Source organism: Coloeus monedula (genome assembly GCF_965178545.1).
Source record: "Coloeus monedula genome assembly, chromosome: 1".
NCBI lineage: Eukaryota > Metazoa > Chordata > Aves > Passeriformes > Corvidae > Coloeus > Coloeus monedula.
In genome coordinates this window covers 48914606-48971544 of record NC_138781.1, presented here as the reverse complement: position 1 = coordinate 48971544, position 56939 = coordinate 48914606, and the positions used below count along the sequence as shown (strand labels likewise).

At 39.9% G+C, this 56939-nt stretch overlaps 1 protein-coding gene across 1 annotated transcript; it reads right to left on the bottom strand.

Moving 5' to 3' along the window:
* Window positions 1–11509: 11509 nt before the first annotated feature.
* Window positions 11510–50843, bottom strand: TRANK1 (tetratricopeptide repeat and ankyrin repeat containing 1; the record flags this gene model as incomplete). Its single annotated transcript, XM_082289280.1, has 23 exons — window positions 11510–12112; window positions 13056–13157; window positions 14733–17809; window positions 18826–18971; window positions 19828–19960; window positions 21416–21519; window positions 25518–25606; window positions 26474–26630; window positions 27338–27478; window positions 29583–29720; window positions 30181–30380; window positions 30985–33861; window positions 35283–35459; window positions 36331–36582; window positions 36956–37111; window positions 38918–39085; window positions 40799–40930; window positions 41338–41476; window positions 44224–44307; window positions 47262–47380; window positions 48373–48523; window positions 49510–49633; window positions 50710–50843. 23 exons carry the CDS (start codon window positions 50841–50843, stop codon window positions 12000–12002), a joined length of 8913 nt encoding a protein of 2970 aa, XP_082145406.1. The 3' UTR covers window positions 11510–11999.
* Between the last annotated feature and the right edge of the window lie 6096 nt (window positions 50844–56939).

Below are 56939 nucleotides of genomic sequence, written 5' to 3'. Positions count from 1 at the left end.
GTGGTCATATGTCCTTCAAGACATCTAGAAGCAGAGGAGGTTAACTCCTCCTCTTCAAGGTTTGTCATTAGGTTGTAAATTCTCTTCCACCCAGGTTTCAACACCCAATCAACTTGTCAAGTTCTAATGGTCCTTGTATTGAATTTAGCTTTTCATGCAGAAAAAAGGATATAATTTATTCCTTCAGCAAATCCTACGCACCAAATCACAAGAGGTGATTTCGCCTATTACACTGACTGGACTTCTGTGACTGACAACAAATACAGATATTTTCCTTGGCATAATTTACAAGAATTTCATAATAACTCTAATCTGCAATACACATTTTCATGGCAATATTCAGGACATAAGCAGTAAACACATTTTAGTAGAAAGCATTCATGATGGTGGGCCCTGCTGTAGCTCTTTTTTGAAGCCACTCTTGTTTTATTCTGTCTTTTCATACCAAGGCAGAAAAATAAACCAGCAAACTATACATTTTCGTTTCTTTGTTAACCTACTCATAACTTAGTCTGGAAATGGGTCAGTTAATGCTCTTCCATTCTGCTTAAGGTATTTTTCTGATACATGAAGCAAAATAATTTTCTATCATTGTTTATAAGGCTGATTTTGCTCAAGGCTCTTTATCTTGTCATAGCAATCGGCCAAGGCTAATACGTGTGATGGAAAGTAGGACAGAGATCCCCAAAGAGGGACAAAAAAATGAAATTACAAATAAGCTGGAAAAGATGCAGGGTCATTTCCCTTTCAGCCTCAGTGAAATACCTTGCTTTGTGAGTCAGCATTGAAGATATAAATAGTTTGCAATGATATAAATACTTTGCAATATAGTCAGATTATGAATGTCAGACATTTGCAGACTGTATTTTGTTACCTCGGTTTAGCAAGGCAGGAACAAACAGGACTGATTCATCTGAGGTAGCACAGTTCAAAAGCATAAACCCAGGGGTGAATCCATGTTTTGGTTACCTAATCAATCAGCCAGAACACCAGGCCCTTGTGCAACACAGGCAGAATCACCTTACAAAGGCTGAAAAACAGCAATCAGTCTTAACATTTGAGACCATCAGCTGAGGAAATCCTCCTATGTACAGAGACACAGTCTCCCAGCCACAGGAATAAACACCTTCTAGAGCCTGAGAAAGCAAACTAGAGCTTCATTGCTGTGCAGCCTTCCATTCAGTAATATCCACGTCCAGTCCAGCTGGCAAGAGAACATCCCTGTTCTGATTTCTGACTAGATGAACAGGTCAGGAGGTTGGTGTAGTTCAGAAAGTACACCTCAGCTTGTACATTGAGACCTGACTGCCCTGCAGTAAGACCTCAAGAACCTGACTCTGATTTTGCTTGTTTTGCCTTTATGGCTATGGAAGTAATCTGAATTTACCAGGTTTACTCCACTTTTCCACAAGTATAAATAAGATTAAGATGTGTTTGGAAGCATTTATGCTGGGTGCAAATATAGTTCCTTCCAGTGCAGGGGCAGCAGAACTTACAGCTCTCTCTGAGCTCATGTTTAAACATTTCACCCAAATACATATATCTTCATGTAACCGTGTTTTTGACCTTGTTTTAAAACAGCAGCCTTTTTTTGAGGAAATGTAGAAAGCTAATTAATTTATATTGCAACAAATTATCAGAGATGATTTTTTACTCCCCCCTACCCCCTATTTAAAACAAAGGTTGAGGGAGGAATAAGTAAAATTTTGCAGGTGGAAACAATACAGATACTCTCACTTCGTGATTCTCTCCCTGCCATTTTCAGATGAGAACATTTGCTTTCCAGGAGAGTTTTAAAGTCATCAGTTCTAATGAAAGTGATAGGTAAATTAAGCCTGATCATGGAAAGCAAATTGCAGTGTATTCCAAGGGGAGGTTGGGTTAGGCAGAACTGTCCATGTTACTCCAGGCAGCTAGTCAAAGTCTGAACAACATACAGGGAGTGAGGTCCTGTACTGGAAGCAGAAGATGACGATAGCATGAAGTCCAGCCCTACAAATCAATATCCTTTTGCACCTAAATCTCGCCATGCACTTTCTATTCCTGAATTTCTTAATCTCTAAATAGGAATGATCAATACCTGTCCACTGGGATATCACAAAGCTCAGCTGTCTGGTGTTTGTAAAGCATTTTGACAGTTCCAGATGGAAGCTGCTCCATGGAGAGTTGCCTCTATCTCCTTGATGCTGCTACACTTTTTATTCCACCCTTTTATCAACTGGTATTTCATGCACTCTCCCTTGCAGACGAAGCAGTGAGCGAACAGAAATGACAAAGTGCGCTTCCAAACTTCCCTCCCACTCACCTCTCCTCCATCTGTTGGAGAGAGAGATTTTATTTGCTGCAGAACTGCTGTCTGGCTAAAAATGTGAGCACTTTTTACAGCACAATCCCACTCTCTCCTCCACACACACCCACTGCCCAAGTGCTTCATTTTGAAATATGACATTGCTTCTTAGCTAATCCCCTGTGTAAGAAGAGGCTTCTACAGCCCATTTGACTAAATGACTAAAAAGCTGCTGTAAAATCCCACATGGTGTTCACTGCTGATCACCTCCACCCTACCTATTAGGAACAGAAAGAAACAGACGATATCTGACAATAAAGACTATTTTTCTTCCTCTTTTCCCTGCCACAGTCAAATTCAGTCATACATCTCACTATTTCCAAATTTTGAGGTTTAATCCTGAGTCTTACGGCCAGTTGGTATTTGTCTTTGATATCTGGCTCCTGGAAGGAGGTGCTCACTTCAGATTTTCTGTTTCTTTTAAAGAAAGCAGTAAGTCAAGTACTCTTGGATGGGGAGGAAAACTAGGTTTGGCTGAAGACAGTCGAAAAAGGAAATAAAGGTATCAAATTTCATTAAACACACAATGCAATCCTATGGCTTTAAGCCAACTATTGTGCAACAATTCTAAATTGGTGAATCTGGCAGTATGAGGAGTGGGGGGAAGTTTGTGGTCATGGAATACAAAATTGTCCACCATGTGTAACTAAGCAGAATATCAAAACCTGTGTTCAGACAGTATTTTAGTCCAGATCTCAAGGTCTGGAATTGAGATGCTGCTGAAAGAGGAGACACAGAAAAAATCAGGAAAAAAGAGAGACGACATCTCATTTATCACTGAGGTGAAACCTCTCAAATTCAAAAACCTCCCAACTTAATTCTTACTGTGGATATTGCAGCTTTCATAAAGAGAAAAGTTTGTATGGTTTGGGACTTTTTTCAGTTTGAATGCTCAAAGGAACTATTTTTCCCTCGAGTACCTGTAATGGTCTATCTATCAATCAAGCTAGGTGGACAGATAATTTTATTCCACATTTCAGGTAATTTTTTTAGTAATCTTTGCAGAATGAGTTAAAAAATGGGGATGGCTGCAATACCCAGGTGTTAGAAAGGTTGTTGGTGGAATTGCCTTGTTAAGATTTAGGGCTTGATCATTTCAATGATCTCAGGGGAGAAGGATGTATTACTACAGTAGACAAAAAGAATGCAGAATTTATGGGCCACAAGGACGTTTGGAAAAACTCCCAAGATAAGGAAGAAACTAACAAGTCAACTCAAGCAACTGTGCTGAAATGAGCTCCAAGTGGGTAAAAGGTAGTTCTGGCAGGGGGATTTTGTGACCACTGACTCAAGAAACCCACTATCTGAAGAGAAAAATTGAGCACGTGGACCAATCAGCATAAGAAGTGAGGGACTCAACCAACAGAAGACAGAATACTAATTAATAAGAGAACTGTGTAACTTGAAGCAAGTGAATATTAATGCCTTTGTTTGTTAAAATGTATAAATAGTGAAAATTTTTGATAGCCATCATGATGGCTTTGTGGATTGGCCATCCAGCATCCCTTTCTGTGCAGAACTGTAAATAAATACGTTGACTCTATGTTTGGAATGCCCTCATGCACACCAGGTTGAAGAACCATATTTTGGGACAATGCTTTGAAGATAAGCATCAGACAAGACATGGCATTTTCTCTTCTTTCTCACCCCAATTTAGTTAGAAGGAATAATGGTGATGCCTTGGGGGCCTACCTAAAAACAGAGGCTAGACAAAATTAAGAGGATAAAAGCAGGTATTTATTGAAGGGCCTTCAATAAGGTAGACCACGGGCAGACAGAGCCCTAGGGCTACACTCAAAATAGACAATGGGGCATGGGTTTTTCACACTTTTATAAGTTTGGCCTATTCGCATATTGGGATTAATCTTCCAATTACAATTTCAGGTAATGATGTCATTACCTCAAGTTTGTTCCCCTTTTTAAGAGGCTTTGTTTACATATTTCGGGGCCTGGGACAACAAGGTGTCCTTGAGTCTCAGGCCTAGAGAGGATTTGTTATGTCTAACCAGAATGGGAGAACAGTAGCTAACAGGCTATACGGAGTTTTAGAGTTACACACTAAAGCAGTACAGGATCTGAAAAATATAAAAGCCAAAATCCTAAGGCATCATGGGGATGGAGGTCCACACTACAACTTTGAACCTGGACAGATTGTGTCCTTTTTCCATAAGGACACAACTTTCTCAGTTTGTGCTCTAGCAGTTTCAATCAAAAGACTTCAGTCAGACAAGCAGATATATCAGTGTTTCCAATTAGAGGCTGAGGCTAAATTACTAGGTGATTACAGCTCCTATTAAAAACTCATTACTCCTAGAAGGAAATGTTTTTCAGTTGGGGAAAAGTGAGTAGTCCCAGGTGGTGACCCCAGCCTTGGACAAGATTCAGTCAATCCTGACAGCTTCTCAAGAGAGTTACAGCTCCTGCCAGACAAAGGGGATTGTCCAACCCAGGTCCTCAAAAGCGGGAAGTTCATCATGTTTATCTTGCCTATTCACAAGCGACAAGAACTTCAAAAAGATCCTCCAGCAAAAAACAGGCAGAGTTAGCAATTTATGAACTAGACAACACCAAGTGGGCAAGGTGAGGCCATAAAGGACTTATGTCCTTAGGCTGGTGGTGGAAATAGGCAAAAATCCCCTCTCCATATCGATAGTCACTGTTCAGTAAAAAACAGTAACCTAATTTTAATTCACAATGCAAAACATATTCCACACAACAACCAAAGACTTTTCTTCGCCCCTGCAACCAGACTGCTGCATGAAGCTATAAATACCCCAGCTCACAGGTACAGTTCATTGTACTACAAGTTTATTCCTTTCTTAAACATCAGACTCCTCCAGCAAAAGTAAAGAATGGAGACAAACTGTGAACGTAACATCAGGAAATTCCTTCCTATTAGCTGGTGTTGAATCTTGTCTGAGTAACACTGGCTCAAACAGCAGAGACTTTCAAAGTGACAGGGTCAAAAAAAAGTGATAGTTACCCAGGCATGTTATTTACAGAGACAAGCAGAGCAACTTGGAAACTGTTTTTTGGCACTTACTTGTTTATTTCAGCTTGATCTTTCTGTTCTTTATGCAGGTCTCTAACCAAGAGTTCCTTGTGGAAAATATGGTTCTGCATGATTTGTTAAAACTAAGTATTTAAGTGCTTTATATCCGCCCAATAATCATGGTTCAAATAAATTCAACAGCACTGCTTACTTACTCCAGTGAAAGATTATCATACAAGATTGCAAAGCACCAGTTGCCCTAAGATCTCTCAATTCTAAAACTGATGGAGTTATGTGAGGAATATTAGTATCTGCATTTAAGGGCCACAAGGGCAGGAGTAGCCTCATCAGTATGGGTATGGCCTGCAAGGCAACATTCCTTACCTTGAAGGTAATGTCACTTTGAACGTGACCCTACACAGCAGCAGAATGACTGGGGGAAAGGAAAGGGCTTCCAATGGGTGGGATTAGCCGTTGCCCAGTATCAAACCCAAGATACTGGTGCGCACCACACTTGGTTTGACCCTGTACCTCTATTATATGCCCAGAACTGCCATATTTTGACAAATTCGGTAGCTCAAAATGCTACGTACCCACCAAGTCCAACCAGGATCCAGAAAAAGGCAGCTCTTTCTCATCATCTACTTTAGTTCAATAAAGCACTCCCCAAGGTTCTTGCATACCATGGGCATTTTCATAAAACAGTCACTGTTGACTAGCTCCTGAATCAGAGCGTTCTCCCAGGGAACAGGAGATCCAGGTTTTACTCCACATCCACCTATCACTTAGCAGCAATGAGCCTGGTCGGGGGGCTGCTGGCAATCCCACCTCTCTTACTGAAACTGTTTCACTGCACAATGAATTCAGCAGTCATTTACCAAAGAAAGGGAACTCAACCACACCCTGGAAACCAGGCACCACCAGCACTGGAGGCGCAGGTCCCCTTCCAAGATCTGGTGGATCTTTTTCATGTGTAGGACTACTGTGTTAACACCTGCAACTTGAATGCATGCATTCCCTTCCCAAATGGGTCCCACTTCCACCCTCTCTCTCTGGCCCCAAAATATCCTGAATTAGGCACCTTCAGCAGCAGCTGCAGTGAATGTTTTCTAGGCAAATTGGCATCCGATGGCTCAGAGCATCCTCCTGGGAGGGCTGTTTGAATCCTGGCCGTCTCAGCAGCCTGGAGAAGTATTCCAGCCACTTAGCTGTTACATAAGTATTCATCAGCATGTATTCCTCCAAGCAAACTTTTTTTTGTCTGTCTCCTGGTGAAAGTGAAGAACTCTGATATATTCTTTTAACAGGGAGATGCCTGAAGGTTTCCACACTTCAGACACTCCTTCACCCAGACTTCCCCCGTCAAAGCTCCAGTGATACCAGGGTCGGTAACTTACCTGTATTCTGCAGTTTCCTTTCTGCACAAATTCTGGTATCTGAAACGCCATTTCAGATCACCAGCACCTTTCAGCTCAGTGCTCTTTTGCTCCATAAACCATAATGTGGTACCCAACTTTCTCCATAGAAATTAGGCACCTGAATTACTCTGCTTCAGCATCCTGTCAAGCTACTCTGTGTTCAAAGGCTCTTCTAGTTTTGTGGACCCTGTCCAAAATTACCATTAATGTAGTACAAGACCAGCTAATTCTACAATGAATAGTATAGAGTGGTATATAGCACTATACTCACATAATGTAGCTTCAGTAATGATCTACTCACCCCTCCCTGAAAGAGAATTGCAAGGATTTACTTCTACAAGACCTTATGAAAACTGTGGTATCGCTATTTGTCTGCAGAATGTTGAAGAGGCAACCTAATTCTGTCAATTATTTGCTAAAGTTTCAGCGCTGGTTTACACAGGACAGTTTAGAAACCAGTTGATCAGACGACCAATGAAAGTAACTTCTAAATGTCTAGAGTAGCAACATTACTTAAATCACTAGCAACTACACCTTTAAACCATGAAACTTTGTGTGTGGCCTAAGCAGAAGATGGGATATGGGGAGGTTAAGAATCTCCTACCAATTTCCTTCCAAAGAAATTTGAACTATTTCCATAGATCAAGCAGCACAGAATGACTGTAACAGGCTTCAAAGACACTGCAACCCATCCTCTTGCAACAAGGCAGGATGAACACAGCAAAGGTAAGAATATGAATAGACATTACCTGTGCACATGCATGTTCAGATGACAGGCTGAAAACAGTTACAGAAGTCCATGTCAGAAAACTGAAATAAATGCTCTGATTCACAGAATACTTATTTGCAATGGTTATTAAACTGACAATTCAACTGCTTTGGTGTTTAGGTATCTGACTCTTTAAGTATTTCACATTGATGTTGAGTATGTCTAGAGTCAGAAAATCTTGGTGTACGAATGTAGTCATGAAAACTACAAACTGAAGTACGTAAACTCTTCCACTCCCCACCACACCAGCTCTTGCAGAGAGGGAAGATACTCAAAATTTCTGCCATCTACCAGAAGAAGATAAAGAGTAGGGGTTGCCTGGTACTTTGCTAATATATTTCTGAGTTACAAACTAACGCAGACATGACATAAATCTAACACCAAGGTGTCTCTGGGTCTTGCTGTGTAAGTGTAGATGTGAAGGTTTTAATGAGAAGTGAGTTATAGAACAGTTTGGATTGGAAGGGACCTCAAAGACTATGTAGTTCCAACCCCCCTGCCATGGACGGGGACACCTTCCACTAGACCAGGCTGCTCAGAGCCCCATCCAACCTGGCCCTGAACACTGCCAGAGATGGAGCATTTACAGCTTCTCTGGGTAACATCTTCCAGAGCCTTATCACCCTCATAGAAGAATTTCTTCCTAATCTCTAATTTAAACCTATCCTCTGTCAGTTAAAAGCATTTCCCCCTTGTCCTATCACACGTACTTGTAAAAAGTCCCTCTCTGGCTCTTTTAGGACACCTTTAGGTAGTAGAAGATACTCTAAGGTGTCCCCAGAGCCTTTTCTTCTCCATGCTGAACAATCTCAACTCTCTCACGCTTGTTTTCACATGGGAGATGTTCCAGCCCTCCTACCATCTTCATGTCACTCCTCTGTACTCATTCTAGCAGGTCTACATCCTTCCTGTGTTGATCAGCAATAACCATTTCAGTGAATACAGATACAGTAGTGTGTCCCTGTCTATCATTATTTTAGTTGCCACTTCGTTGTTGCTGGTTATATTTTTTTTAGCTCTTTTTTTCTGTATTTGACTTTCTAAATACTCCAACAAAAAAGGTTGAAGCTCGGTAGCAACAGCTGTGGTCCCTTTCATGGTAATGAAGGGTGCTTCCTACTGGTTTTCAGCAAATACTTTTACAGGGGTTAATGGCAGGAAAACCTTTCAATTTATTTACAGAGATAAGACAATTTCTTTCCTCCTATATTTTCAGTAAGTACAGAGGTAACAGGCTTCCCTTTAGGAATGACAGCAAATGCTTAAAAAATGGCAAGTGTTTAAATGATTTGCTGAGTCAGAGTTTGTAACAGCTGACTGTTAGGAAAGTGTTTTGGAATAAAACTGTGGGCATGTATTGGTTTGGCAGTATAATGAAAAAATGTTTTTAAGAGAAATAAAAGAAAAAGATGAAAAGTACACATCATTTACCACACAGTCCTTTGTATTAATATGAGATTCAAGCAAGCAGGAGATTTTTTTTGTTGGAGAGTCTGAAATTTGGAGACTTGGTCTTCTTTAGGACCACACACCCCATCTTCCAACTGCAGCAAATAGTTTGTTCTTCTTTTTCATTTAGGTGTCATTTTTGTATCACCAGGGAGAGGGATTTTAAGTCACCAGTTTCTGAGCTTTTGAAGCCTTTTCAAAATTCTTTTCAACATGGCTTAGACAGGCAGAAGTGGGTGGATTAGCTCAACAGCCTGCATCCACTGCTTAGTTCCAAGGTTTCAGTGCAATATGCATCTCACACATACCAAGGCACCTGTCGTGGGTCTTAAGCCCTTTGAGTCATAGGCATTAGCTGATGCCAGAACACTGGGGCTTCCACCAGAGGTGGGAAAGATTTAAAAAAAAAAAAAAAAAAAAGGGAAAAAATAGAGCAAAAAATCCCTACAACCTAAGGGTATATCTGGATGAACTCATTTTGCTAATGTAACATGTAAATAGGATTAATGCACTGAGATCACTATTATCTCAAGAGACTGCCATGGAAAGGGAAGGTTCATGTTAATTTATGCAGATCAGCACATGGGACAAAAACCCTTAAAACAGTGATATTGGTCTGGAGATCCAGCTAGATATCCCATCTCTGCTTGAACATTACTGAAATCTTGACCTAATATATCTCTGAAACTGTCACCTCTGAAATTTGAATTGCCATTTTTTTTTTGTCTAGCAGTCAGTATTTCATATGTTACTGAATTAAGTTCCATCTGGGAGTGCTGATTCAAAGTCAGAGAAAAACCAGTGGGTTGCATGGAACCACATCAAGGATCACAGGTACCCAAGGAAAGGTACCCAAGATTAAGTTCTTGGCAACTTCTGTTCTTAATTCTTTTTCTTTGTTCCCCCTTTGCTTGGTATTTCACAATAGCGTTTAAGTTGGGGTTTTTTTCCATAAAGAGAAAGAAAAAGTATAATCATTAGGTCTTTAAAATGTGGCCAGCCAGGATTCTGAAATTGTAATTTGTCCTTAAAAGGTTTAGGTAGTGTTTACTGCCACAAACATAAACAGTGAAGCTGATAAACCAAACAGGAAAAGTTTCTGCAAAATACCCATTATAACAGAAAACAAAGCCAAATTGTTACATTAATGATACAGCTTTCTTAATTCTTGACTTCTGTACAGTGCAAGTGACTTGCATTACATTTCATCAATGTATGTTTCTAAACTATCTTCTAAATGCTTGCTTAAGCAATAAGACTTCTTTAAGAAGAAACACCTGGAAAGAATCTTTTACAATGCAATAGAAAATTATTACTGCTACCCACGTAGCTCCATTCTACAGCAGCATTTCATTTTTACCCATGAAAATGTCCCATTTCCACAACACTGAGCATAATAATAAGTGATTGTTTTTGACAAAAGGTAATTATTGAAGCAATTTGTTATGTATACAAAGAGGAACCCTTTTAAAGGCAAAATATTTCAACAACTAAATAATACTCTAATTATGTTTAACACACAAATGTTTTAAATAAAAGGGTTACTAAAGGAGACTACGTGTTGTGGTTTAACCCCAGCCAGCAACTAATTACCACACAGCTGCTCACTCACCCTCCAACCTTCCCTGTGGGATGGGGAGGAGAATCAGAGGAAAGGGTAAAACCTGTGGGTTGACATAAGAACAGTTTAATAATTGAAATTAAGTAACATACAGTACTAATGACAATAATAATAATTTTAGTGAAAAGGGAGATAAAAAAAGAGAGGGTGGAATAAAACCCAAGAAAAACAGTGAAGCACAATACAATCGCTCACTCCCCCGACTGAGGCTCAGCCCCTCCCTGGCAGTGATCAGCCCCTCCCATCCACCTCCTCCCAGTTCATGTGCTGAGAAGATGTTTCTATGCTGTGGAATGTGTCCCTTTGTCCAGTTGGGGCCAGCTGTCCTGGCCATGCTCCCTCTCAGCTTCTTGTGCACCTGCTCTCTAGCAGAGCACAGGAAACCGAGAAGTCCTTGACCTACGGTAAGCACTGCTCAGCAACAACCAAAACATCTGTGTGTTGTCAACATTATTCTCATCCTAAATTCAAATACACAGCATTATACCAGCTACTAGGAAGAAAATAACTCTATCCCAGCCAAAACCAGCACACTACAGTATGCTGGAGATCCACTGAGATCCCATCAGAACAAACTGATATTCTGGACCCAATTTACAAATCCCACTCATACGGCTTTTGGAAAGCATTCAAAAAATAAGACAAGATCAAGTGATTTTAAAAATTTTATAGGTTTTATAAAAACATCATACATTACAAAAATGTATCAATTAAACCTTACAATTACAAAGCACTAAAAATGTGAAACGTTCTTTGAAATTAAGATTATCCATTTTTTCAACAGGTACAGGTAGAAGTTTATATCAAAACTTTATCAAATAAGACAACCCTTAACTTTCATACCTATCTAATCAGAAGAATATACACTGTCAGAAATATGAATGTGTTTAGAGATTTCTTGTCTATAAAAATAGAAAAGAGGGATACTGTAAGTATCTCACCTGAAGACTCAAAAAGTTCTAAACATACCAGGACACTCAAAATCAGAGAAACTATCAATCAATTTTTCTGAGGATTCCAGCTCAGAAGAATGATGATGCAAGTTTACAAGGAAGAAGAAAAAAAAGACTGAGTGGAAAAATACCCCTGAGATAAGTCAGAACATTAATATTTTTTTCTACTTGCTTATTTCTTTGGCTTTTGTTACTTTTAAGCTACCACAAAGGTTTGAAAGGAAATTGGTCCAGTCATAGGTTTTAACAATTACATTATTATAACATAGGTAATTATTCTGACACAATACAAGCAATAAAAAAAACCCAAAACAAAACACAGCATAAGCTGCTCTTTTTCTTCAGATTCTTCCCATTTCTGATCCCATCCCTCTATTTTTTAAAAAAATTTTTCATTCTAAACTTAGATTGTTAAGAGGATAAAATAGCCATCTGGAATAATTTTTCAAATTATAGTTTCCCATGTCTTCCTTTCTTCCTTGAGATTTTTTTATGGACAAGTTCTTCAAAAGCCATAATTTCATCTTCCACTTCATTTTCCAAGTCTTCATCATGCACCAAGCCTATATTAAAAACAATAAATTAATGCAGAATGGAAAACCCCAACACTTTTTGCTCTTAACAGCATGACAAGCTATGCCATTGCTATTTTATATGTCAGTAATATACCTTCATATGTGCATAATCATGTTTAAGAAGTATTTAGCTTAATATGACAATGTGCTTAAGAGCTCTGCAAGGAAGCAGCAACTGCTAAGACACTTGCTGTACTACTAATTAATTTTCACACTGATAATCTGTTTCTATTGTTATTTCCTTTGACTTTTCTAAGAAGTTTGTCTCATCTCTCTCTCAAGATTCCGTTTCAGCAGACACTACATTTGCTTGCTGACTTTCAAGATAGACTCTAAGGTTGCTTTTGGGACTACAAGAGCACCTCCAGTCTTATTACCCATATCTGCTGGAATAAGAAGATGCAACACAAGGCTTTAATCACAACCACTTTTTCTAAAATTGAGCTACTTTAATGCTTTACATATGGTCCATTTTTTAAGTCTGATCACTTCATTGCTGCCTGTTTCTGCAATTGTTGTAATCCCACTACCTAAACATATGTTTAAACCTGAACATTTAGGGAGGCACAAGGAAGTCTTAAACATGCCCTCAGAGATCTGTGATGCAATAGACTGCACCAATGTATGCTACTTTTTGTACGAAACCTAGAGAAATGCAAGTGAAAATAAAAGAAACAAACACAAGCTGGGATCCACCGAGGGCCAGCGAGAAGGCTTGCTCCACTCTGGTCACCCTGCAACCAGCTGCCCTGTTTTGAAGAGCCACTGAGGAAAGCCTGGTTATCTCATGTTTCCCAGAGGGCCCCTGTGGGGCTGCCTCTCAAAGGTCAGCGAATATCTGCAATGCTGCTGACAGGGAGACTGAAGTGACACTTAGAGACCACTACTGTTCAGCAGTGGGCACAGAAAGCTGTGCAGCTTTAAAACATACCTTCTTCTGTTATCCTGTGAGAGTCCATTTGCTTCAGCCACTTACGAGCGTCATCAATGGTGCCAACCAATTTGTTGGCGTGTGTGGTTATTACTTCTTCAGCTGTAATGGAGCACAGTTAACATTCTGTGAGAACACTTAGCTGAGAAATGGACAGCAGCTACAGGTCAAGCACAAAATGACGTTACACAGAGCCATGTTGGATGATGATGCTGCAAACCCAGAAGTCACGGTCACCAGTGATCTCATATGGGGCATATTTCACTAGTGTGGATGAAGATCATGCATGTATTACTCCTCATTCCAATCAGCATTACTAGCACTGTCAGAAGAGAAGTTCTACATCCTTGTGCTGCCCTTTTTGAGTTACATCTGAATCCTGAAAACATTCTACTTTATTTTTGGGTATTAAAGTTCTTGACTTTCGTTATCTCTCTGAAATTATACAAATCAAAGTAAAACATGGACCTGAGATGTTGCAGCTTTTGCTGAACTGCACCATTAAGAACCTGAAAAATGCCTGTTATAAAGAGAGGAAAAAGTAATCTCAGAGACTTATATAATTTCTGTATATATATTTTCACTGAGTGGAAGAACAAGGTAACATTCATCAAGCAATTGTCATAACGAAATTCACCATTACCTAATTAAGCCTACTACATCTCTTATTCATCACTATCATGGTTCACTGAGCAGAAAGCCAAGTAAACAATAAGCAAAACTTCATGGACTTCATCCGTATCTAAAACTTTCCACTAGGACTAAAGATAAAGCTTACACATGATGAGCACAACCTAACATTTAGCTACTATTTAATGTATTTCACTGATCAGAGCTGATGAACATATCAAATACTACAGGTTTTCACTACTGTCAGACATCACAGGCAAAATGACAACTTGACAGGACTGGTGGATTTCTACAACTGAAGCCAGTAACAATGTTATGATTTAAGTTGTCACTTTCCTGAAGTAAGTACACCAAACAATTTTGCTTCTAGGCCACTCATTCAGTAATTCAATTTTGCTTGCAAAAATCAGCATAGAATAATGCTTTAAGCATATAAGGGGGGGAATCTAATATCAAAATATGTACCTCAAGCACCGTAATTTACTGAACTTTTTAATACCAGGGTGGCCTTTGAGTACCTGACACAGCACAGATTTGTAGTCAAGTATCCATGTCTGTTCAGCCCTAGCAAAATTACAAGTTCAAGGGCAGAATAGTCAGCGATACCCTTAGTCAAAGACTCCAGGTACTCCCACCATGCTACTACCCCTGCATATCCAAATTACTGTGCCTGGAAGAAGTAAATAGGAAACAGTAGAAACAGTAGAAAAATTAGTAAAGATGACCTGTCAGTAAAAATGTGAAGTTGCTGTAAAACTATGTACATTCAGAGAACACAGTACACCTGACCATGTGGTTAATATTCACTTTACTACCTATAAAAAATCACTACTATTCACTGTACCTGTACTATGTAATTTATTAAGTTGTAAGAGTTTAGAATACATTTTCAGTATTTCCAGCTCTCTCAGTTCTTCTTTTCCTCAGCTACCTGAAGTACCTTTCTCTTGACCACATTAAGATTTTCAAACAGAGTTTTGTCAGGTCTAGAGGTCTGGCCAAAAAATTACATATTAAATTGTTTAAAGAAAACTGGAAAGGTCCTACCTTTAGCCCAGGCTTTTTTCTCATATATTTCCTCTACTGCATCTGAAATTTTTTTAATATTCTCTTTGATTTTCCTCTGGCATAAGTTGGAACCTTCTTTATATGCCAAACGGTCTCGGGTGTAACCCCCTTCTCTAATGGCCTCCGCTACTTCCAGTCCATCATGTATTATTGGATCTATCTTTGTTCTGAAAAACTCGGCATAGTGTCTGTAGGCAGCATGGTTATTTGTGTGTTCTTCTGTGTTTCTGTGCTCCATGTAGGCCTCATTGGCCACAGAAATTGCATTTCCTTCTGCATGCAACTTTTCTTCCCCACTGTTCTCTGTTGGTGTCAGAGGTTCAGAAGTGTCTGCCTCCATGCTTTCTGACCGGCTGAAATAGTTCTCAGAGCTCTGGATGAATCTGACTCCACAGAGGTCACACTGGGTTTGGTCAATATCTGCTCTTTTGAATATCTCTGATAAAAATTCCTCTTCTTTCATTGCAACAGGATGAACTCTGGAGCGGGCCTTTCTTTTCCACTTCATGTATAGAGAAATGAAATGGAACACACGATACAGCTGGCGTTGAGCAGATGCTTTCTGCTCTTGCTTCTGTTGCTTGCTGAGTGCAATGACTTCCAGGGGATCTTTTTGGTCCTCTAAGCAATGAACCTCTTCAAATTCCTCTTCCAGCTCATCAGCATATTCTGTTTCATCCAAAGAGGTTATAAATCTGTCAAGGTTTACGCGTTCATACTGGATGCCCCGTATAGGTGAATGCCCCTGAGTGTAGGCAGTGTCCCACTTCCAGCGGCAGTCAACCAAGTGCTCTTCATCTCGCTTTGTCAGCAGCTCTTGCAGGCCTGCAGCAACTTCTCTTACATGTGTAGCATCACTCACTTGTTCCACGACCCTCAGCAATCTTCCAGGTACTTTAGAGGGAGAGGCTTTTCTCATTGATTCCAGCATCGCCTTGATTGCAGGAAAGAGGTGGCGTAAGAGGGATCTATCTTTAGAACTCTGCACCTGGTCAGCATTCAGTAACATCACTAAGCACAGCACTACTGTCCGCTCAGACTCCCCTGAAGTTATGCAGTTGGGATCCCTGAATGCATCCAGGAGGACATTGAACCTTCCATGAACACCACACAAGACTTCTGATAGGTAACAGAGATGAGATCTGAAATGGTATACAGCTGTATTTGTGTCCTTTGGTCTGTACTCCTGTATAATAGAAAATGTGTCTTTAAGTTCTTTGTAATGGTCCTTGCGTCTGAACAAAAAGTCCCAGTAATAAAGGAGAGCAATGTAACTCTTTGGAAGGCTGAGAATAATGTTCTTGGAGAGTCGCATCAGGACAGCACAGCAGAGAATATACTGGAATTCCAACAACATCACCGTATTTCCTATGCTTGGAATCAGGTATCTTGTGCATTTCTTGATCAGGACATTCATGAAACGGAAAAAAAATCTTTTACAGTTTTCCGGGTTCTTGTGAACATAGAATTGCTCGAGTGAATTTTCAAGAAGTCGAATGAAGCACAAGTGTGTTCTTCCTGCATTTTCAGCATTTTTGTCAGGTAGCAACATACCATGTCTGCCTTCTATTCCTTTGGTCTTTTCTCCCTGGCCTTTATTCTTTGGGGAACTTTTTGCCTGTGCCAAAGCAAACTTTAGCTCTTTGTTATAATCATCCTCTTCTTTAAAAAGAAGCTTCTCAAATTCTCCAGGATATCCTGAAGATAAGATAAGAACTTTCATGGCACTTAGCCACAAGTCAGTTGATTCTCTTCTGGCTGCAGTGTCTTCATTAGTAAACTTATATGTGATGTACTTCTTCAACATCTCTCTACAAGGTTTGGAAATAATACTACTGAATTGCAATATTTCTTTGCATGCCTTTGGGTTCTCAGACAGTATTCTCAAATGAAAATGATTGGGAAAAAACATTCCTAGGAGGGATTTACATGATGCATATTTGTCAGAAGTCAAAATGTCCTTGAAGCTTTTGCACTGATTCAGTAGCTCTTTAGGGAAAGTGCATGTGGCTTCCAACAACAGTCCATTTATTGCCACCAGATGCATTTTACACTGAAATATTGTCTTTGCTTCACGGCGCAACAAGGGCTTGTGGTAACCCGCACAGGTTTCATCTTCACAGTTCAATCCGGCAATGAACTTCATACAAATATCAGGGTACTTCCTGCTCAGTAACTCACGGGTGATAAAGCACAACCTGCTTAACAAGTGCTGCTTCAAAGCTGATTTTACTTTCTCTGTGCTTACTGAGAAATCACCTTTTGCCTTCCTCTCTTTTAGACTTAGCTTGTCTAACAAAAACTTGAGAATGGGTTCAGCTTCATTCTGAGACACCTGGCAACTGTCACCTGTTGGGACAATCCCAAAATAGGCAAAGCATAACTTCACCATATCTTTCTCTGCATTGGTGGATGCTTTATTCAGACCGCTAACAAGACTCAGAAGAGCCATTAAGCCAGGTATAGCCATGAAGAGGATGTTCTGACTAGGACAGTTGCAGCGACATAATGCAAAGAGAGCTTCAACTGCACCAGCAGAATGATTCAGAGATAGGAACTGCCTGTACGCATTGCTCAGCTTCTTGAAGTCTCCTTTCAGAGCTCCCTGCAAAAACACAGCCTCAGCAATGCCAGACTTCTGCCTGGTTTGTTCACAGAGTTCGAGGGCTTCTCTTAGGATGCTCTCCACGTTCCCCAGGTGTAATTCTGAACCACGACTCAGCCTGGCACGCGCTTCAGCAAGCAAACACGATGCGCGAAACTCTTTTATAGCCGTGAGGTTGGCTGCTTCCAGAACAAACCCGTGTTGTTTCATCAACTTTGCAGCCTCCTCCTGGCGATCCTTCCTTTTCAGTAAGTCTGCTGTTTGGTGCAAGCATCCACGAGACTTTAGAAACTCAAGCTGATCCTCTATATCAAGTTTTGAGAGGACTTGCATCATTTCCTCAGTCCTGTTCATACTCAGGTACTTTGCAGCTGCTTCCAAATACAACTGATTTGCTGTACAGGAGAGTTTGGAAACCATTTGTCCTTTTGCATTCAACATATCTTCATATCTGAAATACAGATACATCAATTTACTACCACAGATGAAAAATCTAGACAAAAAAAAAAGCACTGCAATAAAAAAAAGAGCCATTAAACAAACAGTTGCTCCTAGAAGCCCTTCCTTCAAAAAGGCCAACTGTTTCATGTGATATGCCAGCCAGGCAAAAGAGGATCACATCATCTTAAAAGATCTACAGAAGGAAATTAATTACAACATGAGGCTGTCAGAATCACGATTATTAAAACTTCTGGCACAAACAAGATCACAAGGTTTACAGCATTAGTGAAGCATTCTCCACACTGTCAAATCAATGTAAAAATTATTTCAACACATTTTATCAGTGTTAATCTTCCATTTATAAATAAATATGAGTTTCAGTGAATTCTCTATGGGTCAATATATACAATATTCTGTAAAATTTACATAAACTTGTCAGTTTAGAGCGAATTCTTTCAAGTCTGTTGTACATATCTGCATATACTTTGTAGCTTATTGAGTGTCTGAGCAAAACACCTGGTTGCATCTTTCGTAACATGCACTTTAGAATATTCAGTAATTCATTGTTAATGGCTGATGTAAAATTATTAAGGTATCCCCTAAGCCAGTTTTGTGAAATAGTCTCTCCTGCAAGCTGAGAACGAGTAATTTTTCCTGTTGGGTGAGTAAATTATCATTAGCTTTTTGTTATCATCTTCTCATGATAAACTTCAGAGTGCAGATTTTTTGTGTCTATGCTGATAAATTTGCATGAATGGTTTGGGGGGCTGATTTAAAAACTTGTTAGTTGGTAAAGTGCCTTTAATGCTTGAACTTTTTGGTCATCAAACAATCTTTACATATTAAAGAAGCTTTAATCCTTCAAAAAAGCAGCTACCATTACTAAAGGTACATCACAAAGGATTTATGTAAAACAAAGTCAGCAGACAAAACCCTTCTGAAAATTTCCCAGTGAACCAGCTGCATTATATGGAATTTGGAAATGGAAAAGATAATTATATTCCAATACCATCTTGCAAGACACACCTTTCAACGGCCTTTGCTGCTTCTTCGTAGAGTTCTTCCCGACAATACATTTTAATGGCCAGATCAAACTCCTCAATTAGTTCATAACATTCAGATGCTTCTTTGTAGCACTGGCTTTTCTGATAGTAAACTGCAGCATCTTTCATCTGCAATGCAGAGGTCAGTAATGAAACTGAAGTGCTGTAAACAGTCAAAACTATAGGAACAGAATAAATCTTGTCATTCCATCATGTGTCTCATTAAGAAATGCACTTCAATAAAATGTAATTAAACTATCTGAATGTAATCAAATACTTGTTAAAGTAACCATCACTAAAACTTCAAAATATTTTTAAAAAACCTCAAAATATTTGTGTCTGAAAAACTAGAGTGTAAAATGAAAGGTATTATACAGGATTTTCAAAATAATTCTATCAACCCAGCTCTGCCTGTTGTTAGAAAACACCACACATGCTTCTGATGCTTTACAAATTTGTCAGAATGGATAGTACTAAATTAAAACATTTATGGATGCAGAATGAGAACCCTAGCCTTGTACCTTGAACTTCAAATATATGGGAACATTTATTTTACATTCTTTTAGTGGAAATACACTGCAAATAAAAAATATTACATATTGTTAACACACTAATACTTCCAAGTTTTAAGGTTCCATTTAAATGGCTGTAATCAGTGAAGTTTCAGTATCACCAGAGTACTGAATGAAGCAACAGCTTAAGTTTCAGGACATCAGTCATTTCACTAACTTTTGACTGCAAATGACTGATGATGGTGTTTGAGGAAAGCCAAAGAAATAAAGCCAGCCTTCATAATTGCATCGTTCTCCACTTCATTCCTCTTCTGCCTATCCTCTGACAAATGATTCTCTTTGAACAGCCCAACTTAAAGAGCTTGTTTCATTCAGCTATTACCATGACACAAAAAGATACTAATACTTTCTGAGTAATAGGAGAGGAAAACAAGCTGTAGGAAAAGGAAAGTGAAAAGGTGAGGATTTAATACCTTTCCTAATTTTTTACACAGTTCTGCACAAAGACGGAACTCTTTTGATTGAATCAGACATTTTAGTGATAGTTTTGGTTCTCCACATTCCAAGTAAGTTTTAGCCAATGTCATATATTCCATCTGCTTCTCCCTGTAGAAAGTAAGAGAAAATTACCACTAACATCCAAATTAAGTTTAGGATCTTGTGATCTTCACTGAATCCAACCAACACTGACATCACACATTATTCTTCACACATTACCTGATGAGTTATGATCTTACAATTAGTTATATTTTGGGATGACACTGTTCTGTCCAGAAATCTGTTCCAAAATATGACTGCTCTGGCAGACTCTTTTGAGGTTTTTTTAAGTAATGTATAGTACTGTGATTTTGTACTGCTTCTCTTTTCTTAACTTTTTGTCTCCTTTCTGCTGTTAAGCACCAAGCCTGGAGAATCAGAACTGTACAGAACATTTCATATGAAGATCTTACTTAAGCTTTTTACACCAGCATTAATACCTCTATTAAAAAAAATCAACTTTGGCAGCTTCATTATTACATATGTTCTGTCAACATATCCTAATACACCAAATTCCTTCTCCTCAAATTTTACGCAGTTGACAAGCACCCCAGCATACAGGGAACTCACAAAAAGTTTTATCAGTCCCATCAACAATTTCTCTACAATCATGAAATTTTATGAGCATCCTTATACTTTTAACCCAGGCCACTAACATGAAGCATGTAATTAAGGAAGATAAAATCTCAACTAACTCCAGTAACAGCATTTCTTCAGACCTTCCCTCTTCCCCCTTGTGTGCCAGCTTCCTTTGATCTCGTCATTCCTTTCCCCTTCTGCTATCATTGCTAGCTTCTGGTCTCCCCAGCAGGAGCAGGAACTGATTCACTTCGGTCTAGATCTTTCTCCATTAAGTTTTTTCTTGTCTTATTTGAGATGAGTCCCAAAGAGTTTCCAAGCCTCTTCAGGAAACTGCAAACTCTCTCCCCTGTCAAATCCTTGAGCTATTTTACTTAGCTGAAATCATGAACTAAATGATTCATCTCAAAATCTGTTCCTTTAAAACTGTCCTATGGTTCAGATCTAGTTCAGCTTGTTTAGTTTAAATTGACTGTAACACTAATTTTACCCAAAGCTCACTTTTGCTAGCAGCTTTTCTTCCCCAATGTACACCACCATTCCTTCTTCTTTGTTGAGTGAATATGCAGTGGGATTAACCGAAGTTGAGCACTGCTGATGGCATATGCTCTTCTACCCATATCTAAGGACATAAAGCCTCTTGACGTAATGCAAATCCTGTTGCTTTTCTCTCACACAACCAGTAAGCCCTTGCAAGGGCCACATTTCATTCAGACAGCTCTTCCACTACTCTCCATAGGGAGCAGTGCCCTGGATCCTATTGTGCGAGACCTTCCAATTTCTTAAATCTCTTTTGCAACCCACAGACACATAAAGACACCCCTCCTGCACTGCTCTCCGACGTCTCCGGTCCGGTCCCACAGCTGTGGTGTGAATCTCGTCCCCTGCACCCCCGAGGGGTCTGGCACCACAGAGTGGCACTCGCTCGGCCGCACTGACACTTACCTTGGGCTGGCTTTCTTCGCGTGCACTTTGAGAACAGCGTCGTGTGTCAGGGCCAGTTTTGACTTCTCAGCTGCTCCTCCCTTTTGATAACATTTGGCGGCCACCTGGGGTGAAATCACACACAGCATTCACAGATGTGCATCCAGCCCATGGCTTATCACATAAAAGCAATACTTAATTTTACAGTCACTGTAATGGAAAGCAGAAAGACTGGCAGGGTGCCTGGAAAAAGGAAAAGGTAAAACATTGTGGTATATTTTTAGGACAAAAAGAAAAGCTTTGAAGTCAGTCCACATGCGATTAGCAAAATGAGAATATTAATTACAATATTGTCCATGGAAGTAGTGAAAGCAGAATTCCTGGTAAGCTGATAGAACAAATACCATATGCAATTTGAAGGATAGCCTAAACCATTAACTGGTAAGTCACCAGGCAGCTGCCCCATATTAATAAAAGTGAAGAAAACCAACATGTGCAAGTGAAATCAAAAAGCAAGGAACATTTACTCAATGCTTTTATCATACTGGGCTCTTTCTGTGAAAACTAAACAGAAACACCAGGAGTTGCCATGCTCCTAGCGAGCTTTGCTTCATTATCATCAGGCTTATTCTGCAACACCATGATTTCTTTATTCTATCCATTAATTTAGTGTTGCTTCTGTTTGGAAATTGCACATTGCAAGCCACTCGTAGAACTGCCAAAGTCGTCAGATAATGTCTTCTTAAGGTAGCATTGACAAGCAAAGATCAGGGTTATAAAGAAAACAGATTAGCAGATAATATAGGTAATGCATTTCAGATTTCAAGATTAGGTTTTTTTTAGCTGAGTGGGTTTTTTATCTAAACTCTTTTCTGTCCATTTAGGAAATTGCCTTTTATTTTCAAGGGGAAATAAAGACTGTCTGTATAGTAGCAGCTGATTATTTTGGGGTTTTGCCTTGTTATAAATACCTATTTTCCCTTCAAAGAATTATATGTTGTTACCAGCAAAACACAGAAGCTTTCCCTCTGCCATGATCAAAAAAGTATCTACAATTTTATTTCACAGAATCACAGAACATCTCAAATTGAAAGGGACTTACAAGGATCACAGAGGCCAACTTACTGCTCCCTGCCGGACTACCTAAAACAAACCCACATGACTAAAAGTGTCATCCAGATGCTTCTGGAACTCTGAACTCATGGCTAAATGCCATTATCACTTTCCTGGGGTGCCTGTGGCAGGCCACTTTCTCAGTGAAGAGACCTTTTCTATGTCCAATCTGATCTTTGTCTGATGCAACTTCACTCCATTTCCTCATGTCCTATCACTGGTCACCAAAGAGAGGAGATCAGGACCTCCTCCTCCTCTGCCACTTCCCTTGAGGAAGTTGTAGACTGTGATGAGGTTACCCCTCACCCACCTCTTCTCCAAGCTGAACAAGCCAAGCGGCTGCTCTTCTTAAGAAGTGTCCTCTAGAGCAGCCCATGGCAATGGCAGTGGGGTTGGAGCTACATGATTCTTGCGGTCTCTCAAAACCAAACCATTCAATGATTCTACGACTTTTCACCATCTTGGTCACCCTCCTCTGGACACACTCTAATAGTCTGATGTCCTTATATTGTGGTGCCCAAAACTGCACAAAGTACTCAAGGTGAGTCTGCATCAGCACAGAGCAGAGAGGGACAATCACCTCCTTTGACTGGTTCACAATGCTGTATTTGATGCACCCAGGACACCGTTTGCCTTTCTGACTGTCAGGGCACACTGCTGGCTCATATTCAACGTGCCATCAACCCAAACTCACAGATCTCTTTTCGTGGGGCTGCTCTCCAGCCTCTCATTCCCTAATTTGAATGTATAACCAGGATTACTACATCCTAGGTGCAGAAACCAGCACTTCACTTGTTAAATTCATATGGTTGGTGACAGCCCACCAGTTTGTCAAGGTCTCTTTGCAGGGCCTCTCCACCCTTGAGAGAATCAACAGCTCCTCCCAATTTAGTGTCCTCCTAATTTAGTATTGGTGGCAAACATATTTAATGTACACTCCATTCCTATGTCCAAATAATTTATAAAAACATTAAAGAGCACTAGCCCCTAAACTGAGCACTGGGGAATCCCAACTAGTGGCTGGCCCCCAACTTGATAACCCCATTTATTATAACTCTTTGAGCCAGACTTGTCAACCAGTTTCTCACCTAATGTATTATGGACTTGTCTAGCTGTGTGCTGAACATTTCATCCAGAATGAAGAGTGACTGTGAGAGAAACTATTAAAATCTTTGCTAAAACCAAAATGTACCACATCTACTGGCTTCTCTTGGTCAACTAGATGAGTGACCTTGTCACAAAAGGAAAGTTGGTTAAGTAGGACTTTCTGAGAGTGAACCCATGCTGCCTAGGACTAATGATGGCATTGTCTCTCAAGTGTTATTTTCAGTAACTCCCAGAATAACCTCCTCCATAATTTTACCAGGCACCAAAGTGATACTGAAAGGCCTGTAATTACCAGGGTCTTCCTTCTTACCCTTCTTGAAAACTGGGACATTTGCCAGCTTCCAATGGACTGGGACCTCTCCAGACTCCCAAGACCTTTGAAAAACAATGGAAAGGGGCCCTACAATAAAATGGGCCAGCTCATTCTGTACCTGGAACAAATCCCATCAAGCCCAATAGATTTATGTGCATCCAGCTGCAGCAGTCTCAAACTAATGCAGAGTCAGCTGGGAGTTTATCATTCCCCAAGTCACAGTGTTTCAGCACATCACCAGTGTTAGAGGTGAAGAAGGCTTTAAATGTCTCTGCTTTGCCTATGTCCCTTCTTGTGAGGTAAATGACCTCATCAAGTAGAGGACCAATGTTATGTCCAATCCTTCTTCTGCTATTAATGTGTTTTAAAATAACTGTTTTGTTGTCTTTCACAGTGCTGGATAGCCTGAACTCTATTCAAGCTTTGGCCATGCAAATTTTCTCCCTACAGTGACAAACAGAATCTCTGTTGTCTTCCTGTGTCGCCTCCCCTTGCTTCCAATGTCCACACACTTTCCCTTTTCCCCTAAGTTCAAGAAGAAGATTCCTATTCAGCCAAGCCACTCTGCCACACTTGCTTGGCTACTGACACTTTGGAATTTCCTGCTTCTGCACTCTTCAGAGATGGCCCTTAAAAAGTGCCTAGCATTCATGAATTCCCGAGGGACCTTACTAGTTAGCTCCTTCCGGAGAACAAGTCCGCCCTTCCCATATCCAGGGTCAAAGGTTTGCAAGACTTTTTCTTCTATAGACAACAATTTGAAACTCAGTTACTTTGTAGCCACTGTGACCAAGACAGACACAAGTCACCATTTTACTCACAAGTGCGCCTCTCCTCACAAACAACAAACACAGGAGGTCACCTCTCCTTAGTCAGCTGCTTTAGTACTTGTACCCAGAAGTTGTCTACAACATGCTCCTGAAATTTCCTGGACCCCTTTGTGTCCACTGTATGATTTTCCCAGTTGATGTCTGGGAAGTTAAAATTACTCATACGGACAAGAGCATTTGATCTAGAGATATCCCTTATCCCCCTGCAGAATATTTAATTGATGTTGTTGTCCTGACTGAGTTTGCTTCCACCCCATTAACTGTCATCCCATATGTGGACTGTATTAACTAGGATGCTAGGAAACCAAAGACTGTAAAATCTCCATGTTCTTTAAACAGAAAGGGGATGAAACCATCATTTTACTACCCAAATTAATACATTTCCAAAAAATGCTTTCATTTTCCTACTGTATGTGCAATGATACTGTCAAGAACATGGTTTAGATTCACACATTTCAGTCAATTTTGATTGTTACTAATAATTGTTTTTCCAACTGTCTTTTGTTTGTGTGCATTAAAATGTTTTTCCCTCATGGGACTGCAAATTTCTGGGCAGTGAATTTAAGATTACAAACAATAGGGTTCCGCTTCCTGCTCACTTCTTGTAAGTCATTTACAAGTAGACACACAGCTACAAACCACAAACTAAGACAGACTGCTATAGAGCAACTCAAGGTTTACAGATGATTTTATGCAGACAGAGGAAATAATAAGGTTTCAGAATAAGAATCCTTATTTCAAATAAACATTATGTTCTTACCTCCCAGAACTGGTGTTTGGCATAGTAGTCTCCCTGTGCAATCCATTCTTCTGGGGTTGAAGTTTTAGCAAACATGCTATCATCTAAGTCTACAAGGGCAGGGGCAACCACTTTATGTTAGAATGGATAAACCACAGAAACCACTTATCATGTACCAAAACTAAGCATTATCTCACAATGTTCCAAGTTCTATGATTTGTGCTTAAACCACTAACAGTAACTATGAGTCAAGTGTGTTAATACTGTTGTGCGAAGCTACCAGTGAGAACACAAAAAATCCCAGAGTCTGGCTGGAGACTGGGCTGGTAAGTGGCTGAAGCTGCATTAACTCAGCAGAAAATCTGACTACAAATTGACAACTTTAAGCTATAAATATCTGCAGCCATCAGGGTCCATTGAGCTCTCTCGACGGTAACTGGCTGAGCGGCAGTGACCTGATCTCCCTTTATATAGGAACACCTCTCAAGGTCACCCCTCAAGGCTGAGAGATCCCTTACCTGACACCAGACACCAACGGGCTGGTAAATGACATTTTTGCATGCGTGTTACATTTAAGATAGGTATAGCAGGCTTATGTAAAAAGTAGAGTATTGACCACCAATTCATCTGTACTTAATGAATATTTTACATATCTGAATTTACTGGCTAGAACTCAATAAACTAATGACAAGATCAGATCTGTCTGAAGGATCACTGACTCTTCTCCTGTGACAGCAAGAAAACTTAAATTAGTGAGTTAGCAATAAAGTTATACTCTAACATATACAACTGATCTTTAGAAACAAAAGAATTAAGATCCACTGAAATAAGTGGAAATTTGCAAGGGCGTTTATCAATGCGCATCGTTAGAAGGATCAAGGAATTTAACCTTCTTTATTACACAGCCTAAAAGCAAGAAAGCATGAGTAGGCTGTCCTGTTTGACAGTCTTTTAAGAAGGTTTTAGGACAACTTTACCTTTCTTTTCATCTGTTTTGACAACCTTAACAAATTTTCTTTTGATGAAATACTTAAAAGCTGGAGCCCGTTTATCACGGTCCTCATCAAAGATCCAAAGATTGACTCTGGCTCTTGTAATTGCAGTATACAATTGCTTGAGTTCTCCATTCAGCATCTGAAGCAGAACAAAAAAATTAAATTAAATAAATGAAACGCCAGATGAGCTAAATTGCTAGAAAGAAACATACTTTGAAGTTATAAGAAAACAGAGAATTTATACAGAATTAATAACAAGTAAGAAAGTGCTTTTAAGTAAGCAAGACTAAATATTAAATATGGGATTTCAATTACATAAGCCATTGTCCAGCTAACTTACAAGCAACCACTGGTACAAATCAGCTGCAGGTATGACAGGCTATTTTCCTTCTAATCACTGGCACATAGAATTATTTATTTACCATTTAATCCTGAAAATATCTGACTCACCAGATTCTAAGAAACTTCCTTAATTTCAAGGTAATGACACCAATCAGCAACCAGACTACAGTAATAATAAATATTGACAAGCTGATTTACTATTTGCTTTAACCACAGTTGTTCTGCAAATATACCCAAAATTCTATGACACAGGTTTTTGTACTCTAATCAAACTACATTTGCAAATAATCTCTTATTTTTTTTAAATCAGTATAGTATTACATTATATTTTATTGCTATGACATTATACAAATGTGAACAACTATCAAAAAGATAGTTATTTTAGGAGAAGCAACCTTGATAAACACGGAACTACAGGACGAAAGGATTTAAGAAATTTCCCTACTTTTAAGATTTAAGAATTTAATTTGTCCTTCCCATTTCCAGTGTTAACAAAAAACTCACCTTGTACATTTCCACATTAAATGGAGTCCTTTCCTGCATACCACTGTCATCCTCTAATGGCACTTCAATTAGCAAGTTGCTTCCCACTTGCACATCCAGATCAGGACTATAAGAAGAAATTATCTTCCATTCTTTGCTAGCCTGAAATATCAAGAGAATGAGGCTTACTTGTTTGTAGTAACCACTACTGCCTACATAAGCACAAGATAAGGTTGTATGTTGTGATCTATTCATCCCTACAAGGCAAGAAGGCTTAGAGGAGGAGATTAGGGGAAAAAATTATCTCAGGGTAGAATGTAAAGAATAATCAGCAATTTTCATCAAGAAAGCTGAACTTCATCTCAACACAACCTTTGCTTGAGATACTTGTCTGTACCAAGTGGTCATCAAGGCATATAAACAACTATCTAAGATACGCTGGAGAGAACTTGGCCTGCAGGTTAGGATGGGGAGCCACTAAGTCTCCTTGACTGTACAAACTGACAAGCTTGGTGAGTTAGACCCACACAAATCCCATGCTGGCATATATTCTCACCCTCAGGGTTCCCAGAAAAGATCTGGCTGGTCATTCATGTGATGAATGTATTAAGCTTGGTGTTGAACACCAGTAACTGGTAGTGCTGGTCTCAGCCAGGGGGTGGAATGGCACCTGCCAACACCTCCTCTTGTAAGAACACTCAGAGGTGAGCAAAAAAACCCACTCATGGGGAAAGTCTAAAAAAGCGTGGTCAGAAAATATTGGACTCCAACATAGAGACATGTGAAAGATGTCTATAAATATGCACAGACACCCTTAACTACAAGTTAAGTGTGGCAGCAGATCAGTGCTGTGCACTCTCATGACATGTTGGAAATGCCAGCTCCTGATCACACCATTCTGCAGGTTCCTCATCCCCTGCAAAACTAATAACCTTTAAATCGTGACTATATTCTAAGTTATGTTCATTTCTCCCTTTTGGTATTTAATTGACATGCAATTAAATACTGCCAAGTTTCTGGCACAAAATAAAAAATACTCATGGTAAGGCCATAACAACATTTTTACAATCTATATATTTCTGAGCTTTGAGCAACACCAAGCAAGTTAACTGTCTTCCCATGAGGGATAAAAGCAGGAAATCTTTCCTGCAAAATGTATTTTGAAATTATGATTTTAAAAAATCAACAATGAAAACATTCCTAAGCCCTCATAGACTGTAACATGACAACCAGCTAAAGATATCAGTTTGCTCAAGAGCTTGCTGTGTTTTGGGGATTTGGCTTTTTTGCCTTCTAGATTCTTCAGTCACATCTGCTTCCTGAAACAAGACTCTTCTTAAATCTCATTTTCAAGACAAATAAAAAGACAACCCAACACTTTACAAAGTGCACACAGCCACACTGCTGTGCTTACAACGGTTCACAGATTCAGCTTTTCTAAATTAGAAAAACTCAGGGTGAGCTGCTTTCTTGACTGCTTGTTTAGCTGCTCAAATCAACTCAATTACTCATGAGTCACAGGAACATGGAAGAATTGTATGAAAACAGTTCTGCAGGCCTGACATACATTAGTCTAAGCTAAAATGCTCTACACAACTCAACTCTCCTAAAGTGATTCTGCTAAATTCTGAAAAATGGCTTGTTGTTTTTCTGATTACAACTTGCATCACCAGAACCAAATCTAACTTTGAGAAATGACAGCCAGTATTTACCTCAAGCTCCTTCCTTCTGCCCTCATCACATAACATTCACTAACCTCTGTGAAGAGCCACCAGTAAGCTGCCCTCAGATTTCTAGTGGTTTCCATCTGCTGAAAACCACATGAGACACTGTTTTGAGGGGTAGAGGCAGAGGACATCTGTAGCAGGGCTGTTCACACTGAATGTTTAATCGCAGAGCAACTCAGTCATGGGTATATGGAGCATCTGCAGGTGTGTTCAGTAAGGAATACTTGCCTGGCTAAGGGCAAAGCAGTAGTCTTGGTGTGCAGGAGAAGTATGTGTGTGTCTGTGTGTGTCTGTGTGTGTGGGTGCAATGTTGTGTGTACCCCAAGGCTCTCCCTTAAACTGTAACAGTAAGCCTGGCAGAAAATGCAGCACTTAAGTAAACATGTTCTCAATTTATAAACCTATGACCTCTGCTTTCTACTGTGATGAAACCACTCATCTTCAGAGAAGAGGGAATCCTCTCCCAGCTGCAACACCAATTAGACTACAAATAAGATCGACTTCAGAAAAAATGCAGAAAATGGTGAAGAATTAAATACCTCTGAATCTGTGAAAAAGTTGTAAAGGAGTACATCATCGAATTCCAAGCCCTTTGCTTCATAAATTGTCAGTACAAGTGCCAAACTAAGTTCCTCAGGTATCTTCTCCTTTGCAGTTTCATTTGCCACTAATACCACCTGCCACAAAATACATTATTAAAAAACCATACTAGGAAACAAAAAGAAGGAAAAAAACAGTTGCACAGAGAAAGACAAACATTATGATAATACAAGAGCCTTCTCAAAACCAGACAACATTTCACAGAGATATTCCAGCACACGCCACAAGAAAGGTCACAAAGCTGCCACTAGAAGACTGACAAATGCGTGGTATGTGCAGACAGTTTTAGATCTGGTGTAAGAAAATTTGGAGTTAGAAAGGAACAGGTCAGACAATACCCCATGCCAAAAAAAGAACAGAAAGAACCAGACGTATTAAAAAGAAAGAGAAACCAACACAAAAAAGGTTCCTAAGTTTAAAAAGCCTGATTTATCAGTGAGACAAGGGCTTAAAAAAGAAAGTTGTGGGCAGTTCATACAAAATTATTATTTAGCAACAGAACTGGCAGAATCTGCAAAAAGCCTAAGAAAAGCAAACCTGATGTGCCCCAAATTCTATGGGTTGTGTTTTCCTTTTGTTGCCTCTCAGCAGAATTGCAAGGTCACTAACGCTGCAGGACTCCAAGACCGTAGGTTTCGGCCCATCAAAGAGACCACGGTCCTGAGGAAGGCGATCAAAAGATTCTGGAAAATAATGCTGGAGCAAATCAACCACTCCAGATGCTAAACGGAGGATGCCTGAAAAAAGCAGAATACAGGTTTTAAACTTCAGCCTGAAGTCCTTGAAAAGACACTTTTAACAAGATTTTGTTAGAAATTTGGAATCAAGAAATATAACAACAAAAACACTAGTCAGGGAAGACTGAAGCTGTAAGCTTCAATTTATGTTTCTGCCAATTTGAGTGGATGTCATTCTTGGGCCTCCAAAGATCAGAAAACATGCTACATCAGCATGGCAGCATTCTCACAAAATAAAGGTCACAAATGAGAAACAAGTAAGAAAAGCAGAAGCAGCACACCAATGCTGCAAAATCTAGTGCTTTGAGGGTAAGAAAACAGAAACAGGTCTGATCATTTGTTAAATTTTCCTTCACACAAACACTGTCGAGGCATGCAGTAAGCATGAGTGTTCAAAAACTGAAAATTTTAAAAACATTCATTTTTGGTTTTCCAGTAGAGATATCAAAAAACAGAACTGACAAATCAGAAAAAGCTGTCCATCTAATCTTTTTGAAAAACAGGCCACATAGAGACTGATTTTGAATTGGCCAGTAGAAAACTTCAATAATTAGTGACATCTGAAGAGCACAGGCGGAAGTTATAAATAAATTCGTTACTGTACCTGAATGGGACCTGTAGTTCTGGTACAACTGATATATCCTTTTCGGTTTCCTAACACGTTGCTTCTTGTTCACAGAGCTCTTGCTAGCGTAATGAAACAGTGACCTCAGGTCACTAAAACGAAAAGCAACTCCTTTCATTATGCTCTGGGCAGTGTCACCAGCTAGAAACATGGCATTAGGGTCATTGATGCACTTCATTAACAGGGCTAGCTCAGCTTGCGTGAAATCCTGTATCTCATCACCATAAAACTCATGGATGGACCACGGCAGCTCCCTGAGCTTTGAAAGTCTTTGAGATAAATTATGCAGCAAATCTTCTTCATCAAAGTAACCTCTCTGTGATCGTATCTGCTGATAAAGACAGAAGAGGTGATAGATCTCACTCCTGTCTTCCGTGAAGTTTGGTGCTCTCTTTCGGCCTAGCTTTTTGTACTGCTCCTCAGTAAGCTTGCCCCCAAAGCAACTCAGTGCCTCAAAAGAGCCCTTCAGAAAGGATTTTATTTCTTTCCAAACCAGTGCTGGATTGTATAAGCTTTTACCTTTTATCATTTTTGGCCAGATTTCATTTGCAAATACATTGTAAGTCACAAAAGTCCAAGGATCACTTTCCCTAGAGCATGCATCTGCAGCTCCTCCATCATCACCATGTTCTGCTTCAAGATTACCTTCTTCATCCTCATCCTGCCAATTTGGAACAACCAAGTCTTCCTGAGGACTCCAACCAACAATGACTCTTTTAAGACTTCCATCTTCATTTCTTGGAAAAAAGGGGTCAGGCATGGATGCATCTAGTAACAGCAACAACTGCTTGGAGGTGACAAACAGTGGAAAATTTTCATCTTTAATGTCTTGTAGCCTGTGAATATTTGGGTCCAGAGGCTTGAAGTGACTGGTCACCTTGGAAGACTTGCTAAGTTCAATGAAATTCCTCTGAACTTCTCGGCACAAGACAGGATTTTTTGTTACGAAGATCTGGTGCAGGTGCTCCAGCCCGTTTGATGCTTCTGCACCACACGTTTGGTCTTCTTCATGGACACCACACGAATTCACTTCTGCACCAGCTGTGCCCACAGAAACCTTTTCATCTTCACTGTCCTGGTCTTGCTCATCACTCACCTGCTCCTCACTTGAATCATCACTCTCGTGTTTTAGTTCACTCTCTTCCTTCCCTGAACTAGCTTTTTCAACATCACTGCACTGTCTCTGCTGCCATGTCTGCCTCTCCAGCAGAGGTCCCTCTGCCAAGGTAGATTTTTCCCAGTATGAATAGAATTTCTTCCAAAGTCTATACAAGCAGCAAGTCGTCTTCCCTGTCCCACTTCGCCCAATTAAAATGATTGGTTCCATAGGCTTTGGATTGAGAGCAATTACCGCATACTCCAACTCCCCAACTCGGAAAGGGTAATCAACAGAAGACTGCACATCATTTATAATGTTAAGTGCCATGTTAGTACTGAAGCTGTGAAATTTCATTATATTGTATTCCAGTTCTGCTGCACTAGCTGGAGGGAAATACTCAGGCATGGTATGTTCTTTTGATTTTTCTGCCTCCATGTCTTCAACATAACAACGTGGAACACGCTTCTGTGCTGTCACACTGTGGTTCTGATGTCCTTCATTTATACCCTTGAGCTTTTTCCTCAAAATGCAGGACAAGCCACGGTTGTAGGAAATACATATATTTTCCAAGGCACGGTTCAGCTTGCAGTGGTCAAGAACAATGGCCCAAATTCTAATTATTTCTGTGTAAACTCTACCTGATTTTTCTGGATGACTTTTTGTCTGTTCTGTCTCCATGATCTTTTCTGGGCTCTCGCTGCAACGAGGAGAAAAGTCAATCGCAAGTTCCCATAGCATTCTCGCACCTTTGCCCAGTTTGGCTTCATACAGCTGGATATCAGCTTTCAAGTGTTTCAGTGGCTTCTGAAGGCCCCTAGACCATTCCCCATTGCCAAGCTGCTTAATTGTCATTATAGTTTTAGTTTTCAGATAATGAGGCACAGCTTTGCTGCTCAAAGTCTTTAGCATTTCAGGAGTGCACTCTATTTCCCAAGTCATGTTATCAAACTCCTGCACATATGCCTCAATATCCAGACTCCTCCCTTTTTCCTCTTCTGGTTCTTCCTTCTCTCCATTAGGCAGGGCCATACTAAATTCCCCTGCTCCCTTCTTTTTCTCCCAATCATCCCCTTTTCTTTCAGGATGAGCTATGCTTTCACAAGGTTGTGAGGAACTCCTTCCCTCTTCCGAATTCGTCTGGGCTGACGATGGGTTTTGCACCAGAGGATGATCCTTTTTCACGGTGTCACTCACTTTCAATTGCTGAATTAAAGCTGTGATTTCCTGCACAAGACTTTCCTGCAGTGTTAAGGAGCTGGTCATTCCTTCTGTTTCCTGCTTTCCCAAATGATCTTTTCTTGTTTTTACAGAACATGGGGTTTTTAAATCATTATGCACTGCGTTGCCAGATGGTGCCTTTAATGAGAACCCCGATGAAGAATGCCCTGTGCTCTTTGACTGTGAAATCTCAGAAGCTGGAATGGGTTTAGATGTTTTACCCAACTGCCCTGCTCTATCTTGACGGTGCCTCTTCTTCTCCTGTGCAGCATTATTCCAGGCAAGTAGTAGCGGATCTTTTTTTTTAATTCTATGCATCACATCTTTTCCTGATTTGTTTTTTATGTTAAAGTTAATGTCAAATTTTGCCAATAACTCTGTTATTCTCTTAGTCTGCTTCGAAAATCCTTTCTGGAAAATAATATGCATCACTGTATTTCCATTCTCATCTTGTATGTTTGGATTAAGATATGGAAAGTCAGATGGTCTTGAAGCAAAGAGGTCAAGTAGATAGTTCAGGATGTTTAAACCAGTGCCATCTGAAAGCAGAAGAACAAACAGAAAATAAACTAACTTGCTTTACAAGGCTGCATTGTATGCCAACAATTTTCAATACTTTCTTCTTCTGCTGCTACTAAATTAAAATAAATTTGTTTTAAAAAGAAAAACAAAATCTACATTTCATGCTTATAGAATATGCTTATGTAAAACAGCTCAAAACTGAGCTTTCCCAAGATTCAGGGAAAACAATACAAAGGCAGCAAAGCTTTAGAAATCCCTAGTGCTGCAATTATTCCCATAGCATCATTCAGTTTCATTCTTTTTTTAACCTCCGGGTACAGACAGATTTGTTCATTTTCCAACATCAGCCCTACTGCTACCCAAGGGACACTGGTGACCTGTCATCCAGACAAGCAGCAGCTCGAGGTAGTGCTCTGGGGTCATTTGGTTCACTTTAATATGCTACCCAGAAGTAGTCTGCTGCAGATAACTTTGCTTTAATAAAATAACCTGCAGGAAATCCCAATTATTTCCTCATATTTGAGGTCCCTGGAGCAAGTTCCTACAAAACAAGATCAGCTACCTCCCTGAGGGGAAAGAAAATACATATATATTCTACAGCTTTCTGGATTTCCCCCAGATAATCTATGTGATTTATATGAGACAACATATGTGAAACATTTCTTTTCCAGCTGTAAAACAGTGACATGACAAAATCATTGTAAAGAAATTGCACATCAAAAACTTTACACAGTGAAAAATACTTAAGAGAACATATTGTCATGGGACTTCTTAATCTTTTGATTTAAAAATGACAACCAGCATTACCTATGCTTTTAATATCTCTAAAGCCATTCAATGAAATGTTTGTGCTTTAAAAATGAATAAATTCAATATTTTAAATTATTTTAATCCTTCAACTCAAAAACGTTTTGGTTTGGTTTTTTTTAAGTTAAAATCAAACCTGATTTGGGGGCTTAATTTCACAGTTTGTCTTAATTTTTTATATTTTTACATAAGCCCTACAGTTCTTTCACTCAATTCTCCCCTGAAGAAAACTTCACTTGATTTACGACTGAACAAAAACTGATAAACAGATTTCAGATGCCACTGCTGGATTTCCTCCTAAGTCTGCTGCCATTGCTCTAACTCTACCTTTGTTTCTTCCAACATACTTCCACCCCACATATTCCCACCTAGCACTCATTTTACAGGGTTTCAGAGAGGAGCCTTCCTTGACTCCCCCGTGTCACCTGAGCTGCCATTACCTCTCCTCACAGCCCCAGCCACCACCGCCACAAACAAGAGCACATCAGCTTAACAAAGACTGGGGTGTATCCTCTGGCCTGCAGACTTTGGGGGCTGAGTGAGACACAGTCAGACAACCTGATCCACTGTCCCTGCAGCAGCAGAAGGGGCAGGTAAGGAATGGGGATGTTGTCAACAGCAAAAGCCTTACCTTTATTATTTAAACAGATGAAAACTGCAGCATGCAAAGGAGTATCTCCTTGTGTAATGGAGAGGTTTCGAGGGTCTGCGCCTTTGGTCAGCAGCAAATATACCACTTCAAAATAATTCTTTCTGAGGCATATTTTTAGTGGTATTTCAGAACTGCTTCCAATCCCATCAGGCAGAGCTGGTGTGAGGGACAGGAAAATACCAGGGTTTAAAACTGATACACTGATCTGCTAACTACAGAAAGTTCTGAACAGATGCAGTCAGATGCTGATTGCCTGGCAGGCGACAGCAAGCTGCTTCTTTTTTTCACAGCTTTTTACATGTTTCTGTTAAAACACTTTTTGACTAAGAAGATCTTCATCATTTCCCTTTGTCTCCCATTAAACGGAGCAAACAATCCCTCTGTTGTGATAGGAAGACATAAAGGCCAGAACATATCTTCTCCAAGTCAGTCACTGACTAAAACAAGAAGCCTCCTTGCACCTCTGGCATTCACAAGGCTTCAACAGGACCATGTGTCCATAGCTTACAGCTAACATCAAGCTATAAGATTAAATGAAATATGCCAGAGTGATCCTAGGAATAAGCTCATGCAAAACAAGTACGATGATGTCTACACTAGTTAAAGAAAGAAAGACATCTGGTCATGCCTTTGAAATCAATTAAGTAGTCCATTCCTTGTAGCATAACAGCAGACTGAACTGAAAGACTGTGTCTTACATTTTCTGTCAGGACAATATTGTGGCTGAAGACATAGAAATTAATGCCCAAAACAAACTACAGGTGCAGGAGCAACAATAGTTCTTGGCCTTTTACCAACCCTAACAGACAAACTTCATTTGATAAACATCTTCCACCCATGTAGCCTTACTAGCTTCCCCATGTCCCACACAGCAGATGCAGCCAATGCACTGCACTCCAACAAGCTGCTGCACTTACACAGAGCCACAAAAAAACCCATGTGCTGGTATTTCTGAGACCATCTTGCTCCCAACATGTCAAATAACATATTAGATCTCTTATAGCACATTAATATTGCAGTTTTTCACCTCCTCGTTCAAGCAAGCATCTCATGAGGTGCACTTGTGTATCCGATCTTTCACACTGTTGGATAATGCTGCCAATGTCAACATCTGAAAGACTGCAGGTTTTGAAGAGTCCTCCACCTGATGGATTTTCCCCATTGGCTTTCCCTGTTAGCAGCAGCAAAACTTTATGCCACATTTGCTTCGCCAGCAACTGTTTTATGAAGCTGTTAGCACAGGCATTGGAGATGTTGCATGAGATTTCTTCAGGGATTTCTACAAGACAGTCAAGACAATGTAACTCACTCAAAGCCATATAATGAAATCCACCTCACTGTAAACAAATTTCAGAATAATTAACACATTAAATTGAAAGTAAGGAACAGCAAAATGTATCTTTCCATCCGTATGCTGTCAGCCAAGAAAGTTTGAACATTTTTATGCACCATGAATTTCTGTGCATATTCCATTGGTTTTGAGTGCAAAACACAACATTAAATATAATTAAAAGCACATTATTCCAGTCATAAAAGTTACAGAAAGAGATAAGAGAAGGAAGGGTAAAAGGGCAATAAGTGTACGTTAGCATCAAGCACATTTTTCACAGCAATTAAGTTTTGTGAAAGGAAGAAATGGGAACTCACTGCACCTTTCACAGAAGACAGCCATTTCAGAAATTGCTTAACTGCATCTTCCTTCAATACATTTTTATTATGTGCTCCATTTTCACACCTGTAGAACTGGACGAACTGTTCCACAACATCCTGGAGAGAATTTGTATCAGCTGTGGCACTTTCCTTCTCTCCTGCAAAACATTACAGAAATTGAAAATCCACTTCCTTGCCAGGATGTTTTCAGGGCAAGACTGTAATGCATTACATCCCAGGGCTCTAAGAAATGTGTAGTGGCAGATTAAAAACAGATGGCTGAAACTTCTACTGCCAATGCCAGTCCTGTGATGGATTTCTGACCCCAAAGGAAATCTGATACTTTCATCAAATACCGTCTTGTCCTGGTTTTGCCTGGGCTAGAGTTATTTTCCTTCTTAGTAGATGGTATGGTGCCATGCTTTGCATGTAGGATGAGGACACTGTTGATAGCACAGTGATGTTTTGGTTGTTGCTGAGCAGTGCTTACCCTGAGACAAGCACTTCTCCATGTCCCATGCTCTGCCAGAGAGCAGGTGCACAAGAAGCTGGGAGGGAGCATGGCCAGGACAGCTGACCCCAAATGTCAAAGGGATATTCCATACCACAGAATGTCATGTTCAGTATATAAACTATGGGGAATTGGCCATGAAGGCACCATTGCTGCCTGGGGACAGACTGGGCATCGGCTAGTGGGATGTGAGCAACTGTACTGTGCATCACTTGTGTTTCTTGGGTTTTATTCCTCTCTCTTTCTGCATTTCAAAACTTTAATAATAATAGGAATGGTAGTAACTTACTTTATTTCAAATTTTAAACTGTTCTTATCTCAACCCACCATAGGAGGGAGGGGGAAGTGAGTGAGTGGCTGCTCAGCACTTAGTTGCCAGCTGAGGTCAAACCATGGCTCTATTTACCATAATTCACTAGGCTGAAAACTGTAATAGCTTCTGTATGCAGGCAGGAAAATTCTGCCTCACAATTATATCATTGTTCAGAATTTTTAGAGTAGATGACTAAACCCGGTAATGTTTGCAGAGCACAGTTTTAATGGGCTTGTCTGATTCCTCAGTGTCACTTCAAAAATACAGCCATAAAAGAATTCGTCCTCTTAAAATTAAAAAACAAAGCCAAAAATATACACCACACCAAAATGTTATCTGCAAATTTAAGAGATATGTATGTAATGGGAAATAGCAGATTTTAAATGATGTCCCAGTAAATGCCCTCAAATAAACACCGAAAAACTCGGCTTGAATTTCCTAAATGCCTTAAGGAATTCAGATACATGAAAGACCAAACAAAACAGTAGCTTCACTTCTTAGGACAAAGAGAGAGACAAGGCTGGTCATCTTTTTAGAAAGAAGGACTAACCTCAGATTGTTACCTGTGAAGCTGGGGCTTATTCTCCAGCCTCTCATTTGTACTAAGCTTAGAAAACTCTTGTGGGCTGTGCATCACCAAAAAAAAACCCAAAACCAAAAAAAAAACCCTGGCCACAGAAGACAGGCTGTGCAACCTGAAATGCCAACCAAAGAGATCATTACCACAGAGGTATTGGTGTTAACCTCCTAATGGAGAACCACTGTGCTAAAACCTTCTCCAGAGTAGAGATCTCCACAGTAAAGAAAAAAAAACTGTGGGAATTTCTTTGCCAGGAGCCGTAAGCTGCAAGCACAATGAAACCCAGTGTTTTCCAATAAACCTATATGCAATACACACATGAAAACTGAGATGTAGTCTAAAATCTTTGCTTTATGCCAAGCTTGATCTGAACATCACTTGGACAGCAGCTGCCTTCAGGCAAGGACAAGACATTCGCTATTGACTGGTAGGAGATCACAGTGACAACTCACAGGGAAAATTACATAAAACACACCCACTACTACTTCTTTGAAATAAAACAATTTTGTACCTAAAGGTCATAATTTTAAAACAGGAAAAGCACACACTGTATGTAGTACCTGTCTGCTTCCCAGAGGAAGTGTGTTTCTCAATGTGCTTGCTGACTTCTTTTACAGCATCAAAGTTTTTGTTCTTTTTCAAGATATCTATGACATATCTTGATCGTGCATCTGGAACAGTGGGATCAACCCCAAAGTTCAGGAGCATGATCACATCTTCTGTTTGTCCTAAAGCAATACATGAATAAAAATTAGAGGAAGAATAATTCACATTGTTCAGGAGTTTTGTTCTGTTTTCCTTTTTATTTTTAATTACCTGGCACAATTTCTAGCACAATTTTAACTTTAAAAAGTCTAAATTTTTCCAGTGTCATAAGCTGACAGGGTGATGATCAGTCGAAGGTTGGACTTGAAGATCTTGGAAGCCTTTTCCAAACTTAATGATTCTGTGATTGTATTCTATGATTTTAGGGTTTATAATATTTATAATATATAGCTATAAAGAAACAAACTAATAGATACATGTAAAGCTATATGTTTTCTACTAATATATACAATATATAAAGATACAAAATAAAATAAATAATTACATACTAAAATATATACTCTCTTTATAAAAAATACCATATGAATATTACTTAATAAATTTTAAACATCGACCCATAAGTCTGGTGTTACCTAGGCATTGATGTTTGCTTCCTGTTGCCACCTCGTGGGCAGAGTAAGAAATACAAGGAAAAAAGCTAGGCTCACATAAGTCCCCCAGAAACTGAAGGAAAGCATTTCGTTTTCTCCTCTGACAAGGCTGCTATCTAGGTCTTAAATTTTAACCTATTTAAAGGAACAGGAGAGGCCTGACAGCAAGTTGTATCTTACTTATCCAGGAATTTTGTGATCCTTTAAAAATTTTGTAATGAACTATGTTTACTTAGGTAAGGAATGTTTGACTGTGTCATTTTAGCTGGTTTTAATTTAGATCTGTGTTGGCTGAGTGTCAGTAGAAAACCCTGAGAAACTACCTCACTGACCTGCAGAAAGAAACTCTATGGACCCATACCCCTTAGAGAGCTTAATAGCTGAAGAACAAAATTCAATAAAGGATTGCCTAATGGTGTCATGTAACTAGAGAAGAACTAAATGCCATCGAACAAGAAAGGTATCTTGAGAGAGTTAAGGAGTCACAGGCCTATACAATCCAGAAAACGTGATTAATACTTTGAAGGTGCAGTAATGGAGCCAATTCATAGGCTTACACACCCCAGAAAACTTAATCGATAGTAATTGTCTACCCAGGACAGCAAATGTAATAATAAAGCACTGTTTAGCCAGATAAAATTTGGGTTATCCATTAAACAAAGATAGATGAGATGCTCTGGTGGTAATTAGGAGGAACAGAACACCTATACCATGATGCAAGAAATTGGGTGGGCTTTTGGGAGTGTCTATAAAAAAACTGTTGGATGTTATAATGTATATAAATGAACGAAAATTGTTGTTTCTTTGAATATGTCTGTGGCAAATAAATTCCCAATATGTTCCCAATTTTGACACAACATTGTTATTAGGAATGTTCATCTCACAGCTTTTTGCTGTGAGATTTAAAACTCCTCATTTCAGGCCTCCAGGTGGTCTAACATGATTTTAAGGGCACATCAAAATTCAAAAGGTAACTTCTGTGATTCTAAAAACTGCAGCATACTTGTGAGAAAATCCTAACCAGCCAAACCAAAGAGCAGAGGAAATGGTCACACATAAGGCACACAAATTTAAAAAAGAATTCTGGAAATGTTTAATTATCAGTTGCCACTACAGGTCTACATTCAGATACTCATTTTCTTCCTTAGCATGAAACAGTAAACACCAGGGTCTGAAACTTTCTTCCATTATTTTGCCATATGAAAACAAAACAATACACACACACCCCCCGAAAATTGTACGTACTGCGTTTCTGTGAATATTCACTGGAAGAGGCCACAATATGCAGCAGGGTCTGTCCATCTCTGTCTTTCTGGTTGATCCTATCCTTCAGCTCTGGCTTCCAAGTCAGCAACCATCTGAAGAGATGGTTCTTTGCTGAAATGATAAAAAAACACTCTTAAAGAAACAGATCCTGGGGTTTTTTCCCCTATGGAGTGGCAAGATGCAAATCTATTACACACAAACTGTTGCTCCACACTGAGATGGCAGGAAGAAACACTGTACCTTTTTAACCTGATATATTTGGATTACAGAAGAGCCGTATCAATCACACTTTTGCTTCAAACCACAGAAGAGAACAATTATATTAGGTTTCCACCACTATCAGGCATGGGTGATCAAATAAGAGTGTTTACAACATTTCTAAACAAGTGCTTTATTGGCATGTGCAAGGTTATACCTAGATGACCTGACCTGAGTTGCTGGGACTTTCTTTTAATTTAAAAAAGGTCTAGCTGTCAGTTCTCTGATAAAAGCCAGCATTAGCTGCAGATGTCACTCACTTGCTTTGATACACAGTCTGATAACAGCATGCAGCGGATACACTCCGATGGACTCAGCCTTGGCCCCAATAGAAATCAGCCACTTGACTAACTCTGCTACCTCCTGCAGCTTCTCACCGCGACCATACAACTCAGAAGTCTGGTAGCAAAGAGAACAATTACAACACATTATTTTTACATACACAAAAAGCATTTCTTTTTTAATATTTTCCATATTTTCATGACGAGAATCAGTGGAACAACAACCAAGCCATATTCACTGTAAAATGGAACTATTTATTTCACAGACTTTCATAGAACGGGCTTGGGTTGGAAGGGACCTTAAAGATCATCTAATTTCAACATCCCTGCTGCCAGCAGGCATACCTTTCACTACAACAGGCTGCTCAGAACTCCATTCAACCTGGCTTCAAACACTTCCAGGGATGGGGCATCCACAACTTCTCTGGGCAGCCCATTCCAGTGCTTCACCACCCTCTGAGTAAAGAATTTCTTCCTAATATCTCAACTAAATCTACTGACTTTCAGTCTGAATTCATGCCCCCTTGTCCTGTCACCATATGCTCTTGTAAAAAGTCTCTCACCATCTTTCTTGTAGGCTCCCTTCAGGTACTGGAAGGAGCAACTAAGTCACCACAAAGCCTTCTCTTTTCCAGGCTAAACAATTGTAATTCTGTCAGCCTTCCCTCACAGGAGAGGTGCTCCATTCCTCTGATCATCTTGGTGGCCTCTCCTAGACTTAATCCAACAAACTGATGTCAGGAATAGTGTAGCCAGCAGGACCGGGGCAGCAAAGGTCCCTCTCTACTTGGCACTGGTGAGGCCGCACTGCAAATCCTGTGCTCAGTTCTGGGCCCCTCACTGCTAGAAAGACATTGAGGTGCTGGAGCGTGTCCAGACAAGGGCAGTGGAGCTGGTAAAGGGTCTGGAGCACAAGTCTGATGAAGAGAGGCTGAGGAAGCTGGGGGCGTTTAACCTGGAGAAAAGGAGGCTCAGGAGAGACCTCACTGCTCTACAGCTTCCTGAAAGGAGGCCGTAGCCAGTTGGGGGTTGGTCTCTTTCACATGTCCCAGGTGAAACAAGGAGAAGAAACGGCTTTAACTTGTGCCAGCAGAAGTTCAGATCAGATATTAGGAAAAAAATTTCACTGAAAGAGTGGTCAGGCATTGGAATAAGTTGCCCAGGGAGGTGGTGGAGTCACCATCTCTGGAAGTGTTCAACAGGCATCTGGATGTGGCACTTGGGGTTTAGGGGAGATTATAGTGGTGCCGGGTTGATCTTGAAGATCTCTTCCAACCTCGATGATTCTGGGATTCTGAGAAAGCACACAGCCTGAGCAGAAGCCAGCTGAATTTAAAGTATGTTCTTGCAAGGACTTAATGAAGATGAAGCACAGTCTACAAGGGGTAGAGCAATATAGGGTACTCTGGAGGTGTGCAGTGGAAGCTCAGATGGAAATTGAGACAATATGCCAGAAGGATCAGGACATGAGGAGGTGGTCGGAAACAGTGTTCAGACAAAACTTCTCCATTTGTGCCAGTCATCTCTTTAAATAGCAGTTTTCACACATGCTTCCAACGTTTACAAATAAATATTTTTTTTCTAATACCTCATGCCAAATTTTGACTGGCAAGAATACTCTTTGAGCACAGTTATCAAATCAAAATATAACAGATTACAGGGAGAATGTAGCAGCAGCAGGGGAAGTTCGAGCTGTCAGAAAGCCATATTTTCTAATTTTCACAAAAGAGAATCAGCACTTAGGGATTTTTCATCTTGATTCTTTCAGCCTGCCATGTGCACAACAAACCCACCAGAACAGATAAGATTGGTTGGGCCAGTTCAACAAAAAAAGGACATACTATTTTGAAAGGCTGCCCGCTTTTCCTATCTCAATGAGGCATTTTGCTTTGCTTGTCCAGGAAGATACTTTGCTAAGACCCTCTGCATGGGTCTTCTGCTGTGTTGCCATGCTTCATTTCCAGAGTGGAGTCACTCTGCTAGCACTGGCACAGTACATCTGCCTAATGATACCCAACCAAGACACGTTTGCATTTATCCATTCACTAATTCTTCTGCTATCCCTAAAAACAAGCCTGGGAAGAGATGTGAATTTACTTCCTTTGCATTACCCTCAGAATTACTCCTGCTCACTCTGTCAGGCACCTAACTGAAATACAATCATGGAAAAAGCACCCATTTGAAATTATTATGACAAGTACCACAAGCACTCCAACAGCCAAATGGCAAATTCTAGCATATTCCACAAATATGCCTTAAACCTTAACTTGCCAGGCAGTAAATACCAAGCAAAGGTCCTGTGTAGCCTACAGCTAACATCTTCCAAAGTTCCTGCCAGGGAAGAAACTGTAAGAAATACAGAAATTATTTGCTGTGAGGGTGGTGAGGCACTGGAACAGGTTGCCCAGAGCAACTGGGATGTGGAAGGTGCCTCTGCCCATGGTGGAACTTTAATATCCCTTCCAACCCAAATCATTCTAGGACTCTATGGTAAAGCCCAATGGCATTTCTCAATTTCTCACACACATTGTGAGATGCCTTTAGAAAGCTGATATGTCACTGCTATGGAAACTGGCTGCTCCTGAGTTGCAGAGCTGGTGAACTCCCAGCAGCTCCTGGCTCACAGAAAACTGCCAACTACACCTTTGTAATACTAATACACCATGGAAATACTAAATTTCATTCAGAAATATTACATTACATGAAGTTAAATTTTCAAATGAATAGATGATAAAGCATAATCATAAAATGTCTGTATATTACTTTTCATTTTATTTTTCTTGGTTCGAGATGGAAAATCTCTCACTAAAGTGATCAGGAAGAAAAGAAATAAATACAAGGAAAAAATAAAAAACACTACTTTACCTCAAAGAGATTCTTCAGAGATACCTGGTTAACTCTGAGATCATGGGGCAACTCTTGCTTCTCAGACAACAACAACAGACAAGACTGAAAAAAAAATCCCAAACATTAACGCTCGTATAAGTACACTTAAAACTTTGTTTTTCACTGTCTCATCAGATCCTGTAGGAAAACTACCATGGGCTAACAGCATTTCAGATCTTTTCATAAGATCCCAACTAAATCTCCCTTTCTAATTTTCACCTGAATTCATGTAATACACAGTAGAGTGTAGGAAGCTGCAAGTGATGAATGTTTCCTCAGAAATAAAAACCATGTAAAAAGGTTAGGTTCTAAAAGATTCTCCAATACTTGGAATACTTCCAACACTTGGAAGTAACCCTTTGCTTTAGGAATGGACCTCTACATTGGGTACAAGACTCTCCAGCTAACACCAACACCCCAAGCAGAGAGCAAGAAATAAATATCGTATCTTCTTCTACTTTCTTCTTTTTTCTCAGTTTCTCTAAAAGACTTTGCCTTGCTCCTTGAAAACCCACCAAGCTTCACCAGAGGACAAGGGAAGAACTATGGATGCCATTTACTTGGACTTCTGTAAGGCCTTTGATACAGTCCCCCACAAGTCTTAGCTCCAAATTGGAGAGATATGAGTTTAATGACTGGACTGTTGGATGGATAAGGAACTGGCAGAATGGCTGCACCCAAAGAGCTCTAGTCAATGACTTACTGTCCAAGTGGAAACCAGTAGTGAGTGGTGTCCCTCAAGTGCCTGTACTGGGACCAGTACATTCATTATCTTCACCAATGACATCACCACTCAGATTGTGGGCTGCCCTCAATCACTCAGGCAGTTTGCAGATGGCACCAAACTGAGTGATGCAGTTGATAACGCTCGAGGGAAAGGGATGCCATCCAGAGGGACTCTGACAGGGTTGAGGAGCAGGCCCAGGGGAACCCCAGGAAGTTCAACAAGGCCAAGTGCAAGGTCCTTCACCTGGGTCAGGGCAATCCCCAATATCAATACAGACTGGGGAAGAAGGACATGGGGGATCATGGTGGATGAAAAAATAGGACAAAAGCCAGCAATGCGGCTTGCAGCCCAGAAAACAAACAGTATCCTGAGCTGCATGAAAAGTAGCAGGGTCAGCAAGTCAAGGGAGGTGACTCTACCTCTCTACTCTGCTGAGACCAACCTGGAATGTTACATCCAGCTCTGGGGTCACCAGCACAGAAAAAACATGGATCTGTTGGAGTGAGTCCAGAGGAGGGCCACAAAAATCATTAGTGGGATGAAGCACCTCTCCTATGATGAAAGGCTGAGAAAGTTGGAGTTATTCATCCTGGAGAAGGTTTCAGAGAAACCTTACTGCAATAAGGTCAATATAAAAATGGGGTTTAGAAAAAAGACTTTTTAACAAGGCATTTGTGGCAGGACAAGAGGCAACAGTCTTGACCAGAGAGTATGTTTTTATTGGACATAAGGAAAAAATTTTTTATGATACAGGTGGTGAGGCACTGGGACAGGCTGCCCAGAGAAGCTCTGAATGCCCCATCCTTAACAGTGTTTATGGTCAGGTTGGACAGGCCCTTAACAATCTGATCTAGTGAAAGATGTCCCTGCCCACAGCAGGAGGCCTGGATGGGGAATGTGGGGCTGCAGTGAGTCCACAGCTCTAGTGTGGATCCTCCATAGGCTGTGGTTCCTGTCAAAAGCCTGCTCCCTCATGGTGTCTCCACAGGCTGTGTAGCACGATACTCTACCCTAAATGGTGGTAAAACAGCTTGAACTTTACCTAAATTGTAAAAGTTATCAGTGATGGATAGAGAAGGGAGAGTCACACTGCTTATGGTGTTGAAGAATGCTGAGACCAGCCTGAATCATCAATCCCAAAGTTACACATTCTGAGGATGTGAAAAACAGTGTTTCCTGACAGAAACTGGTACCAGTGACGATGCAGCAAAGTTCCTGATAAAGGAACCAACAGGTGATACTACTGATAACTTATCGAAAGCTGCTAAGCTGACACAACCAGCCTAGAAACACATGACTGACAGTCACTTTATACTATAAAAGCACAGTCAACACTTTTTAAAGGCAGGGTCTTCTAACAAACCCCTTCCTGAAGTGTGTGTGTAAATTCCTCCCTTGAGTGGAGATTCCCCTCAAGGTTACTCCTGGAGGCTGAGCAAAAGAGTTTTGCCCATGGCCACTGGCATGGGTGAGTAACATCAATCTCTACTTAGTAACTATTTTGCTATCTTTAATACCTATGCGTCAATATTGCTTCAATAAATAGTACATTATACTTACTAGCTGCTATAACTATCTATACTGTGAGGTAAAAAATTCTGATTAAAGTATTTTAGTCTGATCATTATCATTGTCAATTTAAGTAAGTTATTTATTTTATTCATATAGATATATTTGGTTTGTCATCCTTAATCCTGTGGGACAAAGTTGTATAGAGGCTCGATTACACATATATAATCCTTTAAACATAAACCATTCACCAAGTCTGGGAGTAGGATTGGATCCAGCCACACCCAGGCACCTCTCTGAGGAGTCTGGAAAGCAAGCAGGTCCCTTCTGAACCTTATGACTCAACAGGAGGTTTTCCCTGATAAACCCCAACTGAAGCTTCCACTTTGCTTGTGACAGGCTGCAAAGGAGCCCCTTGCTCTGGGCCTGGAGCACCTCCTCCTTCTCCTTCTCCACCCCCAGGGCTCACAGGGCTGTTTCTCTCATTTGAATACTACTGAATTGAATAATGACTCTAGGTCGCACTATAAGACACAACAGACAGCAGCACGAGACAAGTAGGATTTCAAGTCCATCGTATCCCTTTCAGAAAGGAACTTCAGGAATTATTTATCACTAAAAGCATTTTTCAAAGTCTTAAAAATCAAGACATTTGAACCAGGCAGCAACATATAGTCACAGTTTTGGCTTTTAAAGGTAACACGAGCTTATGCTGAAGAGGTAAGACATGAATGCCCAACATCCAGTGGGAGGTGACATGGTGACACAGTGACACACTTACCCGCCACTTCCCTTTCTGGGCCAGCCTTTCTATCACCGCTTGCCAAATCAGTGCATCGAAACTTGCACTGAAAATGTAATCATATGCAGGGTGGAAAGTTGGTGGCAAGATTCGGTCATCTGCAAGAATAAGCAATAGAGAAAACTATTTGGTACACACAGCACTTCAAATGTTGGAGTCTCCAACTAAATTCATCGCACAGTGATAATTTTAGCACTGACTAATACCCAGGGGATTGCCCAGTGGGGGCTTAAGAAATGCTGGTCACACAACTGATTTAGCACCCTGTTATCAGTCACCAGACTTCATTAAACAAGGGCAAAAAAATTAATTCCTGCTCTCAGAAACACCTCAAAGCCCCAAGACATTGAGGCTTCAACGAACCTCATGGCAGGTCTCCCCTTTACGGGTCAACCAGCTACTGACTGCAACAACTAATCAAGGGGCTTAACATGGGGCTACAGGCTCAAGAAAAGGCAGCAGAGGCACAACCTGAAATCTTCTGGCATGCCTGTAGGCCCATCAGACGAAGCATGTTAAACAGACTAAAAAGCAAGCAGAGGAGGAGAGACTGAGAGGAGGACAGGGAGACTTAGGGTGGACATTGCTCAAAGAAACACACACAGCGCCACAGGAAGGTCACATTTCCTCTTTCCATTGCTGTCCGTTACTAGCTGAGGGAAAGTCCTCCACACTGAAATACACTGCACTGTAAAAATGTTTTAACCGCCTATCTTCTAATTATCTTCAAATCTATCTAGCTAAAAGAAAAGCAGAGTGGTCTGGAGAAAACACACTTAAAGCCTCCAGGATCTGGAGCTCCAAACCTCCAATCTTGTCTCCCTGACTCTAAATTTTGACCTTTTCTAACTATTCCATAATTGAAATGTTCCTGTGAGACAACTCGCTCCCCTGCAGTGTTTTGAGATTGTTGGCATCTGCTGTATACAAAATGGACCAAGTTCACCACATCCTCAATATACTCATAATCCTCAAATGGACCTGAGGCACTGAAGGATCAAAGGAATGATCTCACAAAGGACATGCTACTAAGTGTTGTCATCACTACTGGAAGGCTCTTAAAAAAATTAAGCTCTTAATTTGAGTTTACCATTGACGCTTATGAAGATTCCTGCTATAAACTCAGCAATTTGAGTTCGATCTGCAGAAGAATTCAGGAGAACCAAACCTCTGTGGAACATAGAAACTGCCTCATAAGACATTGATAACATGATTAATGAGTAGCCAGCTCTATAATAAGCCTGGAAAAAAAAGGAGAATAAAAAGATATTGGGAAAATATTCAGAGATATTTACTACAAAACAAAATGTCGTAATTTTTTTTTTATATTCTCACATTATGTTATAAAAATGACATGTAGTACTATTTCTACAGCTTCTTATACACAGATCCAAAAAAAAAAGTGCAATAACTATTCTATTCTAATCTCTTGAAATTCACAATATTCTGCTGATATTATCACAGATACTAAAAGTGATAAATCCTGAAATACAAAGCTTGGAAATTAGCTACGGGTTGAAAGACACACTTTCAGCAGCTGTATGTTAACCTCCTCTGGACAAGACTGGGGTTTTTTGTGTCACAAGGTCCAGAATATATATTTATGTTTCCACATCACTGCGTTTTGCAGTATTTCCCACACTGCATATATTCTTCAGCCAAGAGCACCTGAATGTGTTTATATGCGCCCCTGAATTAGGTGGTACCAGCTCAGGGTCACAGTGGAGTTCATTTGTTCAAATCAAATAACTGGCATGCTGCAACACAGCACAAGTTAAAAGGGTATTTGGATGCAATTTTACCATATCTAAATCAAAAACGTTCTACTAAAGCCTCTGAGAGTCTTTAGTGGTTAGACCAGAAGACTGTTTATTGCACATAAAAGCCAATCCAAGAGTATGCCTCCATATCATAAATACTGTACAACTCCTACTTATTCCTAACAGATGGCTATTTGAGTCAAGGTGTACTTAATCAATGTGTATTTAATCACAAGCTAAGTGTAGTGTATTGTTCTGTTCACTGGAAATACAATACGACCTCGATCACCAAGTACCACTCCCAGGAACTGGCGACTTATTAACAGGCAACCCTTGTTTGGGATATTAATAGCTATATTTCTTGAAAGCATTGGTATCTCTCTCAAAAGAAGATAATTACACTTTTATTAAAAAAACAAAAAAGCATGGAAGGCATGCAAAAACTGTCAGCTTAAGCATCTGAATACCTTAACATACTCCGGATCCCACTGTAAGCTTTGGCGGGCTAAAACCATTGAATCCTTCCATTTGCCCAGGCAGTACAGGGCATTTGATTTGTTGCACAACAACACAGCTATGTCCCGGGAGCACCTAAAGATATGGTTTTAGCATTACTGTTTATTCACTTGAAAAAGGATCATACTTTATAGTTAGCGATATGAAAAAACTGAAAAAATTACACATTCACCCACGTAACAAAACTAGAGGTAAAAAATGTAGTTGTAGATAATAAAGATCATTTGAATATTGGCTATAAAATGTCTTAGAGACATCCTAATTATACCTTAGTGATACCCATAATGATAACCTGGTCTCTTCTGAAGCAGAAAGCCAACCCACTGGAATAATGAAGTATGAGGATTTAGAAAGAGTTCAGACCACCTCAATACACCTACATACGGCTCAGTGAAAGCCAGCAGCCGGGAATAGGGGAAAACACACACATGAATGGAAGCTGTGGGATGGAAAGAGTACTAAACTCACCAAAAAACAACCTCAATGCATTTTAGCTTATCACCACATGGTGAAGTCAACAGAAAAATCCACATTTAAAATAAATGACTGGCTGGTGTTAAGTTAGGTTAACAGCAGTGTTAATATACAGTAGTAATGAATACTTAATAGTCAACATAATACTCAGCTATTTAATCATTAATAACATTAACAACTGATGTTAACTGAGGAGAAGCACTTAACATCTGGAAAGAAACACCCAAAGGAATTTTCTGCTGAAAAATTATTTTTAACAAGCCTCAGAATACTAAGAAGACCAAATAACAAGAACAAAGCAACCTGCATGAATCATTTTACAGATAATCAAATGACTCATGTAACAACAGGCCAGGACATGGCAAAATCACAGCAGGATTAATCCACATGTCAACTAAGAAACAGAAGTAATTTAACAGAAACCAGAGCAGTTTATGGAAAATCAATTTGAGCTTTAATTGCACTAACTTATAATTGAAATTTATGTAAAAATATTCACATTTAAGTCATTAATTAATCTCCCACATACATGTAATGAACAGGGTAACTATAAAAAGATACAAGAAAATCAAGTGTTAGGCCAAAAAATAGAGTTTTGAATTAACTGTACAACTGTACATCTTAACATATTTCAGGCTTGTCTTGTGGTTTACATCTCACAATTCAAGAATACTTACGGGACCCATTGCATTAAATAACCAAGCGTTTGTAGGGCTTCATCATAGTTTTTGATGGCCAAAGAGTAATTTCCATTTTTAAAATCCTGGTTCCCAGCTTGCCTCTTCAACTGTGCATATGTCATGGGATCCATGCTAAGGAAAACAAAACAAAACAAAACAAAAAATTAAAAAAACAAAACCACTGACTTCTTTCTCTAAAATTGACTTAAATTTTTATCTTAGTTTTTGCATATTTGAAAAGGAGGACAAAAGAGCACCTCTTCTCTGTTTGCTGCAGTTGGAATAGTAAAATAGAACTCAGATGACAGCCTCATCTTTGCTGTCGATGTCAACTTCCCACCTATTTTTTAATAAACTTCAGCTAACCAGATCTACCACTGGCACCCATTTTTTTCAGTTTTTCTCCTCAGGTCTTAAACTGTATCTTTTAAATTAAGATTCAAAATTATTTCAATGTCTGCACATAAACTCAATGCAGGAGGAAATATCTGAGAAAACAAACAGCATTTATATACTTAAGAAACACATGAAGCTATACATTTCAATTTATGAAACACAAAACTCATTCACTTGCTTTTTATTTACGACTTTTTTGTCCAGGTCCTTTGTCTAGACACTCAACAATCCAATGTATACAAAACTACTCAGAAACTTAATTACTGTAAGAAAATATTCTAACATAGTATAGTGATAGTGTGTGAGGCCCTTGAATCACACTTAGACAGTTATGAAAATGAAAATAGGAAGCGGCCAAAGAAAACAAACGTTGAAACCAGACTCAACTGTAACTTACTGAACTTATTTCATCATTAAAATTCTAAAATCAGGGTCATTAAACAAAACTAATCACATGGTCAGGCAGCTAGATGAAAGAAACAAACACAAGTGGAAAACCAGCTACATGTCGAGAAACAGCACACTATAAACAGACAAGAGAAATATCCAATGGTAAAGTGTTGTGTAGAATCATTCTTCACAGATCGATTTTATTATTAAAAGCTGTTTCCATTACCTGTAAAAACCTGTATGAATCTCATAAATCTCGGTGCAATTAAGTAAGATTAATTCACCAAATAGGAATGCACAGATTTACTTATTATCCAGGTATTAACAGGCCTGTAACAAAACCCATAAAATCTGTAACCTTCGCAACCTGCTAACATAATGTCAAGGTTTAGTCTTGGCAGGCAGCTAAACACCACACAGACCTTAGCTCACTCCCCCACTCCTCGAGTGGCATCGGGGAGAGAATCAGGGGAAAAAAGTAAAATTTGTGTGTTGACATAAAGAGAGTTAACAGGACAGAAAAGGAAGGGAAAATACTAGTACTGATACTACTAATAATAAACTTAGAATATACAAAACAGTGAATGCACACTGCAATTGCTCACTACCCGCTGACCAATGTCCAGCCAATTCCTGAGGAGCAGCCCCTGGACAGCTTTCCCTCCTAATTTATATACATGACATTCTGTGGTACAGAGTATCCATTTGGCCAGTTCAGGTCAGCTGTCCTGGCTGTGTCCCCTCCCAGTTTCCTAAGTCCCCCTGCAGCTGACAGGGCAGTATCAGAAGCTGAAAAGTCCTTGACTTAGGGCAAACACGGCTCAACAACTACTAAAAAAAGTCAGTGTGTTATCAACATTAACCTCATACTAAATCCAACACACAGAACTGTACCAGCTACTGAGTAGAAAATTATCCCAGCTGAAAGCAGGACTAAAATATCTGCAAGATCTCTTGACAACAGAGCAAACTAGGTATTTTTAAGTATATGAATTTATAGACAAAGCAAGAAACATTACTGACATATTTTCTCTGTAGTATTCCTCATAACGAGCCTGAAACACTGAGAATTGGTGCTGTCTTGTGAACACAGAGGTATGATGAGACACACTATGGATGGTACTGTGCCTTTACATCTATCCAGGCACAAAAAGCACTTGTCAGGCTCAAAATGAACTAAGCAGACAAAAGAGCAGCAGCCCACAACTCTGAGGAGGCAACAGCAGAAGAACCAGGTGCAACCATAAAGCTCAGATCCAAACTTCTTCAGACTGACTGGGAAATGACCTGTCAGAAGTTATGTCTTAATTAAACAAACAGTCCATGATAATGTCTGTAATCAAATCATCACCTTGCTAATTCCAGGGAAGCACCAAGAACAGATTAAATCCTGGCTAAAAATTAAATTGAAGAAAAAGAGGTCCCATCTACGTGGGGGAGATAAAACAACCAGTCATGCTAGAGGAGTAATTTTTACATTTATCCCAGGCAAATTAAGTAATCACTTTATTGAGCAATGTATGTACAGCATACACTTTAAAAATACTACTTCTCCACACAGCCAATCAAGTGTACTCATAACATATTCAGGACTTCTTTTACACTGCATGGTATGAGCATTATCAAGGTGAGAAAAAGGAAAAAATAGAGTAACAGACCAAAGGAAAAAAACAAGTGCTAAAAGATGGTTCTACCCCATCTTTTGTGTAATTCTTTCAGATTTCAATTCTTTATCATCTGAAAGTTTGAGAAATTATTATCTCAAGAATAATACCAAAATAGTTCAGCTACACAGCAGTTTCTTCAAGAAAGAATACATGTGAACCGGTGGTTTTCTAAATTATGGCTGAATTTCAAGGTTTTTCTTTTTTTTTAATAAAACTATGCTGCTGCTCAGTGTGATTTTTTCCCCCAGAATTATACTTTTATCTTACTTTTCTTTGGAATATACTAAAAGTACAAGTACAAATAAAAGATATTTACAAGACATTTAAAAGATTGTTCTTTCCACAGTACAGCAGAAGCAGCAACAAGCATTTTAAAAGGCCTTTCAAACATGTCCTGTGCTGAGAAATTCTGGAACTGAATTCCCTGTTTCAGACCAGAGGGCGGCATGCCCTCCCCTTTCCAGGCAACAGGAATTTTCACCAGAACACAAATTCTCATGCTTTTCCAGATCTGGAGTTTCCCAGCCAAACCTTCAAATTGTAGATCTTTTGAATAACTGGGACGTCTGCTGAGGGCTTTAGCAACTACACCCAAGTTTGCAGACCCTAGAGATACACTGGGCATGCAAATCTGACATCTAAGTTAACGATCCAAAAGAACTGCCGTTCAGACTAGCACAGCATGCCCAACATCTTCCTGCAGCATAAACAATTTTAACTCAAAACCAGTGGACTAACTGAGGGCCTATTATGTAAAGTCTGTTGAGAGTGAGGAGCATTAAACAAAACTATTGTCTATTACTCTGCCTTAACTGCACAGGTAAAAGTCAAAGCTGTATCTGGATATAACTATAGATAGAATTTTTGGGGGTAAGTGCTGTGGGTTAACCCTAGTGGGTAGATAAGTGCTTGCATCCCCCCCCACCCAGTGGGATGGGGAAAGAGAAAAGCAAGAAGTAAAGCCAAGAAAATGTGTAGGTCAAGATAAAAATTGTTCAGTAACAAAAGAGACTTGGAAGAAGAGAGAAAGAAAACAAAACAAGTGATGCAAAGGCAATCATTAACCACCTCCCCTACACAGAATAATGCCCATCCAGTTCCCAAGACAGGGAAGGCTAACCCCCTAAATCCCCTCCTCTGCATTATCATTGCTGAGCATGATGCTACATGGCACTGACTATCCCTTCAGTCAGCTGGGGTCATCTGCCCAGTTGTGTCCCCTCCCAACCTCTTGTGCACCCCCCAAATCTATTCACCTGGAGGCAGAGTGAGGAACAGAGAAGGCCCCAACACTGTGGAAACACTGCTCAGCAACAGCTAAAACATTACTGTGTTATCAGCATTGTTTTGCTCACAAATTTAAAGCTACTATGAAGAAAATTAACTCCATCCCCGCCAGACACCTGTTCCCCTCATGAAGCGGGGATTTCTCCTAAGCTATGGAGTCTATGAAACACATAAAGGTGTGGGGACACCCTAAGGTCTAGAAGTGCATTGTTCAGACCTTATCAATCACAGAAATAAAACAGAAACAAAACAAACAAAAAAATCAGACAACAAGATCTACTTTGTTTAGTTTTTTTATGACTCCTGAGACCACCAGCACAACCATGACAGCAAAATGAAGCACATTAATTTTTACTCACAGAATTAAAACAAAAGATTATACAGTTAAGTCAGAAACAATCTGCTCCAAACCCTACTGCTGCCAGTGGTCAAAATTTCCATTTACTTTACGTGTCGTCAACTCTTATGTTACTGTGCTGGTCAGTGTCCCACTGAACTGCTTCAGTCAGACTGCTGTCAGAAGCAGGGCAGATTTAGAGTGGTTCCAATGCTAAGTTTTGATTCCCCTCGCTTCAGAAGATAATTTTGAAAACACAAATGGAGGCTGCCCAGAAAAGCCATTTGTCACTATTGAAAAATGTTGTATTCCTTACGCCAGCTATCGGTCTCAAGAGGCCAGCTTGTGCTTTCTGAACATCTGAAGCTGGCAGTGCTAAAAACTTTAGAAATTTGAGTGTGAACCTGAGCCATTGGTTTTTCTGTCTGCATCTGCTTTACACTTTTTAAAAAGAGAAACTGCATGACAGTGTTAAATTCACAGGAAAAAAAGTACAAGGGCTACACAGCCATGCTTTTATTATTGTTGATCCTGAAAGTTAAGCTTTAAGGATACATCCGTATGGCATTACTCAGTGGCAGAATAAAAACATTATTCTCTGGACACAGTAGATTTTCATAAAGCAAGCAGCAAATGAAGTACAGCAATCTCAGGAGCTCTGCATCTGAATTAAAAGAATGGTGACAAATAAGAATCCTATTTTCAGGAGATCTGACTTCTAAAGACTGTGCTTTCCTCAGTCCTATTAAGCAGATGAATCATTCATTCTTCCTCATTAACCCAAAAAGCAGACATTGAAAACTGACAATAGGCAGTGAGAGAAAAAGCCCAACAATGCATCTACACTATGGCTTTAGTTACAACTAAATACATTTCATCAGCATTCGAATAATTCATATTTTCTCAACAGGAAACCTTAGGACTCTATTAGCTCTCGTTCAACAAAAGCATGCTGGCTCCAAGAGCATGATGCCACCAAGAAAGAACTGTCATGTCACCCCTTCTGCTACACCAGTCCGACTCCAGCAGCCATGTGCCCACCACTGGCACGAACCTGCAGGCAGCCCTGCAGTCACCCAGCAAAAGGACACTGCATTCAGGTCTTCCAAATGACACTTCCCTCGTGACCTGATATAGGCATATGTGAATGTCAGGGCAGACTCAGTAAAAGAAGGAAAAATATAGGCTGACAAGGCTGTAAGAGGCCGTAACCATGACAGTGCTCTGCCTGCTAGCCAGTTTTACCTGTTTTCCTGACAACAACAGCTACCAAAGACATATTTAGAGAACACAGACTCCTTTGAATGTGTATAAGCCTAACCTTGACAGTGGAAAGCAGGGAAAAATGTACTTCTCTCAGTTTTCCACTGAATGCTGAAAAGTCAAATGAAAAATCTGGAAATCACCTGTACTTTCAGAGGAGACCCTGAAGAAACAGCAGAGACAAAAATGAACAGCTTTTAACTGACCAGGCTACAAGCAGACACATTTGGAAAGCTCCCGTAGAAGAGAGGAAAGAAGCTGAGATTTAGACATGGACATCCTCATGGATCTGTTTAGTCTGAAAAAGGTCACAGTGGTATTTGCAACTATCTGAACAATAATTTAATTGAATATTCAGCCAGTGTCTCACGAAGAGAGATACTGAAGATGAACAAGAACATGAAGATCTCATGTTCAGCCCTTGTAAAATGTGAGCTCATGTTGGAGAAACTGGTCAACTCAAATGAAGAGCCTATAATTTAGACAGCTTCTCATTAGACATCCCTACCATTAGGGATATATTCAGATAAATAGATGGAGATAGCCTATCTATAGATAGATTCTCATTCAGCCCTATGAAACAAGAAAAAAAAATAAAATTCTGTGAGAAGTCACATTGCCAGATTTGTAACAGACCTTGGAAGTGCCAAAGACCCTTTGCTCCCAGTAAAAGCCAGCACCACTTGGAAAATGATGAATGAGATTCTAGAGCAGATTTCTATTAGATTAGGGTAATCAGAGCTGAATAGTGATAGCTTCTTATCAGTTATTATGTTGTCCTGAACTCAGCACAAATTGGACCAAATGAAGTTTCTTTACTGCTTCTGGGCTCTATGGCCAGCCAGCGTCCCATACATCACAGTACTCCAAAGATAAAGACAGCATGC